The sequence below is a fragment of the Eriocheir sinensis genome, chromosome 55 (genome assembly GCF_024679095.1).
Source record: "Eriocheir sinensis breed Jianghai 21 chromosome 55, ASM2467909v1, whole genome shotgun sequence".
NCBI lineage: Eukaryota > Metazoa > Arthropoda > Malacostraca > Decapoda > Varunidae > Eriocheir > Eriocheir sinensis.
This window is the reverse complement of record NC_066563.1, coordinates 3,070,388-3,141,900: the sequence shown is the minus strand read 5'-3', so window position 1 is coordinate 3,141,900 and position 71,513 is coordinate 3,070,388. Positions and strand designations below refer to the sequence as shown.

Genomic DNA, 71,513 nt, shown 5'->3' with positions numbered 1-71,513 from the left:
CGCATTCCAGGAGAGAGAGAGAGAGAGAGAGAGAGAGAGAGAGAGAGAGAGAGAGAGAGAGAGAGAGAGAGAGAGAGAGAGAGAATACAGTATCCCCCTTCCCTAATTGATGGATACATATTTGTAGAGGTCCACGAAATAGTCGGTTTCAACACCACGATTAAGATTACAACGCCGATGGAAGACACGCGACCGATGACTACACACCACTAACGCATGTACACCTCACAGACGGCGCCCAAGGTCACGTGTCTCCTTGTGAGTGTGTCGGGGATGGGGGGGGAGGGGGGTCTTGCTGGAGGGCGAGGCGGCAGTAAGTCGGCGACCTTCTACGTCCGGTGCGTGGAGGTGATGAAGCTTACCGTTGCCAGGAACAGCGTGGTGGGCAGACATTAAAAACAACAGAATTAAAAAAAAACAGGTTTGTCTGTGCTATGAGGGACAGGAACTCACCAAGCACCTCCCCTCGCTGACCACCTGGACGTTATGGCTTTAGGGGCATTCTCTCTCTCTCTCTCTCTCTCTCTCTCTCTCTCTCCTTATTAATACTGACGAAACAAAAAGCGCCTTCATCTATATGCATGACCTAATAACACTCGCGTCTCATTATCGTTTCATTTTAATCAGGCATCGATCTTTGTTTGGTCTTGAGTGGCGCAGCGAAGGGGAAGAAGCTCAAGGAGGTGCAAGACTTAGTAGGAGACGCTGAGGGTTGAAGCTGAGAGGGGCGTGAAGGATCAGAGAGCTCTGTTCTTTAACGTGTCGGCAGCTCAGTACGCCTGTGTGTAAAGCCTCTCCTAGAAGTCGCAGCTGTTTCCATGGACTGTTTTGGGATCCTAGTGACTTTTGCACTCTGAACGGGACAAATCACCCATGAAAACCCGGTCAGTCTTTTCTGTAGCCCTGGAAAATAGTAATAATTATAAATAGTAATAATAATAAATGGGAGCCCGAGATGTTTAAGTATAAGGATCATACCCCGGCCTCCCTTCCCTCTTCCCTTCTTCTCTCCCTCTCATGGGCTGTGACGGGAAAGGCCTCGAGGAACATCATCTCAAGACCGAATAAAGGCAACGAGGCGGGGCAAAAAGACGTTTAATCACTCTTTTTGTATATTAGTTTGACCCTCTGTGTGGCGGCGCTTCCTTTAATGCTGAGTATGGGTAAAAAATTGATTAGTGTGCGGTTATTATCCTTTGTTAACGCCTTGTACTGGGCATAACAAGTAGGAGGGTTTAATAGTCTGGTGTGTGTGTAGTACTGCGCTTCCCGTTTAGCAGTGTTGCCCTTGAGCGCACTGTTGCCACCACCGAGTTAGATGCTTGTTTTTGTCGCCTCTTAGTTCGTGTTGAGGACTCCCCGTTGTGTGTTGGGAAAGGTTTAATGAATGGAAGGTCGAGGCGTAGTAATAAATGCGTATATACCTTTCAACTTTGGTAATTGGATGTAATTTAGATAAGGGTAACCAAAAACTTGCTGATCCAGTAATTTTAAGGTGATACCGGATGCCTTTTAATTATGCGCTTAATGAGCTTTGGCTGTTGACGAAGGTGAAGCTCAGAGGAGATGAAAGTGTATTACAAGAAAGCGTAAATATTTATAAACTTAGGTGATTGAGTTTGACCTCCAAGAAAAGTTGACACGAAAATTGCCACACCCTTAAAATCCAATATGATACGGCACACTCTTACGGGCTTCATGGTGGGCTCTGTCTGCTTGTAAAGGCTCAGTTTATGGATGGCTACATTGTACTACAGGAAGGCGTAGATGATTTTAAGCTTGGATTTTCATAAAGGTTACCCAGAAAATTATAATCTCATCCACTGATTCGAATTTAACACAGCATACCTTTAATGTATATATTTTCTCTCTCTCTCTATTTTTTTTGCTATTAGGTACTTATTCCTTTTTCACGGCTACCTGCATGCTTATTAATGCCTTTATGCAATGGACCTCATATGCTTAACAGGGACGGTGCAGGCAGGAAACACTCATTTCATTATACCAGAACTCGTTTCCGCTCATTTCATTATAAGAGGACCCGTTTACGTTTATTTCCTTATAGCAGAATCCATTTACGCTCATCGATACTCTCTTTTATATGGACAGCGAATAACGGTTTTTTTCTCATTTATTTTTGTCCTTGAGCGTCCTTTACGAAAAAAAAGATCATTATAAGAGAACCCGTTTTACAGCGATATTTTCCCCACCCGGCGCGGACCTTCCCTCCAAACGCTGCCGCCAGGAATGTTACTGACCTCTGCACTGCGCGGCGATTCATTCACGATTGCAACGGCGCCTCATTGCCACATGCACGGGCAGGGAACATCATGCTTGGTCGGAGGTCAAGGCTGCAACTGCACCTTTGCCTGTATTTAAGGGGCGGTGTGTGAGTACGTTGCCAGGGTACGTTTAGAGTTTAAGGAAGTGGAGGAGGAGGAGAACAATAGGAAATAACGAGTGAACAAGGAAGAGGAGCAAGAGGAAGAATTAAAGGAGAGAGAGAGAGAGAGAGAGAGAGAGAGAGAGAGAGAGAGAGAGAGAGAGAGAGAGAGAGAGAGAGAGAGAGAGAGAGAGAGAGAGAGAGAGAGAGAGAGAGAGAGAGAGAGAGAGAGAGAGAGAGAGAGCATGCAAATTTCTAGCGCATATACGTGGCTAGCATAACAAAAGCCCTTTCTATATATACCCCGGAATGGCCGTGTAAATATACCTTCCAACACCTGTAATATAAGAGTGAAGAAACTGTACTGGCAAAAAGGTCGATGGAAGAGGAGAATGTTCTTACCCTTTCGTCCCTGTGAGCGTGGCAGAGATGACGTGTGACCGCCGAGGCATGGCTGGGTGTGAGGCAAGACTGATGTGGATGCTGGCCTGGGTGAGTCTTGTACGCTGAGTGAGAGGGCGAGAGAGGGCGAGTGGAAGGTGAAGAGAAACATCAGTAGGAAGTTATAGACGAGGAGTAGGAGGAGGAGAAGGACGAGCAGAATGAGGAGGTAGAGGAGGAGAGGGAAGAGGAAAATAAAAGCAGAATGAAATGGTGAGATAGGTAAAGGAGGAGGGGGAGGAAGAGGCCAAGTTGAGACAGGAGAAACAGGAGCAGAGGTAACGTAGAAAAACAATAAATGGTGCTAAATTAGAGGAAGGAGAATGAACAAAAGGATAGGCTAATGAAAGGAGAGGGGGAGGAGAAGGAGGTTTGAGGTAAAGGAGGAGCAGGAAGTAAAGGAAAAGTACAGAAGGAAACAATGATAAAGCGAAGAGAAGAAAGAGCAAGAGATACAGGAAGAGGGATAGGACCAGGAGCTTGCGGCATAAGAAAAAGTGGAGGGAGAGGAGGAGGAGGTTGAGGTAAAGGAGATATAAGAGGAGGACGTAAAGGAAGAGGAGTAGGACCAGGAGCTTGCGGCATAAGAAAAATGAAGGAAGAGGAGGAGGTTGGGTAAAGGAGGAGGAGGAAGAGCAGGAGGTGGAGACGGAGGGACGGGAGGTGAGGGTTAGACAAGGAACCTTTTATGCCGTGGTCCGGGCGGCTGGTTGGTTCTCCTTGTGTATACAGTTTTTTCTCTTCCTTCTGCTTCACATTATTCCTCGCTCTCCCTTATCTGACGGACTGACTGACTCCCCTTTTACTCCTTCCCTCTATCCCCATTCCCTTCCTACCCTTTTAGTCTGTTTGCCTTCGACTCCTTGCTTTCTTCCTATTCTTTCTACTTCATTCCCTGGACCTTTCTTTTTTTTCTCCCGTATTATCTGTCTCTCTATTCCCACATTCCCTCCCTACTCTCTTCGTTTGCTTACTTTCATTTCCTTACTTTTCTTAATACTTTTTTTCTTTACTCTTTGACCCTTTTCTTGCGTCCTTCACTCCCTGACTCCCCTCCTTCCTTCCTTCATTATCTCTTGACTCCTTCCTCGTGGTTCTTCCTCCTTGACTCCCCTCGTTCGACTCTCTCTCTCCTCTCCTCCTCTCCTCTCCACTTCCACAATCTCCCACGTCCCACTCTCCCTCCTCTTCCTCCTCCTCCCTCGTCTTATCAATATTTAGTTTGATTCTTTGACTCGTGTAATGATTCCTTTGAACTTTTCGTCGACTCTCGCTTTAATGAATCATCCTTCCGTTATAATTCTCTTCCTCAGTCTTGTTTTTCTTGTTTTATTCAGTGTTTTAAGCAGTTTCGGCAGGTGCCTCCTGATTCTCTCTCCTGATCTCTCTCTCTCTCTCTCTCTCTCTCTCTCTCTCTCTCTCTCTCTCTCTCTCTCTCTCTCTCTCTCTCAAAAGGAGTGTTCATGTACATATTTGGATGTACAGCTCATTAAGTTTGCATACACGCGCAAGTACACACACACACACACACACACACACACACACACACACACATTCTCTCTCTCTCTCTCTCTCTCTCTCTCTCTCTCTCCTCTGAAATGAAGACGCATGCGGGGGACTCGTTAATCAAAGGAAAGTGTCTGTTTTCCGAGTCTTTCACTAATTAGAAGTGGTAACGAGTAGACGGGAATGAAGGGACGGCCAGGTGGTGCTTAATGAGACAGGTAAGAAGCACAGGTCCAAGCCTCTGGCAGTACAAGGCGTATTGACGTAGGTTGTGCTGAGGGGTGGCGCTTCTAAGGCTTCAGTATCGAGTTCTACATTTTAAACATCATAGAGTGGTAGACGAGGAGGGAAAGTTGGAGGGAGGGAAGTAGATCAAGACGTAGAAAGGGAGACAAGTAGAGTAGGGTGAGGAGATCCATTACTCAGCATCTTCGTCATCTCACTCCTCTGATCCACCTTCTGCAATCAGTTTAACATAATAACGTAAAAGAGGGAGAGGGAATGAATTTTAAGCTTGTATTGCGTTAAAATTTACTTGTGTTGAAAATAAAAATCCTGCATTGTCAAGGAAAGATGTTGAGCCAGGGTAGCGCACTGTGGACACGGAGGGGAATTGTCAGGGTGAGGAAGAGAATGGGGAAAGGGAATGAGTATGCCCCCCACATGTTGGATTTGCTGACGTTATGAACTGCTTTGTCAGGGAAAGATATTTATCCAAGGCAACGTACTGTGGAGAAGGAGGGCTGATGTGATGTGTGGTGCGGGTGGCAGAGGGGCGAAGAGTGTGTTCCTTGGTGAGTCGTGGTGGAATGGCGAGGTGCATGTGGTGTGTGGTGGTGATGGTGGTGGAGGGGCGAGGTGCGTGTTCCTTGGTGTGTCGTGGTGGCGGTGGTGGAGGGGCGAGGTGCGTGTTAGTGTGTGGTGGGGCGAGGGTTTGTGAAGGGGGAGAGGGAGCAGGGGCGAGGCGGTCAGGCGTCACAAACTCATTACATGCACGTTTCCCTCGGAGGATCAGGGGCAGTGGACGCGCTGGCTGTTGTGCCTCGCCTCGCCCCTGCGCCACGGGACTCCGGGAGCGTGGGGCGGGAAGTTGCGATGATTGAAATAAGGAAGAAAAATTAGACCGAATTTTATCGCAGCACTGGCCTGCAGCAACGACATAACCGCGGCGCGCCTGTTAGTTAAGCAGGGATGGAAGTGTTGTGCATTCATCTGGAACGGAAATTCACCCCGACCGGTTGTGGCTCAAGGGTTAATGGAGAGTCAGGGGTCGCTTCCCCCGGCCCTGACGCTGCGCCCCCCGGCAAGTTGTGGCTGCACCTCGATACCCCCACACCTGCACAAACACACGCGTACAAAAGTTATTGTTTTTACCGCCAAGCAGAGCATGTGGTGTGTTATGAATATTCAAGGAGGGAAGAGAGGCTTGTCGGACGGGCATCCATTGCCGGTCAGTAATACATCCTTCGCAACCGCTGCCCCATAACTTTCTTTCCTTAATTTGGCACCAAGCAGACGTTTTCAAGAGGTCGCTTACTAGGACAGCAGGACAAAAGCCATTCAGAGTTCAGTCATGCGCCGCGCGGCACTAGTATATTCTAATCATGGGCACAGACTCCTCTGACCTGCCTTATGTGGCGCGGCACCAGCCTCTGCCCGGCCCTGCACCGCCTCGCCGGCACTGACTGGGGCGCTGAACCTCCGTCGTGAGGGAACGTGCGTCTTGCCTCACTCGATCCACTACTTTTTCTGACGGGATTCTAGGCCACCTCAACAAGATTACGATTCTTCCATTGCATTGCCAGGCTTTCAGACCATCGCTGGGGAGGAAGTCTAGCGGGCTCGGCGACTGTTGCGTGATAATTATCACAAGTTACTTTCTTAGCTTTGCCGTTTCGAAATTTCTCTATTCCATATTACTGAAAAATAATCATTGTCTTTTTAGACTGCTGTAATATGATCGTTGTTTAGATGTGGTGGCTCAGGGGTGGAATGTCAAAAGCTTTTTGACATTCTTAGCCGCTGATGAAAACATTTGTGGCTCTGAGCAGCGCAGCGCAACGACCACGAGTGTGGGAACAAAGTCGCCGTGAGTGTGACGGCCGCCGAGTCGTGTCCATGACTTTTGTGACCCATCGAAGCTCCCGCTGCCAGCCGTCACGCCGCCCCGAGGTGAGGCAGCACCGGAACCCCTTGTCACGAGTCACGACGACACCCGGGCGTCCAGGAACTCAGTCACCTGTACATCCCCCTCACACACACACACAAACACCTGCTCCCTTTAGTCAGTTAGGCAGGTCGCTCTGTCATGTAAATTGATTCCCAGCGCTGGGGGATGACGGTCACGGACGTGGCTGCACAACACATCCGCGACACTCCAACCCTTTTTTATGTAACTCTGGATTGAAAATAGGTTAGGATCAGCTAGACCGTGATAGTAATGGCGGTTGCGGGAACACACACTCGGTGACTCATTAGACGTTGTACTGATTCCCTCGAGCCTATGCGGAATGGGGAAGGGGACAGGACAGGGTGAGAAAAACAGAGTGCGTGAGTGGGCGAGAGTCGGGAGTGAGAGGAGCATCAGCCATGACCATAAGGCGAGGGAAAGGGGCATGCAAGGGGAAGAGCAACGGCGGATTATGGAGAAGAGGTCAAGAGTCTGGGGTGAAAGGAGAGAGAGAGAGAGAGAGAGAGAGAGAGAAGAGAGAGAGAAGAGAGAGAGAGAGAGAGAGAGAGAGAGAGAGAGAGAGAGAGAGAGAGAGAGAGAGAAGAGAAGAGAGAGAGAGAGAGAGAGAGAGAGAGAGAGAGAGAGAGAGAGAGAGAGAGAGAGAGAGACTGTAATTCCGCCTCGTCACACTGTAAGGAGGAGAACCGGGGAAGGGGGGAGGGCATCGTGACCCCGTCCAACTCGCAGGGGAGGCTGACGGAGGCCTGAGGGGGGGCGTGTAAGGCCGTGCATACACCTGTACATAACTTTCCCACCTGTGATTAGCGGCGTGCATGGTGCATTCGCCTCACTTGCCGGGCGTCGCTGTACAGTTTATTTGGTGTTGTGGCGTGACTCACCGCGTAAGATTTTATTGCGTTCATTGTTTTTGCGAGAAATGATTCGTACGTTTTGTGGTCATTAAGATGTGGGTGAGTGAAAGGAGACGAGAGAGAGGAAGAAAAGGTGTTTGACGAAGAGCAGTGGAGTGCTAGTAACGGGAGGAGGAGAAGGAGGAGGAGTCAGTAAATGTGTAGTGAGAGAGAGAGAGAGAGAGAGAGAGAGAGAGAGAGAGAGAGAGAGAGAGAGAGAGAGAGAGAGAGAGAGAGAGAGAGAGAGAGAGAGAGAGAGAGAGAGAGAGAGAGAGAGAGAGAGAGAGAGAGACTGGAAGTAATAATAGTAAGAGGAGCAGGACAAAAATGAGGAAACGAGAAAAAATAAGGAAGAGGGCGAGAGTGGAATCAGTAGAAATAACAGGAGGAGAAGGAGGAGGAGGCGATGTTGGTGGAGGTGTAGTGAGGAAGAGAGAGAAATGAAGAGGAGTGGGAGTGGAAGTGATAGTAGTAAGAGAAGGACCAAAATGATAAAATAGAGGAAGAAATAAGGAAGTGGAAGGGAGTGGAAATAGACGTAATAACAGGAGGAGGAGGAGGTGTAGCGGGGAGGAAGTCGGTGGTTGGCCGCGGTGTTCCCCGGGTCGGTCACGCGCCGCCGCCTCAACGCTGCAGTGAGCACGGCAACTCCCGCTGTCTTGGGGCCGCCGGGCGAGGCTGCGTGCGGCGGAGGGGCTGCGTCTGTGGCTCCGGCAGGCGAGTGTTAAGGGAGGGACACACACACACACACACACACGATGAATCAATATATGTATACTTGGACAAGAAAAACAAAACAATAGTAATATAATTATGGATGCAAAATTGCAAATAGAATCGACGACAAGGGTAGGAGGAAGAGCCGAACTTTTAATTTTGTGTGTACGCCACCGCTCCCACGCCCTTTTTCCTGCGCCCTCCAATATCCCTCCGCCCACCCCGCCAGCAGCCCCTACACCCGTTGAGACTCCCCTCCCATACGTCCGGGTCGGCAGGAGGCATCAGCTGATCCGCCGGGTCGCCCCTCAGCCACGTGGTTGCCGCCGGTAAAATCAATACCAGAGCGCATGCCACAACCCGTCTGGCACTGACACTCGGCTACGGCTTTAGTTGCGGTGCCGTGTGCCTCCGCCGGGTGTCCGGGCCGCGGCGGGCATGGCTGGGCGTCCCGCGGATGGAATCTGGCCCCGCCCCACCGCATGATCGTCGGAAATCGGCTTCTTATCCCAACCCTCCTCGACTACCGGCTGTACCTAGAGGGTGATAGATCTTGGCCTCAGAAACGTGCCTGGCCGGTGAAACAGGAGAATCGTGACGTGAAGCGGTGGGAGTCGTCTTTAGAAGTAATAAAAGATGATAGAGGGAGGAAGGGAAGTCTTGAGGTGGCGGAGGATTAGAGAGGGAGAGGCACAACCCTTCCTTCCTTGAGCTCCTGACGGAAGACCCTCATTGGCGTGAGTTTTATTCCCCTTCATTATCAGGGTAATCTAAGAGGGAACGTAGCAATCCAGTGGTAATCTTCCTAAGTCGTCGTCGCATGCAGGGCTTCGGAGAGAGGGTCGACGGCGGGTTTTGTGGCCCTGGGCGGCGCGAGTTGGGCTGGGCCAGAAAGTGCTCCAAACATCACTTTTCAGGAGACACATGAATACGTAAGATGAGTGAAAGTATGAAGGCGAGTCGAGGGCTAGTAAGAGTGATGGGTAGGCTGGTCGTCAATGGGAAGGCAGGGCGATTCTCAGGTGGGCAGGATTCGATACTCGGTCATGCCTTGCGCGTCCGGGAACGTCGGGGACAGTTCTGGCCGAGGCCCTGAGCTGAACGCACGGCATGCAGCCGGGTCATAGCGTTGCCTCGCCCTCTCCACTCCCTAGCGCGGGGGCAGCACGACCTTAAAGGTACGTGGAGTGTATTGGAGTGCGACGAGAGGCCTGGGATGCGACGCGGTGCGGGGCGTGTGAGTGCGTTCAGAGGTGAAGGGTGAGGGAGGTCATAACTGGTGGGGGCAACGTGCTTCACCTCCACCTTCTCCACCACCTATTCCCATCTCCACCTCCTCCACCACCCATTCCCACCTCCACCTCCTCCCTCCACTCCTCTTAAGTCTCCATGTCACTCTTTACTACTCTTCATATCCTCCACATCACCTCCACCGCTCCTCACTTCTCCCAGTCTGTTACCATTCATCACACACTCCATACTTCCACCAACTCTCCCTGATTTTCCACATCTTCTCAACCTCTTCCCGCGTCCACCACCACCACCACCACTCTCACCACTCAGCAATATCATATAACCTCCACTCTCCCTCTCTACATTCTCACCACCCATCGTACCCTCCACACCATCATCACCTCTCCCTTTACAGACCATCCACAGTTCAGCTACCCATCCCCCGTAACACCCACACCTCCATTACCCCTCCCCCAATTCTCCACATCCTCGCCCCCCTCCTCTCCGTCTGCAGCCTCCACACCTCCATACCATTCATCTCTTCTCTATCACGGTTCATTGCCTGTTCGTGTTCTGCTTCTTAACACCACAGCATCCTTTCAGTTTCCATTCTCCTCCCCTCCCTCCACCATGCACCCTCCACCCCACCCCATAAGTCATGCCCTAACTCCTGTGTAGCGTTTCAGAAGTTAAGTAAAAAGGATGAGTTTTGCAATTGCAGAGAAATAACGATGACTTTTTTTTGTGTGTGTGTGTGGTTATTCTCTTGTTACTGTGAAGGATGGCGGGAAGGGAAGCCGGCGAGTGTGTTGCAAGTAGTGTTTCAGAGGTTGTTAGAACGTGATTGCTTTTCCAGTTGAATAGAAATAATAATGATTTTCTGTGGGCCTTATTCGCTTGGTATAGACCGGTGATTGGGGAGGAAGAGGCTGGTAAGTGTCCGTTTCTGTGTGTGTGTGTGTGTGTGTGTGTGTGTGTGTGTGTGTGTGTGTGTGTGTGTGTCTCCAGGTTCTTCACGAGTCCGGGTCCTCTGTCTGCCTGTAATTTTGCCTCCTGTAACTACATCGTCTTCGTATTCAGGTAATAGACATCTCACTTAATTGCTCTGAGACTTATATGATGGAGGGTCACTGTTGGTACATGACATTTGTGATCTGAGTGCGTAGAATGTGTGTGTGTGTGTGTGTGTGTGTGTGTGTGTGTGTGTGTGTGTGTGTGTGTGTGTGTGTGTGTGTGTGTGTGTGTGTCATTCCGGAAACTATTGATTTAGTGTTTCACGTGTCATTGTGGACGGCTCGGAGTGGAGGAATAACTGTCGATATTGAGTCCAGGAGCATTACCTTTCACCCTGTAGACCTGCGCGTGTGTGTGTGTGTATGTGTGTGTGTGTGTGTGTGTGTGTGTGTGTGTGTGTGTGTGTGTGTGTGTGTGTGTGTGTCTTTGAGGTTTGGGTAATTGGGAAAAATATACAAGGTCAATATTTTTCAACCATCCCTTACAAATATTTGCGCCTGGTTCGTATTGATGTATATAAGCATTATGGAGTAGCTCGTTACCTTATCGAAGCAAAGCACCGTGAAAGGCCTGAAGAACAAACGGCAAACATCGCAACAGGGGGAAAAAAAAATGGTATCCAGTGTAGGTGTGCGTGCAAAAAACGTTTACACACACACACACACACACACACACACACACACACACACACACACACACACACACACACACACACTATATGGCCCCTTGTTATCACCTAAATCACCTTGTCCCTCGCCGCCACACCTGTTCTTAATTATCACACATACACGCCACGGGTTATTTAGGCGTAATAAATGAGTCACACTATACCTTGTTTGTGCCTGTGTTAGAGGAGTGTTGTCGCCCGCGCCCTGTACACGCGTCCTCTGCCTACCACGTAATAATACATGAGGCGATTGATCAGACCACACTTGGGAGGGGGTAGGTATGGCAGCGTGTGAAGGTCAGGGTCTCAGGATGCCATAGGAGGGAGTGCCAAGTCTCAGAGAAGCAATAAAAGACAGTGAGGGAAAAGTTATTGCGTTCAGAGTAAAGCCGTGTGGTATGTAATTTGCTTTCGTAGATGTGTGTGTGTGTGTGTGTGTGTGTGTGTGTGTGTGTGTGTGTGTGTGTGTGTGTGTGTGTGTGTGTGTGCTCTGTAATGTGTTTTATGTTTATTGAAGAGGAAACCACGTAAATTTTTGCCTGTTAAACTTAAATGAATGAGAATACATGTATTTTCTTCCACTTCATTCAATTTAAATTATCTTATTATTTTTATGATAACCATTATCACCCCTATCATTCCGCCCTCTTATGCACATTCACTTGTACTCTGGTGAAATTCTCGTAAAAGTTTCACAAGGCATAAAACTCCTCGTCTCGCGTATATATTCATCCGAGGGGAGACATAAAACCAAACCCAACGATCCGGGTGATTTCAAGGGTGGCGAGGGAAGGGAATGGGCGGCGGTGGTGTTAAAGGAACTGAAATAGTGACGATGATGATGCTGTGTGATGCTGATGGTTGTGTCAAGTAGGGAAAGAAACTTGGTCGAGAGAAAGCTGTTACAAGCCCTCGCTGTGTCGTGCCGGGAGCGATACTATTGATAAGAAACTAAGTGGCTGTGATAAGGCAGGTTTTTGAAATGCCTCTCCGCATGCCGTCAAGGAGAGCCGGGCAGGTGTGCTGGACGGGGAGGGAAGTGTAGTTTAGGAGACCGAGAGGAAAGGAGATTCGACGAAGTATTTATTAAAGGGAGGTGAAGGAAAACTAGAGGATTCTTAGAAGAGGAACGTAATCAGATCATCTTAGCTGTTTCTTAGGAGAGGGAGCGGATACGTGAGGGAAGTGGAATGGCAAGGAAAAGAGGGGAAAGAGACTCGCTTATTTATATTATGAAGAACGTGGAAGAAGGAAGAAAGGAAGATTGGAAGACATTGGGAATTTTTTGAACGGGGGAAAGCATCGACATAAAATTGTTTCTTGTTGAGCGGAAAATGGAATGGAATAGATTGTGTTTTAGGAGGAAAGAGAGTCGCTAAAATGCTTTATGGAGAGAAGTGAAAGGAAGATGGGAAGGTTTTAAAGGGAAAGCACCACGGCCATCTTAATAGTTTATCAGGTGAGGGATTTAGCGGTCAGTGAAGTGAAGGACTGAATTCTAGAGGGAAGGAGACACAGGATCATTTCACCGAGGAAGGAAAAAGAAAACTGGAAAATTCTTAAAGGGGAAAGCATCCAGATCACCTTAATTGCTTCTCAGGTGGGGGAGCCGAGCGTATCAGGTGAGAGTGAAGGGAGAAAGATAAAGTGAGCAAGGGGGAGGAGTGGAAAAAAAAGTGAAATGAGAGGAAGTGGGAAATGAGGAGGAGAGAAGAAGCAGCAGCGATGTGAGCAGAAGCAGGCGGGAGATTAATGCTCATTGGATATTCATAGAGGTAAATGAGACCCCAATTAAGCTCCATTTTCTCAGACTTTCCCCAGGTGAACGCGGAATGAGGGTTGTTTAAGAACTTGGCTTGAATAATGGGCTGCGAGGCTTCTTTGTGGACTGGAGGGTAGATTCATCCTTCTCTTTCTTCCCGATACCAACGCCAGATCAACCTGTGACACAAGGCAAGGTAAACAGAGGGCTAGGAGAGTTCGTTTTCGTGGAACTGCTAACAAATGGACGACCAAATAAGACTGTGACAACCCAGGAGTGATATACGTCAAGACGGATAGAAAACCGGGGCCCGTATTCTCAGAAGCTGCCGCCTCTCACAACAAATATCTCGAAAGGACACAATGGAGATTAGTCGGGGTCTTATGAGGTTTTTCACATTCGTGGTGCTGAAGTCTCCTCACACTACCAGAAGGATCATAAAACTACACATGGAAACACCCACAACCTCTACGAAACCCTTATCAAATGTATGCGTGTAAGCCCCGACAATGTGTATATAGGCCCGGGTGTAGAGGTGAAATTCGAACCTTTTCAGGGCCAGAATGGAATACCAACACCAACATCAGATAGAGAGAAATGGAAAGCGTTTGGATAGGCCTTTGTCTTGCCCTTGATTACCGTTGGCTGGATTGAGATGAATTACCTGTTGCATCACTCCATTCAGGGGAAAGTGCGAGGCAGCAAACCAAAGGGAGTCTTGTCAAGGGCTTAATTTCCTGTGCGTAACGTCTTGGCCTCTCCGTGTGTGTAACGAGGCGGAGTCCAAACAGAGGAAGGCACTCCACCTCCACCTTTGCCCTTACGCCCCGCCCCTCGCTGCCTGCCTGACTGACCGACACCCTTGTATAGCGAAGGTGTGTGTGTTATCTCTCTCTCTGCCCACCCACACCCCTTTCCCCTCTCGTCTCACACCCCTCACCCCCCCATACCGCTTTCGCTCCTTGTCTAACGCCCCCCACCCCCCCCCCTGTGCCTCGTTTCCCTCACGCACATCTATCCTCCCCTCTTCCCCTCACGTTTCAACCTCCCTTCTCATACTCCCTTCCCATCACACCCTTCGTCCGCCCTCATATCCCTCTCCCCTCACGTCTCTCACCCCTGCACCTCCTTAACCCCTCTTGCCCTCTGAATAACGCTCCTTTGTTCTCCGGCCTCTATCTTTAACCGAGGATGCCCAACGTGAGCCCAATAGAGTACCTGATGGATGTACCTTAGTCCTCCTCAGACACGTACATACAAGATACCTGTAATCCTCTCCCCCGATGGGCCTAACACAGGTATACAAGATTTATGGGGGTTTGGGCTGGTTTAGAAAGGCTTGGATTGAGGGTGACTGTAATATTGTTTAGGCGAAGTTTATTGTTGGGTGAATGATTAATCTTCTTCGCGTGTTTCGGAGTGGCATGGATTGAGCCTGACGGTAATAATGTTTGGGAATCTGTTTTTAGTTTAAGATTCGTGAACCGTTTCTTGTTTCTTTGTGTGTTTTCTAGTTAGTGTCTTCTGCGTGTGTTTCAGAGAGGCATGAATTGAAGCGGACTGTAATAATGTTTGGGAGAGAACCGCTTTGTACCGTACGTGTCTTTTTTTCTAGTCATCGTTCTGCCAATAAAAATAAACATGTCACGTTTATAAATCCTTCCCGAAATGAAAGTTAAAAAAAAAAACTTAGTTGCGTGCATTCATTAGGCATTTTTTTCAGTTAGGAATAAAATATCGTGTCTTAAAATTCTCCCTCAATGAAAAGACGCAAAGGTTAACCCAAATTACATACTACATAAATTTTTCATGCTACCATATTTTTCCCGCGGCTCTTGAATCACTTGGAAGTTTTAATGGAAAGGCGGGCAAGTTATCCACTTCGCAAACTTTCCTTTTCACTCACTCCTCAAAGGTGCGCCGCCGCTCACCTGCCGCCGCCGCCTCGTTACCACCGTCACCACCTGTACGTCAGAATCTCCAGCCGCTGAAAACTGAATCACCACGAAAGAAAAGGAATGAAAAGCGACGGATGGGATTTGTGTACGCCTTTGTGCACGTATTGTAAGAGGAAAAGGAGGAGGAGGAGGGGGAGGAGGGAAAAGGACACGAGGGGTGGAAAAAGAGAGCAGAATGATTATGGGAGTAGATTTTATCGGAGACGTCGCTTATAGGAGGTTATTACACACACACACACACACACACACACACACAAACACACACAAACACACACATACCTAGATTAAGAGGTCCACCCCGTACCTTTGCCATCCATTCATGTCATCACTCAAACTTTCTCTCTAGGCCATAAGTGGGAGGGGCGAGTAGGTGAAATAGACCCCTTCTTCTTCCTCTCTTCTCCTCCTCCTCCTCCTCCTCCTTCTCCTCGGTGGGTGGACAGGTGGGTGGCGTAGGTAATCACGCTCGTGCCCAAACCTAAGGCGAAAGTTTGCGTGCGTAGGAATAGAGAAAGAAATTATAAGTCAGTGTTTTTTGTCTTTTTGTCTGCGCTCCCCCCCCCCCCCCCCCTCTTTTCTCCTCTCTCCCTCTCTTTCACTCCTCGATGAAACTTCATTATTTGTATTGAATGCTTCCACGTAGGGAGTGCAGACGTGAAAGTTTTCGTTATTTTCTTTTCTTTTTTTTTCTTTTTCCTCGTTTTTTGTGGCTGTTCCGATTGCTCGATTAGCGACTTCATGATGTGTGGTCAGAGTTTACGATTCTCTCTCTCTCTCTCTCTCTCTCTCTCTCTCTCTCTCTCTCTCTCTCTCTCTCTCTCTCTCTCTCTCTCTCTCTCTCTCTCGTTTCACCACCATCTCGGGAGTGACGTCTTCGCAGCAGGCCTTGAATGTCAACAAAGGTGGTCTGCGTAGTATTCAATTTCCGTCGCCGATGCTCCCTTCCGCGTAGAGAGCGATTATTAATGGTCATGAACACTCAACTGCATCCCATGTATAGAAAAGTATTGTTTGGATTTGGTTGCCTGATGCCGAAACTGTGTGTGTGTGTGTGTGTGTGTGTGTGTGTGTGTGTGTGTGTGTGTGTGTGTGTTAAAAGTTCCCGACCCATTGTTTTTTTTTGTGCGTTTGATTTATACTGTTACTGTTGTGGTTTTCTGATCATAATGGCGTTGGTGGCTGCGTATGTGAGGTTAGGTTATTCTTCATGTAATAGGTTTTGACGTATTCGGTAGTGTTCTAAATATCGGTGAGACACATTATAGTGGAAGTGTTGTGTGTAGTGGCGTAATGTCGTAGGGGTGATGGTGTTGGCTGCGTATTAAGGGGGGGAGGGGGGGGGGCGACGAGCATTGAGGGTCGTGATGGTAAGGGTAGCGTGGAAGTCGAGGTGGGTGTGGGGGTGAGCATTGAGGAAAGTGACTGTAATGGTGTGGTGGAGGTGATGTGGTGTGGTGTCGTAGTGGTGATGGTGAAGGTTGCGTATGTGCGGGAGGGGGGGGGTCGTGATGGTAATGTAATGGTGGCGTTGGGGTGGCGAGGTGACAGCGGAGGATTCATGATATTGGCGTTGGAGTATTGGGTGGGGTGAGGGGTGAGGAGGGGCGATGGTGGTGGTGGTGGTGGTGGTAATGGTGATTGTAGCTGCGGGAGGTAAGAGAGGAGGAGGAGGAGGGAGAATGAGGAGGGTGGAGGACGTGAGTCATGCTGAAGGCCTGTCCGTCCATCCGGGAGGGAGGGAGGGAAGAAGGGAGGAAGGGAAGCCAGTGTCCGCGCCCGCTTCGCCTCTCCCTCTTTCTCTCTCCCTCTCTCCCCATTCCTCCTCCCCTTCGTCCCCTCGTCTACTGTCTCTCCACCCTTTCCTCCCCTTTTCTACCACCCCCTCACTCTCTCCTTCCCTCTCCTCTTACCCTTCCTCTCTCTCCTCTCCCCTCTCTACCAGTCATTGTCCTCCTCCACCCTCTCTCCTCTCCCTCCTCCTCCCCTTCACTCTCTCCTCTCCCCTCTCATTACCAGTCACCATCCTTCCCTCCTCTCCCATCCCTCCACCTCTCCTCTTCTCCCTCCTCGCCCCCCGTGATGCAATTCTCTCATCGACTGGTTCTTGCGTCTCCTCACTGTAATGATACCAAGGAGCGCCATCTGGAGAGCTTTTATGTTGTATTGTATTGTTATTAATATCGACCTTGGCTTTGGAATCTTCTGTACGTTTTTTCGTCCTTTGAAGAATCCACCACACGTATGTCTGAACCGTTGAAGCATTTGTGTGGCAGTAAAAATATTCTCGAAGTCATGTGTATATATATTGTATTTCGTTTTCTATTTAAATCTTGTTTTATCTCCCTCTGCTTTCAGATACGGACGCTTTTATCTGAGTGCTACATAACTCGGTGATAACGATAAATCATCTTTCTCTTTGATGGTTCTTTATTTCGTGTTGGTTCTCCCTTTTTCTCTAGTGTAAAAATACCGCCTTGTGTCCCTGTAACGAAGAGAGGAAGGGAGTGAAGTAAGGTGGTTGTAGCGAAAAGCCTAAAAGCGGAGACTGAATCATCTTTCTCTTTGATGGTTCTTTATATCGTGTTGGCCCTCACTTTGTCCTTCCATATATCCATGTACCAAAGGGGGAGAGGGAAGGAAGGTAATTGTAACGAAGAGACGAGAAGCGGACAAGTTGAGAAGCACTAGATCCTCTTTCTCTTTCATGGTTCTTTATTTCATGTTGGCCCTCCCCCCCTCCCTCCACCTGTCCCCCCCTTCATATAGCGTAAAGTGCCCCCCACCTGGTAACCCAATGGCGAAGGGAGGAAAATGGGAGGGGGGGGGGGAGAAAGGGAAGTAGTTCTCTAACGAAGATTAACGAAATTGGCGGCGGAAATCAACATGAATTGCACGAACGTCAACGCCCAGGGAGGGTCGATTAATGAGGCTGAATATATATTGGCGGAGGGAAGGTCGATTCTCTGTCTGGCCCCGTAATTACGACCTCATGGGGGGCAGGTGAAAGGGAGGTAGGGAGGAAGGGAGGAAGAGTCGAGGGTTAGAGAGAGAGAGAGAGAGAGAGAGAGAGAGAGAGAGAGAGAGAGAGAGAGAGAGAGAGAGAGAGAGAGAGAGAGAGAGAGAGAGAGAGAGAGAGAGAGAGAGAGAGAGAGAGAAGATGAGGGCGAAGATTAGGAAGATTACGAAGGGTAGTAAAGAGGGGGATAGAGAAGGGGGTCGAGGAGGAGGAGGAGGAGGGAAAGGGGGAGGATGAAGTGATGGATGTAGAAAGGGGAGGAAGGGGGGGATGGAGGGGATAGAGGGGGAGGGGGATTTCAACACGACACCCTCCCCCTCACGGTTAGGCTTCCCCGCACCTCTCACACCTGCCGTTGATCTCACACAATACCTGCAAACAAACGTCTCCCTCTCTCTCTCCCTAACTCATCCCTGACCACCACCACACCACCACCACCTGCAAAACTATCACCACCACCACCACCACCACCACCACCCAAGCACGCATCTCCAGTCCCCTCGCATTACCAGATTGGCCTCATCAGTTCACGATTCTACCAGCAATTTGAGGTCATCTCCACCGTAATAGTGCAATCTCGACGCGTCTCCCGGGGCACCTCCACCTTGCGACGTACACGCTGATCCGCCAATACCTTCCTTTTGGAGCCGAACGACGTGGCCGCGAACTCGTGACCTGCTGCCGCGGGGGAAAAGTTGGAGTGTGAAAACAGCGACTTGTAGGGATCTTGAATGCTCGTAAAAGTTTGGAGAAAAGTTCAGGATTGGTCTGTTTGTCTTGTTATGCGTGAAAGTAAGTAGCCGTGAGGAAGGAAGATATGGTGCTGATACTTTGCCTTTTGCACGGCGAGAGATTTTTTTTATTTTTTTTTATCCCATTGCGATAACTTTTAGCTCTAACAGGAAAAGGAAGTTAAAGGAAAATGTAAAGAATTGGTTGGAGCTTATGAGAATATTTTTGTCTCTTTAGTGCAAAAATCTTAGGCGCTGATATTTTGCCTTTTGTATGGTGAGGAAACAAGATTTTTTTTCTTTTGTTGCAATAAGGGTTGCTGCTGTATGGACGATGAAGTAAGGAATGAACGAACGGACGAGCACTTGTAGTTTTTTTTTTAATACTTGAATGCATGCGGATGTTTTATAAAAAAAGACTTTACCCAGGCTTGTGTACTAAGAAAGCTCTTTTTTTCTGTCGGGGTGTATTGTCAAACTTATGTTTTTTTTTTTTTTTTTTTTTTTTTTTGTGTGTGTGTGTGTGTGTGTGTGTGTGTGTGTGTATAATTGACTTGCGTCAGGTCAAACTTTACACAAGATATAATGAAGTAAGAAAGTTAAAGGAAAGTAAAGAACCAGAGCTTGTGAAAATGTATTGTAAGGAAATGCACGAGACGCCGAGGGAAAGGAAGGGGGAGTTAAACGAGAAAGTAAGGGAGCAGAGCTTAGGGAAATGTAATATAAGGAGATGCACAAGACGCCGAAGGAAAGTAAGAGGAGTGCAAGGAGAAAGTCAGGAGTAGAATTTATGGAAATGTATGGAGGTGCAGGAGACGCCGAAAGAGAGTAAGCGGAGTTAAAGGAGAGAGTAAGGGAGTACAGCTTATGAGCTTATGAGAATATAAAGATGTTAAGGGAAAAAGTGAGAGTAGAACTTATGAAAAATATAATGGAAGTAGATACACGAAAACCGGAAAGTAAAAGAGTAGAGAGTATGGCATCGTATGGAGGTATATAAGATACTATAGGAAAGTAAGAGGAGATAAAGAGAAAGTAGGGGAGCCAAGCTTATGGAAGGGTAAGGCGGTGCACGAGACGCTGAAGGGGAGCAAACGAGCCTAGAGGAAGAAGCCAAGCAAGGGTGTCGGGGTGGCGGGGGTCGTGGCCTCGTGGGGGCTCCAGGTGTCTTGATCGATGCTGACCTCACCACCTCCACGACGGGCTTGCACAACACATGCTGATGACGTGACGGTTGCTAAGTCAGGCCCCTGCAGCCTCAGCACGCATCCGCAAGCACTAGGGTTTGGATTTTTTAACATTAACTTATGGACTTTTTGTTTATTTTTTTGGGTGTTATATGTGGTCTTAATTTTGTTTGTTTATTTATTTATTTGATGTTTTTTTGGGGGGGTGTGCATGTTTATAAATTGTAACGTCATAGAATTGCCCATATTCCTGTTTTGTTTAAGTTCTTTCGACTACCATATTACTACTACTACTACTACTAATAATAATAATAATAATAATAACAACAATAATAATAATAATAATGCTACTACTACTACTACTACTACTACTACTACTACTGCAACTCACTATGCACTCAATTTTGGCCTCACGCGTGTGTACTCCATAACGTAATGATAAATCAGTGAGGGAAAAAAGAGCACTGGTAATACTTCCCAGGTAATTTCTTGAGACCCACCGCAGACAGGTAACTCCGGAGCCGTGCCACCCACCAGGGCAATTAGCGCTCGTTACGCACCTTCGAGCTGATGTGGTTCACTGGGAAGCCTCGGGAAATTTCAAAAGTGACGTGAAACGCAAAACAAAATGAACTTGCTGAAAAAAATATCTGGAACGGGGAAACTTGTAGGAAAAAAGTAATAATATGGTGGTGTTAAGTGAAGTTTAAGTTAAAAATTGGTGTAAGATTTCGAAGTGGGAAAAAAAAAGTAAAAATTGAAGCTTCGAAAGATATCTTAAACTAAGTACTTAATTAGAAAATGAGTGAAGCTGTGAGGAAACAGTTTCATAAAAAATGTTCATGCTGGGAAAGGAAGTGCAATGTAAAACGAAGCGGAAGAGGAAAAAAAATCACAAGGGAAATTTATAGGGGGAAAAAAATACAACGAAAGGGTGAAGCGAAGCGCGCAAGAAAGGAAAAAAAGTATCGTAAAATCTTAAAGCGAGGAAGAGAAACGCATGAAGGCAAAACGAAGCTGCAGAAAGAAAGAAAATAGAAAACGGGAGAATTCATCGTCGGAAAAAACAAGTGATAAGGCGTGAAATGAGGCTGGCAAGGGGGAGAAAAAGCACGACATTGTTGTTGTGAAAGTTGATATTTAAGACGGCGAGAAATCCAGAGTCCTTATGAATGAACACCGACCGTCACGTGGGCCTGTGAATGGGAGCTTTGTGTGTGTGTGTGTGTGTGTGTGTGTGTGTGTGTGTGTGTGTGTGTGTGTGTGTGTGTGTGTGTGTGTGTATTAGTAGTTTACGATTATGCAAACGAAAGGGCAAACGGTGAGCTTTCTACTATTCAGCAAGACAAGTAGATTTGCGTTGTTAAGTGCAGAGTTTGAGAGCAGGTATTTTTTTTCCCTGATGCTCGTAAGTACTTAGGATTCTAGAAGGCCAGGGGTTCGCGCGCGCGCGCGTGTGTGTGTGTGTGTGTGTGTGTGTGTGTGTTGTACAGAATACGTAATAATGTCAAAGTTCAATCAAATTACAGACCAGTTGGATGCAGGTTCTCCCCGTCTCAGGCTGGGCACGAGCTTTACTGCGTCACTCCAGCAAACATCCGTGAATAAGGAGATATTTCAGCTCATTAGTGGCAAGGCGTGATGCGTCCGAGATGCCGAGCGTGGCCAGGCTGACCCTCAGGACCAGGCAGCCTTCGACAGCAGGTTCTGATCTTGCTTGGTTGCATAAGAACACGAGAACATAACAGTGTAAAGGAGTCCAGTCGAGCTTCACAAGACACCTCCGGAAATACCATTTGTGAATTTCTTCAACCTTGTCTTGAAAGTTTTGTTGATGTTACCGGTCACGACGTGCTTGATAAGTCTTGTTTCGAGCTTACATGGCTTCATAAGAACACATGGACGTAAGAAGCCTGAAAATGACCAGACGGCTAACACAAGACAGATAGTGAAGGCCTGGCAATTATCGCATCTCTTATTCATGAATTAACCAGTCTTCTCTTGAATATGTATTTGTATTTACCCGTACGCTTGATGAGTCTACTTTAGATCTTCCTTGATTACTCAAAAGCACCAGGAGTCAGAAAAGAGGCTAATGGGGCTACTGAAGGTATTTCTTGGAAGCCTGTCAATTTCAGTCTTAAACCATTCATCCGTAAATACAACATTCTCTGCAAAGTTCTGTGTGGCATTTGTACAACCGCATGTTCGATACACTCACCGTATGCTTGGTAACTCTGATATGGATAGTTGTGTTCCTGGTGGCTTTTGTGCTATCCATATGTTCGATACACTCACCGAATGCTTGGATAGGCTGTGTCTGATGGTGGTGTTGGTGGAGTTTTCCCGCCTCCAGTAATCCGAGACGCAAATGTGGAGTCCTGGAGCGAGGTGAAGCGGATGGATAAGTGAAATTCTACAGGATTTTTTTTTTTTTTTTTTTCGTATCCTGCCAGTATCAGTTATTCCACGTATTATTATTTTTTCTTAGTCTGCCATTATCAGTAAATCCACAGTTTATTTTTTTTATTCTGCCATTATCATTTATTCCACGTATTATATTTTTTCCTATCTTGCCATTATCAGTTATTTCTTGTATTATTTCTTTCTTCCATGAGTATTTTCTTAAAGGTAATGAAAACGCTTGCTCAGTTAGCGTATATGACTCGGTCTATTTCCTGCGAAACAAGAGGGAGTGGATCAATTAATTCTTTCCTATTTCGTCTGACGTCATCCACGAGAAACAGCCTTGTCATGTTTGTATTCATGCCATTGTGACGCGCCACGTAAGGAAAAAAAAGCCAGGGAGAGGAAACTTGTATTAGATTGTTACTTGCTCACGAAGACATTAAAAACCAGTTAAATGTCAGTTTTCACTTCATGTTTTGTAGAAAGGAAAAAAATAGAAATTCAATAAGATAACACAGACTCTTGAGGATTTGAGCTTTGATGGGTGTGAGTGAGTGAATGACAGAAGGAATGAGTGAATGAGGGAGGGAATGCGTGAGTGAGAGAGGGAATGCGTCAGTGAGTGAGGGAATGCGTCAGTGAGTGAGGGAGGGAATGCGTGAGTGAGAGAGGGAATGCGTGAGTGAGGAAGGGAATGCGTGAGTGAGGGAGGGGATGCGTCAGTGAGGGAGGGAATGCGTGAGTGAGGGAGGGAATGCGTGAGTGAGAGAGGGAATGCGTGAGTGAGGGAGGGAATGCGTGAGTAAGGGAGGGAATGCGTGAGTGAGAGAGGGAATGCGTCAGTGAGGGAGGGAATGCGTGAGTGAGGGAGGGAATGGGTGAGTGAGGGCTTCCCGCCGTGACGTGAGGTATACAGTAAAGGTGAGAGGGGGGGTGAGGGGACAGAACACAACCCCCTCACGACCCCCTTCACCAACACATTCTCGTGCAGCTTAAAACACCGCGACAGAGTGTTGGCTGTGAGGAACGGGACTTAGGGAGTAGTGAGGGGAGTGAGGGAGCAGAACACTTCCCCCTCACCATCACTCCCTGACAGTTTCCGCCTCGCCTCGCCTCCTCGCGTCAGAGAAAGTGCGCTCACCAGCAAGTGACTCAAGGTGATGGCGAACTTCAACCTTTCCCCCTCGAACACCACCGACTCTTCTACCCGAGCTACGGCACCGCCAGGATAAGTTTAAGAGGCTGGATGAGTATTGGGTTCGGGTAGTGATCGGCGGTGGCGGTGCTGCTGACGTAGTGCTGACGTGGACGTGGTAAACAGGAAGTAATGTGTTTCTGCCGCCGCCGCCGCTGCCGCACGCGGTGTTGGGGGCGTGTGGCGCGGCTGACCTTGAGACTACACACCTTTCCCTCCACCTCCTCTCCTTCTCCTTCTTCCCTCCCTCCCTCACCTTCCCCCGCGCCACCCACTGCGTCGACGGTGGTTTCCTTATCTCCTCTAAACTGAAAGGCTTTTGAAAATAAACCTGGTGTATAAAAATAAAACGGGATTTTGTCCCTTGAAGACCCGGAACCTTGAAAGAAACGAGTCACGTAAAGCTAGTATTTTTGCTCCTCTTTTGTGCTGTATCCTTTGAGTAATCTTCCTCGCCTAAGACGGAAGTAACTAAAGGATGAGAGTGACAGAAAAGTTTTGTAACGCAGCGTAATCTTGACCACGGAAAGGGTGGGATAAAGAGCCTCATCATTCTTTTCGTATTCCATCCCTTCTGTAACCTTTCACCAAGACGGAAGTAGCAGTAAAATGACAGTGACGGAAAAGTCAAGCAACGCAGTGCAGATTCTTGACCACGGGAAAGGAGAGCTTGAGTGCACCATCCTTTCTGTAAAGCTTCCCTGGCTATTCACGGCTATACACGGCCACCACGTCTCCATCCTCGCCAGCGTAGGCAGGTACCGAGGACGGGGCGACGGCAACACTGCACGTCCAACCGACCACCTGCTGCGTGTGGCCTGCCGCCCTATCCCGATTGGGTTTCCCGCCAAATGTTACTCGGGAAGTGATAAAAGAGTCATCTAGCGGCCGGTGCCTCAAGGTGTAGTTATCCCGGAGCTCCACAGATGGCGTTACCTCTGCGAGCCGCGGCAGGTGGGGGAACACGTGATACGCTCAGCTGCCTCCCCACTCTGCATGTATCGTGTAAATATACCCCATTTGTTCACTTTAATTTTATACTTTTTATTCCGTTTCTTTTGCTGCAGAAGCACGAAAGAGAATGATAAACGAGCACCAAACATACGTCTAGGTAGAGTTCACAAAATAAAGTAACGAGTTTAAACCAAGAATAACACTGAGTAAGCAAAGGTGTGTTTGTCTGGTCAGTGAGGAAGACCTTTGAGAATGAATACAACTTGACGAATGGATGTTGCCTCAGCCAAAATTACCGGTTATTCTTGTTATTTCACACAAGGGACAAAGTCGTCTCGCATCAGCCTTTAAGCTCATTACGTAGCGTGACAGAACAGAAAAAAAGGAAGACAGAGGGAATGAATAGACGTATAACCTTGAATCCCAGGCTTTGGGTGTTTGCCGGGAAGATGACTCAGGTGAGGGTGTTGGCGGGTCACTGTGTACCGATCGTGTTCTTTACTTCTCTCTCTACCTGCGAACGCCTCCTCAGGTGTCTAATTTTCGAACATAAACCTTTTTTAGTGCATCGAGAATCGCGTGCCTTGGGTTCGTGTTTCTGCATGTCATTCTCTCCTCAAACAATAATATCAATGTGTTTTTTTTTCCTTTTAGCGCATTTCTGGGAACGTCTGTGTAATCTTGTGTAATTAGTCGATGTTTTCCAGAATATATGTAATTATGATAACCCCAGGTGGCGCGCGATGGTCTCTGGCGGGCCGTATTCTTGTCCTGGTCATTTTTCTTGCGGCAGGTGGCGTGGGCTGGCAAAAATTGTGACGTTAATTAGTCCGACCCAGTCTTTACCTGCCCAACTTTCGCCCATTCGTCACCAAAGCATTCGTAATTGTTCTCCTCCGTCCGTCGCCTTCTGTCTATCCTTCCCTCCGTCCCTCGCCTTCTGTCTATACTTCCCTCCGTCCCTCGCCTTCTGTCTATACTTCCCTCCGTCCCTCGCCTTCTGTCTACTCCTTCCCTCCGTCCATCCCTTTCTGTCTACTCCTTCCCTCCGTCCCTCACTTTTTTATCATTATTTTTTTCTTCTCTTCTCTCCCAGTTTTCTCTCCTGCTTCCATATATTGCAACACTTCGTCCACTCGTAACCAGAACTTCTTAATTGGTTCCCTCCTCTCCTCCTGCCTTCACTTTTTCCTTTATCACATCATTTCATCTTTCCTTCTTTCTACCCGTCTTTCTTCCTTCTTTCTACGCTGCCCCCTTTTCCAGTCTTATTTCTTCGGCTTTCTTGATTTGTTTTTGTTTTGTTTTTTGTTTTGCTTTTTTCGTTAGATCAATTTCCAATACTCGACTTTGTGTTTCTGCTTCTTGACAACTTTGCATGTCTCGTCAGCCATCGATTTCCTTCCTTAGCTGCTGTTCTTTCTTTAATATTAATCTCTCTCTCTCTCTCTCTCTCCAACCGTTACCTCAGTTTTTCTCCTTTCAATCTCCCTCGTCTTATTTTTTCGCCGCCCATAATCCCGCCGGGCGTCGAGGCTACCTGGGCGTGGCTGCTCTTGGATTAACGCGCGCCATAAGTCACCTCTAACTAATAACTGTCTCGGGTAATGGGGGAAGACCCTTTTATTAGTCTACTGTCAGTCAGGGCGCCGCGCGTTTGGGCGGGGCAGGTGAGGGGGCTTAATGAGATGTTGCATGGGGGGGTCTGTTCTTTAGTTATGCTGTAGTGGCTCTCTTTGTCTGTCTGTTGTTTTTATGTTTGTCTGGATGTTTGTGTTTGTCTGTGTCTTTGCCTGTCTTGCTGTCTTTCTTTCTGGCTTTCATCCTTTTTCTTTCTTTCTTTGTCTGTCTTTCTTTCATTCTTTCTCTTTCATTTTCATTCTTTCTCATTCATTCTCATTCATTCGCTCATTCTCTCTCTCTCTCTCTCTCTCTCTCTCTCTCTCTCTCTCTCTCTCTCTCTCTCTCTCTCTTATCGTTTTTCTTCACACGGAACATCAGTCACCCCGTCGCTGTTATCTCGACGGCTGAGGTGACGTGGACGAATCAGGCGGGGCGAGGCGCTTCAGGATGAGTGATGGAGCCCCTAAGATGCGCTAACTAACATCGACGCGAGGGAATGGAATGCGATTTGTCTAATTTCACAGGTGCGAGTGGTACACACCTCCGCATATTATCGTGAAGGGTTAACTATGTTCGATAATTTGAATACCATTATAATCAGTGACCAGAATAAGAAAAACGCTAAATGTACTGATGAATATGATTGAGCTTTTGTCCGATTGAAGAAAATGTTAATCAGTCTTCACTTTTACATCACGTAGTTTATTTTAATTTTCCAGATCAATTTTCAAGAGTAGTTTTTCGTTTTCATTACAAATTGAAAATATGCATACTAACTTACCTAACCTACAGTTCTTCTTTATCAGTGTAGTTAAGCTTGCTGCAATAAACTAGTAAAAAGTTCTTAAAGGAAAGGAGGTGATAGGTTATTGGTAAAGATGAGATGCACTCGTAGGCATTAGGCAAACACAAGGAGAGACTGTGAGGATTTTTAGACCAGGCAGACGAGCGAAAGGCGTACACTCGAAGGCTGTAAATAGGTTTGCCGTGTATGGGAGTGTGCTAAGGTGTGCCGGTATACCTGTGTTACTGCAGAAGGTGGGAAGACAGGGGGAGAGGTGGAGTAGGTATAGCGAGAGGTGCAGTGGGTGAATAGATAGGTGGAGTAGGTGGAGGGAGGGAGATAGACAAAGAAGATAATGGTGGAATATGTGAAGAAAAGTGGAATGAGTGAAGAGACGTTGAACAGTGAAGTGAGATGGATCAAGAGAGATGTTTGGTGGAAAGACAGGTGGAGTAGGTGATTCTGGACGTGAGAAGGTAAATGTGGAAAAAAAGCATTATGTGGAGTTTGGTTGAAGAAAAGTTTACATGGGGGTTCTGGCGTTGGTGTGGTGCGTGGTAGTGGTGGTGGTAGTGGTTGTGGTGGTGGTGGAGCTCTACGGTAGGTGCACAAGTATAATGAAGGGGTTGGGAAGTTGGTTGGCCTCAGTGCGTATGACAAACATTGCTTTAAGTACGTGATTGCAACATTCTCTCTCTCTCTCTCTCTCTCTCTCTCTCTCTCTCTCTCTCTCTCTCTCTCTCTCTCTCTCTCTCTCTCTATCTATCTATCTATCTATCTATCTATCTATCTGTTTCTTCTAATATATATCTCTCACAAGTAAACAATATCGAGAGAGAGAGAGAGAGAGAGAGAGAGAGAGAGAGAGAGAGAGAGAGAGAGAGAGAGAGAGAGAGAGAGAGAGAGAGAGAGAGAGAGAGAGAGAGAGAGAGAGAGAGAGAGAGAGAGAGAGAGAGAGAGACCTTGGTGGTGGGCGGAGGCACTTCCTATGGGCGTCATGGAAGGTATTAAGGTGAGCCGTGGGCGGGATGGGATGTGTACCTGGCGCGTGGTCGTGTTTCCTCCCTCGTAGCCGCTTAAAGGGAGACTCAGTGCCCATACTCTCAGACATTTCGGGGCATACACCCACATTTAATAAGGCTTTCGTATAGGTTCTGAGTATTTCCATGGGTACTTTTGTGAGCCTAGGGACAGTTTGACGAGGCTTCTGGACCATGAACGTGAAAAAAATCATGAGAACCCGACTAATCTCCTTTGTGGCATTTGGAAATACATATTGTGAGAGCCGAAAGCGTCTGAGAATAGGACCCAGGTGACGCGCGTGGATGGGAAGTGATGATGCTCGACAGGTATGTACAGGTAACGTGTGGCCCAGGTGGGAGGTAATTAAAGGCAGAGGTGCTTTAGGTTGTTGGGTCATGAGGGACGTTGTTGAGTCATTGTGGTGGTTATTGTTATTATTTTTGTTGTTATTTTTATTATTATTATTATTATTATTATTATTATTATTATTATTATTATTATCATTGTTATTATTGTTATTACTTATTACTGTTATATTATTGTTATCGTTGTTCTTCTTCATCTTTATCTTCATCTTCATCTTCATCTACTACTACTACTACTACTACTACCATTACTCCTATTATTTACTTGCTTACTTATTTATTTACTGGTTTATTTGTTTTTATTTGCTTACCTTTTTTTCCCTTCTTCCAGGTGTGTGATGTTGCCCGATGTCCACTTATGGTGAGGTGTAGTGTAGTGTTGCGTCCCGCCCCTTACCTGTTATCAGCGCAGGTGAGTGTTTTAAAGATAAATTGCCAGTCATCGCCACTCTGCCGTGGATGGAAAAGGAGAGAGTGGGAGATTGTGCCCCCCCTCTCACACTCTCCCGTCAGAGCAAAAAAAGATGTAGCTATATGAATTTAAAGTGATATTTGTTCCCGGTATTAACTTTTCTTTATGCGAAGTTAACTCGACGTGAATGTGTGTGAATGAGCGCATCTTGAACTTATTTGAACCCTTTTGTGAGGCATTTTTTGTCCCTTGTTGTTCCTTCATGTAAAGTGATCCCGGCGTCAATGATAGAGTTCACCCGTGTAGAATATTGTAAGCGAACGCATCCTTAACTTATTTGAACGTTTCCCTGGAGCATGTCTTCCCCTCTATGAGCCCCGTAGCCGCCCTGTCCTCACTCACTTTCGCCTTACCTTGCCCTCCTTTGATAGACACGCCCATATCCTTCCTTCCCTTCCTTTCCCTCTCGGTGACTTTATCCTTTATATATCCCTCGGCTCCTCTCCAAACCTCCTTTCTTCAGTGTCTTTCCTTCAGTGTGGCTTCCTGACTGTTGACGAGAGATCCTTTGATACCCAAGCACGTGCAACGCTTTTAATTAACATCGAGTTCGTCTGGTTTATGTCTTTCAACTCCTCAGCAATCCTTCAAGACTCTATAATTACGTGAAAGGTGTTGGGCTAAACTTCACTAATCTGGCATAATTTGCTTCCTTACTTCCACCATGATACAGTAGTTAATTAGCATACCTATTGCCATGAATCTGCAGGTCCAAAATGAAATCCCGATCTGGGCAGTTGGCGAGCTGCCCACCAAGCTGATTTTCCTTAATTCCTTTTGGGGATGGTCTGTAAATGGGTACCACCGGCAACCTGGGGATGGTTGATTTCGGTAACCCGGATGTCCCACTGACCTTGTGTCCCGTGGTAATGGGTTCTTACGCACGACAAGCTCAAAGGCCCATGAGACGGAAGTTAGCACCCAGGTCATGTGCCCCAACCTTACCCTATCGTGCCTGCAAGAACGTTATGACGACGCTTGGAAACTTAAAATACTTAGAGCATTTTCTTCTTCTTATTTCAAGGAGGGTCGAGTTGGGTTTCAGTTGAATCATGTTCATGCTCACAGGAACGATAGAAATACGCCTGAAAACAGTATTCATATCAAGCAAAAAGACTTGATAAACATTTTTCTGTGTGTCTGGGAGGGTCATGTTCCGTTGCAGTCGAATCAGAAGGTTAAACGTATCGCATGTCGAGGGTTGGGCAGGTCAGGGAGGAAGGTCGACTTCGTGTGTTGCTGCTCCGTGTGCGGCGCCGCGGCGAGTCATGCAAACAGGGTGGTGTACAGCACGACCTGGGTGGGGGGGTGGGGGGGGAGAGAGAGAGAGAGAGAGAGAGAGAGAGAGAGAGAGAGAGAGAGAGAGAGAGAGAGAGAGAGAGAGAGCGGTTTATAAAGCGTTAAGTAGTATCACGTAAAACAGGCAAGACAATCCTCAGGTACCAGTGAGATAGAGGGTGTTGGCTACTTTTACTGAACGAATTAAGAGATAATCTAAGAGCTCAGGTATACACCGTAACACACACCTGCTTGTAAGGTCATGAGGCACACACCTCGCTATATTCATTGCGATCAAGAATTAATGTATACCTAAAAATACCTAAAATGTAGTTACGCGAAGCTTTCTCCTATAAGGACGGAATTCGTATTATGCTTATTGTTATGCTAATTTAATGGCTTAGTTTACCCTTTTCATGCCCTTGTTTGATATTGTTTAAGTTGAGCGTTATGTGTATGTTTTCCCGCACAAATGAATCCCTCTTTTGTTTCTCTATTAGTATTCTGACTTATGAGTTCTCTTACCCCCGTCATATCCTTTCTCGGTGTAGTTTTTGAGGTGCTTCGCTTGTACCTGCCTTCTCTGTTCTCCTTCGGGCCTTATTAAGATAACTGAATGGATTGTCTTACATTCACCATGTCCTTTCTTGATGTGGTTCCCAGTGTTCCTCTGCGGCATGCTTCCTCCACCCTCCTTCGATCGTACATTACCGTCACGCACACACAACAATTTTCCACCTGTCCGCTGAAAAGGTCAAGTCACTTACCTGGGCTGTATGAAAAGTTGCTTCGTCGCACTTCAAACGTGACCGGAAAGGGTGCAAAAAATGGACCACCTGTGATGTAAAAATGTAAGGGTATTTATTTGACTGTGAGCACGCGTTCACCCACCAGTCTCGTTTGTCTGTTTAAGGTTATACGAGACTGCTAATTGCCGTGTATCGCTTTGTTGACAGGAGATTGATAGTTGTAAGGAGGGATGCTAATGTAAAAAATAGGGCCCTTGTCTTTTTGTTTGCTTGGTCTGCGTTTGCAAAGGAACTACGGTGAGAAAATTGTTAATTGTTCCCCGTTGGATGAATAAGGTCGTGGGAGAGACAGTTTTTTGGGGGAGGCAGGAGCTGTGTGCTAGGGGTAGAGGGGTGAAAGGTCATGTGTTTGGGAGTTGCGAAAGATTTGAAGGGGATGTCAGGGGTGTCTGGTCGTTAAACCCTGAGAGAGGCGGTCTGGCGGTGCTAACGAGGTGGCGGCAAGTGTTGAGGTGTCTGGTGTTGGCGCCATTGAAGGTTAGATGGGAGGAACGAGGAGGAAAAGTGTAAGGAGTTCATTCAATGGGAACGAGAGGTGAAGAGAGGAAGGATAAAGACTGGAGGAACTCGAGGGTTTAATCAGTGGAAAGAAAAAGAAAAGGAACGCTAGAAAGGAGGGGCGATGAAGCCGAGGATGCATTCGATCTATTAATAATTAACTTTGATAGAAGGGGAATATATTTAAGAGGAATTTAAGAGGGAGTCGAGAGATGAAACCAAGGATAAGGAAAGGTATTGAAGAAGAGGGAAAGATAATGAGGAGGAGGAGAAGGGATAAAGAAAACGAAGATATCTATCGCTGACAGAGTCTAGAGTGAAGGATAAATGCCAAAAGTACGTAAATAAAAAGAGTAATAAAACCAAGGGTGAGAAAGGCGCAAGAAAAGCAAAGAAAGAGGATGGGATTCGGTGATGAGGAAAAGAAGAGGGTAAAAAGAGAGCTGTTGGGTAAGAAATAAAAGGAAATTGAGTATAGCTGGGAAAAAGGAGTGAAGGTAATAGGGAATTGATAGAAAAGAGTATGATTAATAGGGAAGAGAGATTAGTCAGAAAAAGCATTAGTGAAGAGGTGAAATGAAGGAGAGTGTAGTCAAGTATAAGTGAAGGTAATAGGGAAGTGATTAAAAAGAGTATGATTAATAGGGAAGAGAGATTAGTCGGAAAAAGCATTAGTGAAGAGGTGAAATGAAGGAGAGTGTAGTCAATCAGCAGGGTATGGAGCGAGGAGGCAAGTGAATGAAATAAGGAAGAAATCGAAGGAGAGTGAGTATAATTGATGGCAGAAAAGGCAATGGTGAGAAGGGCCATTAGTGAAGAGGTGGAATGAAGGAAAGGGTAGCAAATGAGCAGGATATGGAGCGAGGAGGGAAGTGAAGGTAATGGGCGAGAGAGGTGAGGGAGGTGAGCCAGGTAGGGATGTTCAGGTCGTTCCAGGGGTCGTTGGTCTTCACGCTCTGCCCGGCGCCCTCGTCACGGTTCTGCCTCGCTCCGGTACTTCCGCGGAACCTCCTGACCTTGACGATTAAGTACGGAGAGGAAAAGTGTGACGCCAATTACCTCTCGCGACACCCCGGCGGACGTGAAACAATAATCGAGCGAGTTCCGTGATTGAAATTAGCGTCGCCTTGGTGTGACGGAAAGACGGATTTTGCTACATGAAGTGAATCGGAGCATTTTTAAGGGATAGTAATTGAGTGAGTTTGGTGTTTTCATTGAATTTCCCGTCTCATGGAAGCGGCAGGGGTTGAGGGAATAGTAGTTCCGTGATTGAAATTAGCATAACTTGTGGCGAAAGGACAACCGCGTGAAAGGTAAAAACGCAGTATTAATTTTATTTATTTATTTATTATTTTTTTAGTTTCCCCCGTCGTGGGAGTGGCAGGAATTAAAGTAGTAGTTCCGTGATTGCAATGAGGAAGTAACTATAACGTAACGTGAGAAAAAGAGTGAACTGCATGAAAGTGATGTTAGCATCTTAAAAGTTAACACAGTATTGAAGCTTGGTGTTTCCTTAAGTTATTACCCCCTGGAAGTGGCAGTAGCTGAGATAGTTGTTTTGTGTTTGCAGTTAAAAGTAACTTGGTGTAACAATAGGATGGAACAGCATGATAGGGATCCGACCATGTCAAAGACAGTATTTTAGTTCGTTATTTTTCTTGAACTCTCCAAGACGTAGCCAGCATCTTCCTCGCTGACTTGTCTTCCTTGCAGCTTATTATGAAGGTAATTAATGCCGGGTTTTGCTTTTATGCATATTTTTTCCAATAATTATGTCTCGTTAAGAAACTCATTTGCGTCCGCCTGTCACAGATAAATTACCTGTTGCAAACACCTTCCTGTGACCCTGCTTGCCATAATTTGACTTAATAACTTGTCATTAAAGGTAATTCTTTGCCCAGGGGTATAATTAAGGTGCAGAGCATCAAGAGTAAAATTCCAAATAGAGATGAGGTGAGTGAAATATGTTAATATATTTCTTTGTATTCGTATTGTTTTTGCTTGCGGGCAACGTGACGCAAGTAGCAACTGTGGCCGAGAGGGATAACTTTTCCATTACCGGCGACCAGAGTGTCCTTGGAATAGAGATTGTCTTCAAGTTCTTCCCCTCCCCCACTACCTGTCATCCGTCTCCACCTTCCCCCTCTCCTCTTCCCCCGTTCACCCCGTGCCTGCCACCCGACACGCGGGGAGCCAGGCACTGCCGGGCCTCGCCGCCGGGCAAGTCGCAGCAATTCTCTGCTCGTCACGTCAGCTTAGCCTCGGCGAGTTGAGTCAAGCTCGAGCGTGACTTTTTAGCTGGGAGGGACGTGAAGGGAGAGGCGAAGGCTCCGGAACGCTTGCATTAAGGACCGGCTGCTTGAAACATGCACTCTGGTTGTATTTTTTTACGCTATATACAGGGCAAAAGAGTAACGTCAGTGCTCAAATAAACTTTTCTAATGATAAATGACCTGTTTTATTATTAGATTAGCAGTAAATTATGATATGAACAATGTGATATGAACAAGTAGTATTCTGTGAAACCAAGAGTGTTTTCTTGCGAACATTAGAAGCGATGGAACGCGTTTTATCTAATCTTTACGTCAACGAGGAAGAAACACCATTTCCGGAAAGCTTACGGAACTAGCGACTTTTTCCACGGGTGTTTTTATGGCGTAAGTCTTGCGCAACACGAGGCAACCCACGCGCCTCGGCACTTCCCCGGCACGACGAGGCGGCTCAGTCCATCATCAAGACACAAAAGGGGCGACGCGACCCGGTGGACCTAATGTGTAGTGGAGTCACGTTCCTCGCAGCTATTTCTCTCCTCCCAGCGTAGGCACGGCACAGGAGGGGACGGAGGTGAGGGGGAGTAAAGGGCAGTAGGGTGAGGATAACGGTTACGATGATAAGTAACTCGTATCTCTAAGGGGTGACTGATACAGAGCGTCAGATAAAACACCAATTACTCCATGTGTTCGTCCTGGTTATGGTGGCGTTGATGCATGTCAGTTGAATGAGATTAATATTTTTGTTGTTATTGTTTCTTTGATGTGGTGCAAGTGAAGGCAACGTGAATCTGCTAAACACTTAAAGGAGACGCGGTGGTGGCTTAGGTCTTGGGCAGTTAAGGCACTCCATTCGGTCGTATTTAGGGAGGAGGAGCGTGACCAGCCTGGACTACACCCTCACTTGTCTTCCTTATCGGTGATCTACGAAGGTCCTCCCGCGATCTCCACCCCATCGCTACTTTCGCTTTTATGTCAAGGATGCGTCCCCAGCCAGCCCAACCCTTCCTCCTCTGGCTATTTTGAGGGTGCTACATAGACGTGAGTGCTACAGTAGACAGTACTATAGACACTGTGACGCTAATATTGCTGATGACTAAGGTGGGAGCAAGGGGGAACATTTGAATGGATTGATTATTGGGTTATGTTTGAGTTGCCTCCTCTGCGTGCGTTGAACGAAAAGTATAGATGTGAATGCGGCGGTACAGAGCGCCGTAGACATTGTGGCGATAACATGACTGATGACGAGCAGGGGTGGACATGGCTAGATTATTACAAGTCTGCGTCCCCCCGCCCCTCCAGTCACTTTTTCCAGATGTCTTGATATGAATACAAACACTTAAAGGCCACAATAAGCAGTGGATTGGAGGACGTGGCTGTTAAGTGCGTGTCATTTAGGACGGAGGATAATTTTTTCTAAGTTCTATTCTCCCCGCCCACCTCTGTTCCTCTAGATTACGATGTTGGCATACAGACGTGAATTCTACATCAGACAGAGGACAGCACGGCAGAGCGCTAATATGGGTGACAGTTGACAGGACAGATGGCTAGATTGGAGACCATTTACATATCCGCCTGGCCTTCTATAGCTAAGTGTGGTTTAGTAGTGAAATATTATGTGTCAGGTAAATTCCGAGCTCAGATCCGTCTAAATCACCTGCTGCATAAAAAAGGCAACAACCGCCATGAGTAATAGAGAGTTTTGCATGTAATTTTGAGTTGTATTTAAGTGTAGCGGAACAATGATATTTCTTGGGACTAAACGGACGCTGCCTGAATACCCCCTGAGGCACGCAGGTAACGAGGCGTTGGATCACCTGGGGAGCACACCTGAGGAGCTTGAGAGACCACCTGAGGCCCCGCCACCTGATGGGCGATACCAGAGACGGCTCGCTTACCTTACAGCAGGTGAAGGATTGTCATGACCTCGCAGCGTTACCGATCCCGCTGATGCTACTCTCTCTCTCACACCACAGGAGCGTCGAGAGAGAGAGAGAGAGAGAGAGAGAGAGAGAGAGAGAGAGAGAGAGAGAGAGAGAGAGAGAGAGAGAGAGAGAGAGAGAGAGAGAGACCTAAAAAGGATATAAAATTCTAAAGATTGCTCATGAAACAAAACAGAAGTAGCCAGTTGATTAATACACTACACAAAGCGTCTTGCAAGGTGTCAGTCCTATTGGTTATTTTGACATGAGAAAGAGATTTGATTGGCTTCGATGTACCGTGGCGCCAGGGAATACCGAGTTTGTTGCTATTAACAGATCGAGAAAAACTCAACACTGACACAACATAATCATTAGTAGCATATCTTGTATCCGAACGTAAATTGACGTGAGTAGGCAACGTATAGTGAAATCCATGGTGTGTGTCGGATAGTGGCATTCTTAAGTAGAATAGTTCATATATCATTTAGTTTGAGGGTAGTTGAAGGCGGCATATCAAGATTTTTAGTTACTTTTTACATCAACCCGGAAGGCTTGCGAGGTTATGAGCTCTTTGCAGGCAAGTGTTGGAACGTGTAGGTAAATCCATTGCTTGAATCGATAGGTAAATGGTATCCGTTAAAATGGTTGATATAATATTCAGTTTGAGGGCAGTTGAAGCTGGTATATCAGGGCATTCTCGGAAATCCGAATAAATTTGTGTTGATTCATTTCCATCAGGTTGCTTTGGGCGTCATGTCATGGCAAGGACGCACGTCAACGTAGGAAAAACAGCGTCCCTTTGTGGCTTTTCCCTCCCCTGCGTGAGCTGTAAACACCGAGGGGACGGAAAGGGCGTGAGGGTGTGTGTGTCGCGGCCCCGGTGACGAGGCTTGTGGGGCGAGGGGACAAATTACACGAGGAGATGGGCGTGGGGGAGGGAGTGACGGGCCGCGCGTGGACTGGGTCTTGGAGGGGCGAGTCGTGTGTGTGTTAGGGTAGACGTGTAATAGAAGAGAGAGAGATGGGAAGGGATACCTGAGACGCGAAGATTAACGAGTTGTGACCCGCAGGTAACGTGACGCCTGTATACCTACCTCCCCCTGAGAGAGAGAGAGAGAGAGAGAGAGAGAGAGAGAGAGAGAGAGAGAGAGACTACGTAATATGACATAATTCACCTCATATATGTTTTTATTTTTATTTTTTACTTACGAAAAGCCACAAGAAATTTGAAAGCAGCGGAGACGTCTATTGTTTCTCATCCACAGGTGGCGTTTTTTTTTTATATATCTTCTTCTTCTTCTTCTTCGTCTGGTCAATTTTGTCCTTATACTGTTTATTTTAATTCCTTATTCTGTACCTATATCATATTTCTTCCATATTTTACAATATCTTGCGGTTATTTCTCTTTATATATTTTCTTCACTGGCTCAATTGTTATTTTTTTGCATGATTCGTTGATTCCTTTTCCCTTGTTTTCTTTGTCTTTCTCTGTGTGTAAAGCTGCCTACCGTCTTCTTCAACTTCCTTCACTTTTCCTGTCTTTTTTCTTTATTTTTCAATCTTTCCCCTACGACTTCCACCTTTGCCTTTTTTTCCTTTTCTTTATTTTTTCATCTTCCTCCATTTCCATCAGATGTCTTCGTTTTTGCTTTCCTTTCTTTATTTTTCATATAGTACGTTCATCAGCTGCCACTCTTCTTTTTCTCATTTTTTTCTATAATTTACATCCTCCAACCAATTGCCCTTCTTTTCCCTCGTTTATTTACCCTTCTAATTACCTCTCTGGGTTCTATCTTACTACCCCTTCAGCTTCCATCCCCCATTCTTCCTTTCCTCCATCTCCACTTCTTACAACTTTCTTTTTCCTTAATTTGCTTACCTTTCCTCACATCATTTACCTCTGTGCCTTTCATATTTCAGTTCTGTCAGTTTTTCTTTTCTTTTTTTCTTGTGATATTCGTAGACGGCGGCCAAACCAGGCAGACCCGGACTTACTCAGGTACTCCGCCAAAGCCAACCTTCCCTGAGAGGCTTCTGACCTATGCAGGCGGTGTGACTTACTTAAGAATCCATCTCGAGGACATAATGGACTTCTAACTTCCATGTTTGCGGTGCTGCTTGGTGCTTCCTGGGGATAATCGTCTCAGGGAAGGGAGGGGAAGGGGTGAGGACAGGAGAGAGGAAGTGGGGAGGGGAAAGGAGGAGAGGTGAAGAAAGGTTAAGGCTGGTTCATTTGGACGAAGAAGAAAGAGAATGGATAGGAAGGGGTTAGAACGAGGAGGAGGAAGGGTGAGGGAGGGTGGTAGAAATGGGGGACGCGGAAAGGAGAAAGAGGAAGGGGGAAGGAAGGTTGTCACGTTGAGTGCCCCCTGAAGACGCGTGTTTGCAGGTGCGTAGAGTTTGATTACGTTTCGGTCAACGTTAATGTTAGATATAGGTGTCGTAGGCGTGTCCTTCAACACAGGCTAAGGTGTGCCAGCCAGTATGAAGGCCAGGGCGAGGTCAGAGCCTTTCTTCCTCACGTAATTGGCTGTAAGTTATACCTCAGGATGGCAGGATAATAACTTGAGATTATATCGTGAAGACCCATTACTGGACGATGAATTGGCGTCGTGTTACTAAGCTGTTTTACTCCAATTTAGTAATCAACGATAATTCGGAAAATGGGACTTTAGTAAACAAGAATATTTTACCAGAGTCCTCACAGGCGTGTTCGATGTCTGTTCGCCATATAGACACAGTGGGGTTGATGCACACAGACTAACGTTAATATAGTAATCGACGTAATTTCGAAAAAGGACTCCGTGGTAAAATCATCGCAGGCGTGTACTAACTAATTTAGAAAGGGACGACTCTGACCTCAGGCGCAGATATTGAAGGCTTGATCACACAGACCGACTCCACTTTCTCACCTGAACATGAACGGTAATTCCCCACAATGTTGTAGGCGTTTGGTTCCAAGTGCCGGATGGTCGCTGAGGGTCCCCTGTCGTGCCACGGAGTAGGTCTTGTAACGGGTGTACAGTATGCAGGCGAATGTGTCAGGGTGTGCTTGCCAATCTGTACGCAGCATTCTAATTAGTCCTCATGTTACTGAGAAAAAACAGATACAGGAAAATTGAGTTGTGGTATATAATGAAATCTTGTCAGTAAAGTTTTATTTTAACGGAATGTAATTGATATAACTTATCTAATTTTTCCAAAGTATTTATTATTCTCTCGTGACCTGAGCGCATAGTGGAATGGTGCCTCTGGATTGGCTAACACACTCTACTTATGTTATCTTCAAGTGCCGTTATTTCGATCAGTACCACACGTAAGATGAAGTAAACATTTACTCGTTATCTATCTGAAAACAACTAAGAACTTCTGAATTACCCGTGTTTTCACCGAGGGCCGCTGCGCCGATCACCGCCACGCCGGGAATAACTCGTTCTCTCACTGAAAATAGCTGGGAACGTCCTTAGTTTCTCCATCCCGCTGCCGCCTGCCTCCAGGATGAATAAGCGTGCACATGGTCTTGTACCGGAATGAGCCACTTGTTGGTAATTTCCTTGTGCAGTTTTCATTTCCTTCGTTTTCTCTTTCTCGCTCTCTCCGTTGCTCGATTATCCGGGTAGCGATTTCCGAAGGTTTTTATTCTTGTTATGCTTCTGGAATAAGATAAAGTAATTGAAACAGTCATTCGGAATTTTTTAATGTTAATTTTATTCACTGACCAAGTTATACGAACACACAAGTAACTATAAAGCAATGATACAGGTAGAAGATACTCCTGAGATGCCCCAATCATGGAGGCACGATAAAATAGATTATGCGATCAAAGGGCAGAAAACACACCTTAAAAAGAAACAGTCGCATTGGAGCACCTTTATACGTCTGTCTCAGGTGGGTTTATCAGCGGCGATGGAATCTCACTCGCTCTCTATAGGGTTACCTTTGAAGGGGCTCAGGAATGGGGTGACTCAACTGGTTAGATTAAACGTATTGAATGTTAAGCCTTAAGACTATTGGGAAGCCATTGTATGACCCGGTCCTAAGAGGTTCTTTTCCGACGGGGCAAGGAGGGAGGGAGGGAGGGGCAAGAAAGAACGGATGAAGGTCTTATCAAGCTCGTTCATCAAGACATAATTGAAAGCGGTATTCCCAAGGCCGCCGTTGACGCTGGGCACCCCCACACCTGGGCCTCAATCTTTTAAAAGCCTTGACCTTAGGCGGTCTTGATGTTGTCTTGTTTTTTGTACCATAACTCGTTAATTGAGTTGGTATGAGGACTTTGAGTGCCTAGATAATGTTGATGGCGGCATAGATAGATGGAGGAATGAGGAGGAGGAGTTGTAATAAGACTCTTTGAAGGGTTTTAAGAAGTTATCAGCGATAACAGGGAAAGTTCGTTAACACTTTGCGAAGTTGGATTCCCTTCGAGCTAGTTGGTATTCTGTTTGTACCACGTCTTCTACTTCTACTACTACTACTACTATAACAACAATAACAACAACTACTACTACTACTACTGCTACTACTACTACTACTACTACTACTACTACTACTTATAATACAGTTAGGAATAAATATGGAGAATTCCTCTTCCTAGACCCCTTTGCGTATGCTCTGGGGCGAGTAACCTCAGTGCCTTGCCTCGCCACGCCCGCGGCCGGCCAGCCATCCACCCACCCAGGCAGCTCGACTTAACCAGTTCCACCCCGGCCCCCGCCAAGCCAGTGTCTCGCTGTACCTGGTGACGGGTGGAAGGTGTCGCGCCGCCGCCGTGCCACTCATGACTGACTCGATGGCACCCTATGAGCATAAGCACAGTGACCAAGCTTCCCGTGATATGTTACAGTGCGTGATAGTGCGTTAAGACGTGATGCTCGGTGTAGTGATGCGTTGACTCAGTGAATGACGGAGACGGAAGGGATATAACGTTGCGCCAAGATGGTACGTGTTACTTCGTTTCTGTGCTTCGGAGAAATTTAAGGAAATAATATAGTAGAGAAAATTTGCTCATTCTTATTGCGAGGTTTTATTTCGTTTGGGACAGAGTATATTGTTTAAGTCTCTCTTCCTCTTTTTCCTTATCTTCCCTCTCTCTTCCTCCTCCGGCTACATCTACGACGCTATTTTTCTTCCTGTTTGTGCATCCAAGGGTTGAAGTATTATAGATAACTGAGGAAGTTCGTTAATTATGATACGAGGTTTTATATTTTTCCACACTGATATATTGTTTTATGTCACTTCCTTTTCCTCCTCCTCCTTCTTCTCCATTCCTTCCTCCATCTCCTCCCTCCTCCTCCTCCTCCTCCTCCTACTACTACTACTACTACTACTACTACTACTACTACTACCACCACCACTACTGCTATTGTGTCAGTGGGGGTCTGAGAGTCGTGCTCAATTTCTCTGTTTAAAATGTACGTGGGAAAACCTCGCGGCTATTTATATTTACATGAAAAAAGCTTCCCCAGACTTCCTCATACCTGCGTTGAGTACATTATTTATCTATTTATTTATTTATTTATTCATTTTCGTGTGTGTCTCAGCTTGATTTTCTTATGTGGCTGATTTCCTCGTTAATTCAATCCCTTCCTGAAAAAAATATAGAAAATTGTAGCAGACTAAGTTCTAAAGCAAAGCCACGGGTTGATTTACCTTGCAAGTGTAAGAAAATTGTACTTAAAATCCGCTAACCCTCCCTTGACGCATCTGTGTGCAGCGATCCTTACATAGAAATTACCAGGAAAAGATGCGATGCTGCGGCGGAAACGCGTCCAACAGGCAGGTCTTAGAGAAGGAGCGGGAGTGTGGAAAGAAGGGTGACCCGATTACCTGCCGTCCGTCCCTCCTTCCTTCCTTTCATCCATCCATCCTTTCCTTCCTTCGTTCGTTCGCTCAAGTTTTCGTTGTTTGTTTATGTACCTTCCCTCACTCCCTTTGGTCACCTATCAGCTTCTTCCGCAGCTCTTCTCCTTTTTCCTTCATTGCTACAGCTCATAAGGGTTAAGGAAAGGTTCGGGGCTTTGGATACCCAGGTAGTCAGTCATTTTAAGGGTCCCGCAATGGGTCCGCCGGAGGGATGGAGGCGCAGCACCCGGAGACACGCAATCTCCATTACATTTCATGCCATTTCAAGCGGCTCTGCCCCTTCACGGATGACCTGGTGTTCGCTCCTCCCTTGGCTCCATCGTGATCCCTAAGCCTTGAGAACAAGCATGAAAGGGAGGACTGACTTTTCCACAAACTCTTCCTTAAAGGGTTATAATACCTCTAAAATACCTCTCGGATTCCTATTTATATCAAGAATTATTGAATTGTATTTGTGAACTGTTGTAAACGAATTTTTTAGGAGCAGCGAGTAGCGGGCTTTTTTTTTATTATTGTTTCCTGTTTTTTGTGCCCTTGAGCTGCCTCCTTTGTTGTAAAAAAAAAAAAAAGGAGGTTATTGTTTGCCGTCCACCGTTTGAGCCCCAGACAGTATATATTAATAGAAAGAGCACATTTATGGAAGTAACTCGATATATTGACACAACTATTGATTGTTTACAGAATGGTTATCGTTACACTAGCTCCGCGATACTCACCGCGTCCACACCGTTGTCTCGAGACCGGTCATTTTTTTGTTTATGTATGTAGCGTACTAAAACGCGTGATCCAGCCTGACCCCGCTCCGCCATGTCAGTCTCAACTCCTTCCCGCCGCCACCGCCGTCCCCAGGTTAGACGTACTCTCCTGGGGACGCACGAACGGGCTGGCACTTGTTGGCATCGGGGGTCAGACTTTGACACTAGATGATATTAAGATAACGTGTACAGAAGCTCACCCGTGCATGGAAGACTTACTGAGCTATGGCAAATGTGGATTAGTTGAAGAGCAATCCATCGTCAAACCCCTACAGCGCCTTAACGGGATTCTGGAAGCACATGGAGATAAATACTCGAGTGTTTTGTTAGGATGGCTGAAAGAATAAAGCAAACAGTACATTGACCAGTGATATGTTGACAAAATTCAAAGTTTCACAACTGAAAATTCAGCAAATACATTCGGATTTCTCCATACGCAATATAAATAAACTCCTATATTGGACAAAATATAGAAATTTCCAAATAGATATGTTCATTGTTTTATATTCAAAATTCAACATTGTGTATGTTTAAAGGAAGTCATTCATTCGTGAGCTTTTGATTGGCGAATGTGAGTTGCGTATGACGGAAGGATTGTGAAGGAAAGCACAATGATAGTCATCGATATATAGATACTGTGTGTGTGCTTGATTTTTTTCTTTGTATCATTCTTTGCTTGCTTGCGTGTTTGTGTGTGTGTGTGTTTGTGTATGTGTGTGTGTGTGTGTGTGTGTGTGTGTGTGTGTGTGTGTGTGTGTGTGTGTGTACGCACGCCCCGCGGCAGGGAGAGCAGAGCATTGCCTGGAGTTTACGTGACCCCCACCACCACCGCTACCTTCCCTTCCCACTCTCACCATCACAGAACGCTCCAATGCTGTTTGAAGGGTGTTTTCAACATGACTTCGGTCCCTTAATACTGATGGATAATTTCCTCTTCCAATGCCTGTAGCTTCTCTGCACTGGTCTGAATAAATAAATAAAAATCATTCTAGATCGTCGTGACTTCATCGTCGCTTTGAGCTTCTTTTTGTGTGTGTATGAGTGTGTCTCAGGTTGCCATGCGTCCGTATCTTTGCACAAATAAGGAGAATCAGGACATATTCGTCCACCTGGTCACCTGACACGTGTTCCTTTGCCCGGTGACATTTCAAGGTGTAACTGTTTTTGATTATCAATTCTACCTATGCATTAATTGCCAGTGAACGCCATGTTGCATTTCCTGTACTTTCGTTTTTCATCTGTTTGCAGCATTGTGAAGATCAAGGTGTGACAGAAATCTGATTTGTAATATTTTAGCTCTACCTTTCCATTACTTAACAGTGGATGCCATGTTGAATTTCCTGTACTAAGCTTTGTCTATTCGTGTCTTTGCAGCATGGTGAGGATGCGGGAATAAGCCCCCGGGCACGCTCCCCCAGCAGACACCGCAGCCCCGCCACCGCCACCCGTGGGAGTGCCAGGTCCCCCCACCCACAAGGGCGGACCTGTCCCCTGCCCCACCACCCCAGCCATGTCTCGCAGGCAGGAGTGAGGCCCACGCAGCGCCTTCACGACCAGCCCCCAGCCCCAAGCATTAATTCATCCCCCAAGAAGCTCCCTCAACCCACCCCTCTCACCGAAGCTCTCCCCCCCGGCGTCCCATTCTTCCCTGGACGTCCTCACGCAATTCACAAGTCCCCGCGGCACAGAGCTCCCGGGCCCACCATCAAGGTGCCTCAGCTCCCCAGACTGAGAGAGAACGTCCGCAAACTCTCTTTGGACCTTCGTCTGCACCTTCAGGAGTCCCTACGTCAGCTCCAGCGACAGGAGACACCGACACAACTCAACGGAGCGTCTGAAGAGGATGGCCCCGAATCAGTGCTAGACCTCACCGAGGAAGCACAAGGAACGCCAGAACTCAAGGAGGAAGTGCTGGCCAGGAGAAGCGTCAGGTAAGCAGAAAAAGAAGGCCACACGGTCCCAGCAAGTGTTAGGGCGGCGAAGAGGGTTTACTCCTGTTTATGTCATATATAAAAGGATAATTTAAAGAACCAGGAACGCCTGAACTCAAGTAGGAAGTGTTGGCCAGGAGAGGCACCAGTTGAGCTGAAGTCCCAGCAGGTGCAAAGGCGGCGATGAGGGTGTACTCGTGTTTGTATTATGTAACAAAGGATCATTTAAATCACTAGGAAGGCCAAAACTCAAGGAGGAAATGCTGACCAGGAGAGGCACCAGGTAAACACGGCACATGGCCCAGCAGGTGTGAGGGCGGCGGTGAAGATACTCGTGTTTGGCATGTATAAAAAAGGATGATCTGACGAGCGTGGGAGGACGAGAAACTCGACTCCGGCAACAACTCGGGACGGGAAGAAACAGACCTGGTGGGAGCTGTTCTCAAGGACGACCCACGAATGAATGGATTTTTATTTTTTATTTATTTATTTTTTTTTTTTGAGTCGTGTCGTGTTGGTCTGTTTACAAATATTCGTTGCTTAAAAAAAATGAATCTGATAAAAAAAATAGCTTTACTGATAATATCTTTGTTATAACTTTAAGATGGCGCAGGGATATTATAGTAGAATCAATGGGTTTAGGTTTCTATACATAAGGAACTTTAGTGAACCGATGACGCCTACATTGTTAGTTCAGAGCGATGACACAGTGTTCTGGAGTCTTGCTTTGGATGCGGAGAGAAGTCGAAGAAGAGAGAAAGGGAAGGAAGAGGAAGTAGACGGAGATAGGGAAGTGAAAGGGAAGGAGAAGCGAAGATCAACAAGCAGGGCGGTTGGCCGGTTCGTCGTGGGCGTCACCGTTCCTGCGGCCGTCTGGTGCGGGTTGTGGTTCGCCTGCCCACGCAACTGGAAACCAAACTTCTTTATTACTTCATAATTACTCTTTCCCACGGCGTGAATCAGACAGGTTCCATTTTTTTCGTGAAGGAAATCGAGCTCATTTTGTCTCCAACTGCCACCCATAACTTATTTTGCTTTAATATATTCTATTGTTTTAAGTCAATCGCTGCACACAACTCCGGGCTGCTTAGCTTACTCAGGGCAGGACCTCCATTGAGTCTCTTGGGTGCAGCGCGGCGGGCGGTGCTCCTGTAACATGCTCCAGCCACGCCCGTGTTCATCATGGTGACAGCGGCCGCCCAGTACACGCACACACACACAACCACATACACACACACCTGGTCGTCGCCGGCTTGTGATGCACTACGCGTACCACCTTTTAAGGCACGGAGACCCCTCAGAGTGTCCTCTTGGGTCTGGCAGCTGCAGAAGTGCGTCCCCTCCAGTCACGGGCCACGGCGCCAAGACACATCGCCAGAGGATTACCGGCGGATAGCGGCTTCCCCTCTTGACCTCGCCACCCAAAGCTTCTCAAAGGATCACCGTTTTTTTTCGAAGGGGACGAAACGAAGCTGTAGTAATTAATATCCTCAAGAACAGTAAAAGGGTGTATTTTTGTTTGAGAATAGGGGATAATACCTTCCCTTCTTAACCTCGCCCTGTTAAACTTATCAAAGGATCACCGTTTTCTTCGAAGGGGACGAAACGAAGCGGTAGTGATTACGTGAGGAAGGACAGCGGGAAGGGTGTTGGTTTTAGGTTAGGAAGGAGTTTTCGACGAGTTGAGAGATAAAGGGAAGTTCCACTATTAATTTCGTGCGTGCTTTCACTTAATTTTTACTCTTTAGCACAGGGAGGGGATGAAATGAAGCTGTATAGAGTAACATAATCAAGAACTGCAAAAAAGGGGGTGTCTGGGGGTGGGATTCCTAAAGGTAGTTAAGTAAAAGTTAGATCAGTTATATATGTTTTACGCGCTCTCCTTTCACTCCTCTGTTGTGGCCTGAAGGGGACGGGGTAGGGGGCGGAGCTAGGGGCGGTTGGCGGGAGCGGAGTCGGGGTCGGGGTGGATGGCAAGGACCGTCGGGGCAACACTCGGCAGGTTCTTCCTCAGGCCATCGCTCGAGGCTTCTTGTGACCCCCCCCCCTTTTTTTTTTTTTTTTTTTTTTTTTTGGCTGTGACGCAGAAAGCTTTTTGTTGCACCCTGCCCCCGTGACGGCGGCGGGAATTACGGTGGCTAAGGAAAGGGGGAGAGGTGTCCTGAGAGAGAGAGAGAGAGAGAGAGAGAGAGAGAGAGAGAGAGAGAGAGAGAGAGAGAGAGAGAGAGAGAGAGAGAGAGAGAGAGAGAGCACACCAATAGTCACGACTCTCTCAATGATTATTTCGGTCGGGTCACTGCGTCGAGCGAATCTGCAAGTATTTTCTTTTTGTATCAATTTCTATAACGGTTAAAAGGCGTGATAATCGATTCCCGTTCATGCGAAGAAAACGACAGTGGGAGTGGCGTCATGTGAGCACCAAGAGCACAATTAATTTCCCCTCGTATCATGCCAAGAATAGGAGCCAAGCATTCAACGAGCAACCAAGCAGACAAAGACGAGCCAAGCTTACAAGGAATAATTTACTTGCCGTCACGTTAACAGACTCGCCGCGCGCTCAGGAAGGCAATGTTAGTCCCCTTGAAGTACGTACGGAGGAATACAAACACGTGAGGGAGAACCGAGGGGCGTGTTACGTTGTGCAGGGGGCGAGTCAGGGCGGGGAACCTGTGGGACCGGTCAGGTGTGTGTGTGTGTGTCATTCTCCCTGACGTGGGGTGGCTCCAGGTAACGCTTTGATCCTTTGTCTCCCTTTCATCCTGTTGTAAATCCGTTTGTCTTCCATTCCTCTCTTACGCGCCTCCTTCCCTTCATTCATTCGTTATTTCGTCTTCCCCTCATTCTTTTCTTTCTTCCTTTCTTCCACGTACAATGCTGTGTTATCTGCGTTATATTATCAGTTGACGGTCGTGCGTACTCCTCACTTTCCCCATTCATACGCCTCCCTGTCCATCCGTCCTTCATTCCTTACTTCCGCGTCCGACGGTGTTTGATCATTGCTTCATGTTACTAATTGACGATCCTTCATACTCTTCAGTTTTCCTTCCAAGGCCCTTATCTCAGACGCTTTCGGATCTCACAACTCTTTCCAAAGGCCATGAAGAAGATTACTCAGCTTCTCATGAGTTATCTTCACGTTCATGATGCAGAATTCTTGCCAGTAACACTAGGCTCATGAAACTATCCATGGAAATATCCTCTACGAAAGCCTCGTCAAATGTGGGTGAGTAAGCACCGAATGGTTTAAGAATACGGGCCCAGACTCCCCACCACCCCGCCCTTGCGTATTACTATAGTGGGGAGGGATGTGCTGCTCCTCACACTGACGTAGAGAAAACAGGAAGTGTGTAGCTAAGGGTGGCAGCGGAGCGAAAGATCCCCGCTGAGGAAGTAGCCACTCCCTTGGAAGGAGAGGCGCCTTGGCCCACACCCGGGTTAGCAACTAGTGCTCTTAACGGTTACCTCAGGAACACGACCGGTTGATCCACCGTGTGAAATATAGCAATTTTATGTTTTGTTAAACTATAAAAAAGGACCAAATGATAAAAGAAAAAAAACGCAACTTCCTGATCCCAATTGTCTTACTGATATGATCATCATTTTATTTATCGATATTCTAATACGGTGTACACGTAATAATGTTTTGGTTGTCACATATATTAAATCAATTGTTTTTAGGTCACTTAAAATTCGGGCAATATGTGTGTGTGTGCGCGTGTAAGAACGCTGTGGATTGAAGAATTGCGTGACTGAATTGGGTTACAGTATTAATTGAGGTCATGCAGTATCTCCGGTGCTGCTCAGCGTGTCTGTATCTCGCTGGCGTACTCCGTTCTATACTTTGCTTCCTCTACGACGTGCTGTACCTCATGCTTTGTCCCGTCCCTGCATGCTTCACCCCCTCCCCTCCCCTCCCCCCAGCAGACCACACCATGCTCCTCTACCCTCAGCACTATTCAGTTCCTCGCCCTCCTCAGCGGTTTTTGTTTTGCGTGTAATTATTTCTAGTACTTCTTTACAGTTGCTTTTATAGCCATCTGTAACTGTTGAAAGTAGCTTTAGTTAGCATTATGTATCCTCACCTTTTGTATATTTGAAGTATTTTTTCCTATTCAACTTTCCCTGTGTAAGTCTAAAATGCTTTATATATTTTTCCGCACATCGGTTTTAGTGCTTTCTGCCATGCTTATATAACCAAGGCTCAATCATCTTCACCTACAAGCACTATTTCTTATCAAACTATTCATCATCACCCCCTCATGTTATTTTCACTGTCATTCTTTTTACACACATCCTCTCCGCGCTGCTCCACCCCAGTCAGTCCTCGCGGGGACATATAAGGCCAAGAGGGAGTGGGTGTGGAAGTTAGCGTGAGGGGGCCACGCGTGGTCGAGGAGAGTGAATAAATGCGGTTTATTACCCTGTTGAAGGAAGTCACGCTCGGCCTGTGCTGCGTAGCACCGACACGACTTTTTACGACAGTCTGGAAGGAAACTTCCGTGGATGGTTCACTTGGGCTTCGTAAATAGGCGAGATCCCTACTCGGGCAGCGCCACCCTCGGCCTCCCCGACAGGTGTCAAAAGGGATCAGTTCTCATTGCTATGGCAGGCTTTGGGACTAATGCGACGGGGGTGAGCTCTGAGGCCACGCGCAGCTTTAGCGTATGCCCCCAACTTTACCTTACCCCTACCTCTCCTGGATTTGCTTCAATACGAAATTAACGCCAGCCTCGTGTTTATAGGATGTACAGCATACTAACAAAGGGAGCCTTACCAATCACTAACATTATGATTATCAATTTTATGGAGTCGTCTTTGGTCTTTGGTTTGGGTGGCGGCCACTCTGTTACCTTAGCTCAGTCACTGTGTATCTTTTAACGGGGCTACGATTATATTTTGTTGAATATGAAACGAGGTTTTTATTACCATAGGCTTTATTCAGTTTTTAATTATTATACACCTTGATATCTGCTGAGTCGCTTTTCTTATCTTTAGATGATGAATATACGTGGAACATAGGCTGTACTCTTATTTGTTGCAGTTGAAGGCACTAATGTAATTATCTCCCCTTTCAGCGCCCCGCTCCTCAGGACTCGGGACGCCAGTGTTACCAGCGACTACTTCAGTGACTCCGGTGAGCCCTCGCTGTCTCCTTCGCTCATCAAGGACCACGAGTTCGTCCTGAACTTTGACCTCGTGGATGAAGAGTCCCAGAGCTCAAGGACCGAGAGCAGAGCAACGTCTAGAATCGCGATCCACAACCAGCATGACGCGGGCTTGCCTTTAGAAGGGTCTACCCAGGATGCTGAGCGTTTTCTTCAGCTTTTAGTCGCGGCCGCTGGAGAGAATGAAGCCCCCGCAGAGGAAGGGGAACTAAGCTATAACCCCCAAGCCAATATTAGTGCCAAAAAGGACTTCCTTAGCCTAGTACCTGAGACTAGATTATGTTCTACGAAGTCAATTTCTGGCTTTAGTCCTTCTCTTCTGCATACTCCCCCATCGCCTCAGCACCCTCTCAGCACCCTCAGCACGCCCCCCTCGCCTCCCCCTCGCCCCCACACTGACTCTAGCCTTTTCCTCACAACTCACGGTGCCAAATCCTGCCGCGGGGACCCCCCAGCGGCACCATGGCACCCTTCGCGTAGATTCCTTGACGCACCTTCTTCAGGCAAACTGGTTGACGACGCACGCTACATCACAATGGACGTTGATAAAGGTGAGGAGCAAGCCTAGGAGTGCTGTTTCGTGTTTAGTAAAGAGAATGGAGGGAGGGATGAAGGGATAAAGGAGGGTTTTGGGGGTTCACAAAGTTGGTAGCATAAAAGTCTAGTTTGTGACCTTACAAATGACTTGGGAATTTATCATTAGTGTGTAGTGCGTGTAGCTCAGTGGCCACTAGATAGCCAGAGAAAGCTTCCGCGTTTGGTCCACAAGGCTCATCAATTGTTTCTATTCCTTATGGTCATGTAATTTCCTCACGTCTTTTTCTCATCATTATTGTTTTTTAGGGTTTTCTTAATGATTCTTTTACACGTTCCATAAATTGCCGATGCTCACACCCTCCGCCTCGCCCCTTCACCAGGCTGCAGCAACAACGGCGGCGGTGTGGGCGGGTTGGGCCCCCTGAGCTTCTCGCTGTCTTCGCTTTCCGGGTCGTCTAGCCCCGTGCTAGAGTTTGTTAGCCCCGCGAGGACGGCCGCAGAGCTCCACACCAACTCCCTCAACCGCCGCAAGACAAAGTGAGTACCCTCGCCTCGTCATGCCTGCCTTCTGTTTCCTTTCCCTCGTACTTCTCAAGCGATACATCTTGTCCGCTCCCAGCCTTACCACTCTTTGCCCCCACTCTTTTCTTCTTCCCATTCCCAGACCCTTCATTCTTGTCTTGCCTCGTAATGCTTGTCATCTGTTTCCTTTTCCTAGTATTCTTCCAGTACCGTTCCCAACCTTGTACGTTATTCTCTTCCACCCTCACTCATCCAGCTCCTACGTTTCCTTTCTCATTTCGTCACATTTCGCTTCTTCTATCCTTTCTTTTCCAGCTCATCTTACTTAACCTCCCGAGCCCTTTGTCTTGTTTTTTTTCCAAATAATTCTTATCCAGTTCCTACTCTTCTCTGACCCTTTTTTTATCAATTTTCTTTCACCCTTTCTTATCCTCCTTTTCCTTATAAGTAGGGAAGTTAAGAAGATGCGTGACAGTGCTATGAAGACGGTGTTGCTATTTTCGTCTCCTCATTATAGTGCTGGCGGTATAGGTTCAAAGGTCTCGTTCTCCCTGTCACCGGTGTCTACCCAGTGCTTCATCCTCGCATAGGGAAGTTCAGAAGGTGCGTGACAGAGTGCTATGATGATGGGGTTGCAATATTCGTCTCCTGGTAGTGGTTTCAGTTTAGTTTTTTTTTCCTTTGTGGGTATTGAAGAAAATGCATTGCTTGTAAGAGTGAAATCCGAAAACAAAACAATAAAAAAATGTAAAAGTAAAAGGAAAAGTAGGAGTATCACATTATGGCAGAAAAAAATGTTGAGTAAAAACTTGTGTGTTAGGTAAAAGGAAACGTTTTTATTTTTATTTTTGTTTTTTAACGTGGGTGTTTGTGAGTGGTGTCTTTCCGCCTCCTTGGGCTTCCCCGACGGTGTTGTTTCTCTCTCTCTCTCTCTCTCTCTCTCTCTCTCTCTCTCTCTCTCTCTCTCTCTCTCTCTCTCTCTCTCTCTCACACACACACACACACACACACACACACATATGCAGTGCTGTTATGGCGTCAGACACACATCACTTCTTTTAGCCACTCTCTTCAATTTTGCTGTCTCGGTTAGTTGGCAACCTCTCTGCAGCCGCCTTATGGCCAAACCACGCTAGTTTAGGACCTGTTGACGGAATATTGTTGACAAATCTCTCTCTCTCTCTCTCTCTCTCTCTCTCTCTCTCTCTCTCTCTCTCTCTCTCAGATATTCAAAATCAATACACATTCTACTCGTTTATTGAATCAGCGGCGTGAACGAACCAGTTACACACATGATTTACGTCCGCATCGAGAGTAACGTCACGTGTGGATGGAGCAACGAGGCGTCAAAGGTGTGGACAGAACACTCGCCGAACACGAAACCTCCGCATCACGTTGGCGAGTGTTGCTCTTGATTCCCGGCGGTGAAAGTCATGAGAGGTGCATGGATGGTGGGGTTGGGGCGGGGGGAAGGGATGCAGGATTTCCTGTTTGCTTGAGTCACGGCAGATGGAAGCGAAGCGATACGAGCAGGTGGTAAGTGGCGAGGGGCGTAGCAATGTGGAGGTAGTGGTTGTGATGGGAGTATCATGAAGTCGTGTTGCGGCTAATGGTGACGTGAGGCATGTGGATAGGACAGTGATGGGAGCTTAATTGAGGCGTTGGATTGGGGTGTAAATTTTGAGATGGCAGGAGTAATTGCTTTTGATATCCAGTGAAAATATTAAGGGGGAGGAATATGGGGGTTCAAGAATAATAGTTAATGATGGAACAAGTAAAAAAAAAAGGGATAACAGTTAAGACTTCCACAGAAATACTTTTATTGCGGTAAAGAAAACAGCTCAAGGGCATCAAACCAAAAATAAATAAATAAATAAAAGCCCGTGAATCGCTGCTCTTGGAAAATTAAACAGAGGAGTGGCCAGAAGAGATGTTAGTTTCAGATGGAGAAGGTGCCCTGATACTCCCCTCTTAAAAGACTGCTTGCTAAAGGGTAAGAATTCATGCATCATCTATTTATGAACACGTGGAAAATTATAGTCTGGATCTTGCGGCTTTCTAAAGGTTGGCTATCTCTTTTATATAAGGCCATTTCTCTATAGGTATGTAAATATAGGCAAACTTCACAGGTCATATCCTTCACCCATGGATACCTGAAAAGTAAATAAAAGAGGAATTCGACGACATAAATAAATGTGACATGATATAGTTTGTGTCTGTATGAAGCCGAAGTAAAAGAGTGAGGAGCAGGAGTTCATGGTGCGTGCTGACTTGTAATGTAAGGTAAAGTTGGGAACATACGCTTAGCTGCGCGTGGCCTCGGTGTTCATTTCCGTCGCATTCCAGCAATCGGCATGTCCCAGTAAAGTCATTCCTACCGGAGCAGCTGCGAACAAAGGAAGCCGCCAAGGTCGTGACATGTTACTACTGACGAATGGGTCCCGCCGCGGCAACACGTAATTAACTGTGTGCGCCATGAAGCCCGGCGGAGCAAACACGGCTGGAGGAGGAAGTCAGGGAGAGAGGCGGCTGCGGAGCAAGTTTCAGTGCAATCCTACCGTGACCTGCCGCACGGAGAACACTTTCCATGGAGTCCAACTTTATCTGTGGTGTGAGGGAAAGACTAAGGACCGAACGAAAAAAAAGAAAACAAAAAAAGGTTGCCATATGCTGCTCCGATGAAAAAGCAAAAACGAACGGAAGAATGTCCTAGAAAATAAATGTGAGACGGAACTTGGATGTTTTTCTCTGGAACTGAAATGGATGTGTCACTAACAACTGTCGATCAGAGGATGTCTCTCTTAATGTGTGTTTTCCAGTATAACTTTCTCCAAAGGATTGTTCTCCTGGTTTGGTTTGGTTTTTGCTGAATAAATAACGGAGCTGACAACGTGAGGCGCTCTCAGGTGACTGGCATTCTCGAACAACATTAGGGAAAGTGAAAGGCGAAAGACAAAGGAATGCAGTCGAGGTGAAGGATACGTGTGGAGGAGAGCGAAGGAAGCGAGGGGCAGGACGGTGATTGAGGGATAGGAACTCGACACAGGATGAAGGACGGGCGACAGTTGCTCAGCTCAGTTTGTTTGTTGGAGGTCGGGGACGTAGCCTTCGCAGCGGCCTCCTCTTTGTGACTCTTTTTCTGGTCTACTCTTGTTTGGTTGTTACTCTGTGCTTCTCTTATCCCAAACTCCAATACTGTCTGCTTCCTTTCATCCTTGTCTCAGTGTTCGAAAAGTAGGTCAGTTGTTGAATTATTTTGGTACTGTTGCTGGAACATGGTTTGTCTTCTGTGTATGCAGCCGCCTTGAGTTTCTCGTTAGCCTTACCTCCATCCTTCCGCGAACCAATACTTGTTTACACCTCGCTATAACCGGCCACGTACCACAAGATTTTGTCGACGAATAAAGGAAAAGAAGATCGAAACCAGTGCACGCAGCCGCTTTAGCATTACTCCAATCCATCCTTGAACCAACTCTTGTTTACATCTTGCCTTGACCAGTCACGTACAGCGGCGCTTCTGGCAATGAATGGAAGGGCGGGGACGTGCTTTGCCTGCATCGTCATCTCGTCTTTCCTCTCGTGTCAGGCTGGGCCAAAGTGATGATCGGGGACGTGTGGAGGACCTCGTGATGTTTCTTTGGCTGGAGGGAGTTGGGCGTGACGTGAGAAGAATCAATGGCTCTGCATAATGGAGAGGTGACCTTCCTACTCGCATCTCCCTCCCTCCACCCCTCGAGCTCATCCAGCCGCCGTCGCCTTTCTTTTGTGACATAACTGCAAGCCGTGACGTAAACTCTATTTGTTCGTCTCTCTCGTGTTACTTATTTATTGCAAATCGATGGCTTGGAGTTCATGTCTGCCCAGCATCTTGGAAGACGAGACTGCCACCATTCATTGCTGTGTGTAAAATGGATTAAGAAAGGATGCTGATAATAATAATGATAATAAAAACTATCAGGTTTACTTTAGTTAGTTTAGTAAAGGAGTATCAACATTAGAATTCTTTTGTAATTTGAATAGGACCAGTGTAGGTAAGTGAAGGGAAATAGAGGCTAACTAGTCTGAGCGCACCATCTGTTTCCCATAGCACACACACGTGACTGACCCCGCCAGTGCCTCTTATGTCATCTTACCATCCTTAGCTTGTTGGCGAGGGGGTAGAGCAGGACGTGAGAGATGAGGGTAGCAAAAAAGAAGTCCTCTAGTTTTTCTTATTATTACGCCCTTGCGAGGCATGCTTGACTAATACTTCTAATCAGCAATGTTTTCTTCAGCTCTCAAAATATTGATGGCCTTCGTGGAAGGTAAATTATTATGCATCCGGATTAATAATGGAGTACCGTGTCTATATATTTCTTACAGACTCTATAATCGATTTAGGGCATGTTTATGGCGGGAAATGAAGTCTGAAACGAATGTGATAATTTATGGGTTGGCAGCGGCTGGTTGGTTACAAACTTGAAAACGGGAAGCCATTTTGAACGTGGAACCAGCTGATGGGCAATTAGTGGTAGCTGTAATTGGTGGTTCAAGGTTTTGTCGGTCCATTGATGTACGACTCCGCTACGTGGTTTGGAGGCCCGGTGGGGGAAGAGTCTCAGAGGAGCGGGAAATTGACGAAAGTAGAAAACTATCAGCTGAGTGCAGTTACGTGACACTCATTGTCAGGTGGTGTAGGACGAGCAGGCGTGGCGCCATAGTGCGGCGCCGGGGCGGAGCAGCGGGAAGGCACCGAACCCTCCCAAGGCTCAGTACAGGATCCCCTATAGGGACGCCGAGGCTGACACACCTTAGAAAGTAGTTATCTGAAGATCAGATTCCCTCTTGTCAATCCTCAGCACCTGTGGCATGTACTGGATCTTCATGACCGGCAAAAAAAATTCAACGTACGACAGTTTGGTCGGCGCTGTGCGGTGTGTAACGGCGGCGGGCGGCTCGCGGCTGGCTGGCGGTGGCACCTGATCAGTATTGGTCACGGCAGGAGTTGGTGTGTGTGGGTGTCCCGGGGCTCTGGGGGTTTTGTGGTGTAGTGTTGAGAGTGGTGTATATAGGTGCATCTGTGCCTGAAGTGGAGTGACGTGTTGATTTGCCATTATATTATGATTACGATCTGCAATAGAGAAAAAAGTGAAGTTAAGGAAAAAAAGTTCCTTGATTTGGAGGTTATGAAAGTGATCACTACACTGCTGGAAGGCGGCACGTGACCACAGCCACCGCCATCACTACGTTCACTCTCAGCATTCGAAGGGAGACATTCAGACGTTAGCCACACAATGGCCTCGTGAATCTATTGGTACGAACGTGACTCAGCTCAGTGGCGGTAGATCTTGTCCTGTGAACGAAATGAATGAACGAGTGGACGATTGACACGTAGGAGAGACGGTTTGTGTCGTGTCATCGCTCAGGGTCGTGTATTGCAGGTGTCGAGACAAGGGAGTGACGAGGACTCAGGACTTTGAACAGCAAGGACGTAGCTGGTGCGAAGAACTATTGTTTTCTTGATAAATGAGTGTATCGCCAAACATGCAAGCCAAATGCAGAAAAAGAAAAGGCAACTGTAAACGAATACTCAAGGTTTGGAGGCAACGGGGAAGCTGAACAAAGCAGAACAAAGGTTACGTTTCAAAGCAAAACGGGAGGAACAGGGAAGAGCTTAATGAGTGCTTCAGGCAGGCACTTGGCAAGCCAGCGGGCAGGTGATGGAGCGGCCACGTGCAGGTGGAGGCGGCGGAGCGCGTCATGCACAAGAGTTTTCCAGAACGCACCTGAGGCCTTACTCAGTCTTACGTCATTTTGAATCCACATTGCGTGTTCAGCGAGTTTGCTGCCACTGACCGTTCGTTCTGAAATAAAACACTTCTGACTTCTCGTGAGGTGTGTTGTGACGGCCTGGAATGTTATCTGACATTGATGGCCACTGACGAGGGGGTAGTCAGTGCGATGCAGCCGTACGGGTGAATTATTGATTAGCTGCGAGTCAGGATTCGATAAGGTTTTCTTAGAATGTGTTAAGTATTGTAAAAATAGTATTTTCAATCAATTATGCTTATTAAAGAAAATAATGTCGCCATAAGAGGGTGGGAAGTGTTGAGGTCCGAGGCGTTGGTGCGCTGATTTAAAAGAAGAAGAAAAAAAAAAAGCGGCACGAGGTGGTGGTGCAGTGAAAAACAAAGCTGTTGTTTATCAGTGTTGTGTTAGCCGGTGGTGCAGCAACACGCAGGTGTGAACCGCTGAGGTGCGAGGCGGTGCATGGGCCGAGGAGGTGGTGGAGGCGGCGTGACGTTTTGTTGCATTTTTCCCCTCCTATTTCTACTGCGAGCTTCCACGTGTCTCATTAAACTCTGGTCATCCTTTCTTTCCTTCTGTTATGCACGCTTCTCGTACATCTCGAAGGCGTCTTAAAGAAAAGTGCGGCTTATTGTGAAGCAACTAAAGTAATTGTGACAGCCACGTAATCAAACATCCACGGAGCGACTGCTGGCCTCTTGCAAGTTTACGGTGATGGAGGTTGACTGATTGTTTGAAGACTGTTCTGCATCACGCTTTGCTTCCTATTTTAATCTCTTAATACCGTTTGGTCACGAGAGGTCCAATTATACCATTACTTGATCACCTTCCTATGGCCGCGTCGCATACAGAGGTCAAGGACGCTAAAAAAGAAAACAGCAGAGGTGGCTTGGACTAATGTATGGTGACTTTTACTATCACATCAACTTAATATCTTGGTGTAAGGAATGAAATTGGCGTACGGTGCCTTTCCTGCTGACCTCCTCTTCCCCTGCCATCACGGCCGGTAGTGCCCCAGACATTTAGCTGCATTATAACACCCCCTTCCATTCTTGCGTCATTGCCACCGACATGGGTAATAAACGTTTAGCAGTATTATAAGTTTCCTCCCCACCTCCACGAGGATTACACGGCACCATCAGCATTAATCCTTAACATTAATGTCTACGAGTCTCAAGCTTTATCGTCTTCACATGGCTGGTCCTTGCGCCACGCTTGTTGTTCTGGTGCCAACGAGAGCGGAAGGGAGAGGAATGTGTTGACTGGAGACTAACGGCGCATAACAACACATTGTTTCCCTTTTGTCATAGTTGTTAGTTAGTTATGTGGTTGGCTAAAAAGCTGTTGAATTATCTTTGCGTGTTAGTGGCAGGTAAAAGGAATCAATTCTTCCAAGGAATAGCCTTTGTAGGGTCATTTTTGTGACTTTGTATAACTCACGGGAAGGTTTAACTTTGCACAGCAATTGAAAGTAAAAGATGATCACCTTATAAAGAATTAAGTCCCCAGCTCCCTATCGTAACTTAGGGGGTAATATTTAACCCCACGAAGATACTAATATTGCACCACAAAAATGGTAAACTAACTCCATTGAAAAATTGTGAATTTTCCATTTATATTGAGGCGGAAGGGATAGAGATCGTGAATCGGGACTTCGTCGAATAAGATGCTATCCTAATATCTAAATTTATCGATAAATATTTTTTTCAAAGGAACAAACTTAAAATGCGTGAAGCAATGTGGCTGCGGTGGAAAGTTTGGGCGGCCAGATGTGTCGCGTGCGTGGCTGGGCGGCGTCAAGACCCGATCACGCCACCAGCCGCTCCGAAGGTGCCGGGGATGGCGTTGATGATGGCGCTTCCTGGCCGGGCGGGAGATAAACTCTGGAGGTTATGAGTCTCAGGGGTGTGGGGGGTGGGGGGGGGGATATGTTTACCAGAAAAGAAATGAAAGCAGAAAACAAAATGGTGCCGAGCAATCACCAAAACTAACGGTTCAGAGTTAACCCTACGCATAGTTGAGTCTGGAATGTGTGTATGTGGAGAGTTTTTTGAGGAAGGACAAAGAAACAAAAGGTGTAGAGTTTAAGTGGGACAAGCTAAGGAGATTGTGAGCCTTAACTGTGTGTGTGTGTGTGTGTGTGTGTGTGTGTGCTTGCGCCCACAAGCCAGAACTAATCGGTACACAACAGTTGACATTCAAGTGTTCTTATCTCGCGATTCGGTCCAAAGTAGAGCATGCGATGTAGGTCAAGGCGATAATCGATATTAGGGCGTACTGCCAGTTAAAGGGAAAAGTTCATAATTGGCAGGTATACGCCTCAGCAAACACGGTGGCGGAGTATTATCACTATCGTCACTTTCTTCACATTCTTCACTTCTTCTTTTTCTTCTTCATACAATCGTACATGGTAAAAAACGTATGAATCCTCTAAATCTTGTCTGTGTGCGATTGAGAAAAGCAAATACACATCGATTCGTGGTTTCAGTAAGACATCAGATTCTTCCCTCGGTGAAAGTCTATCCATCATTATTTATTGCAGCGATCTCTTACTGGGAAGTGAAAACTACAAGACTCGAGTACGTTTTCAGCAACAGAAATGATAGTAGACAACAAACCGATCTCTCTTGGTGCTGCTCGATCGCCAAAACTGCTGAGTTAGTGCGCCCTCAAGATCGTAGCTTTCCTATTGTAGCAGCAGCCGGGAAGTCACCTGATTGCGAAAGGCTTCCAGTCACTGCCGCCACGACCGCTACCGCCACCCCAACCACACCCGCTCGCCTCAGTAACCTGGCACGTTTCTCGCCTTGTGGAGTGATCGACATAGGATGCGTAGTTTGGTGACCTGCTATCTTGTCGTTTATCAGCAGTGTTAATAATCGCCTCCTTACCGTCTGCCGATTTTTTTATTTTTTATGCACAGGCCCTGAACATTGCCTGTGAAAAGGCATAGTTTGGTGACTTGTTACTTCGTTACATACCGTTGCTAATGCTGACAGTGAGTGTCTCTGCTTGGCTTCCATTACTCGTTAAGTTTCAATGGTTACCTGTTGGGTGCCTGAACCTTGCCGGTATGTCACGTGATGAGTGCGATGGAGAAGCTTGTTCAGTGTTCGGTGCTTTCCCAGGTTAACATGAACTGTAGTCACACTGCTCGTTATTTCTGGTGAATAACGTGACAAGATGTGGCGTGACCACTGCTGCTGGTGGGCAGTGCTAGCCCGCGGCGAGCACCTCATCCCGCAGCTCCTGGAGAAGGTGCTGCAGCTCGTCATTCACTACATGATCCTCGCCTGTCTGTGAGTACCGCGCGCCTGCCGCCTCGACCCTTGTGGCAGACTCTTTCCGTGTGTTGTGTCATACGTGGCTAACCAGAATTTTTTTCAGTAGTTTCTTGTACTTTTCATTCGGTGCAATTTTTCTCTTTGTTTTCTAAATCATTTTAATGTACGTGGATAACCATTTCTTTCAGTAATTTCTTTGTACTTTCAAAAATCATTCGTCTTTTACTTTTTACGTAAATAGTACACTATCGCTAGAGGTAGACCAGATCATATCATTCCGTATAGTTTACGCACAAAAAAATCGATAGCCAGGAAAAATGTCGAATAAGCCGTGACGTCAGAAGCGAAACGCGGCGTCACAGGCGATGGTCTGGAACCCGCCGCGGCCCCGCCCGACCTTGCCTTATGAAACTGCTCCACCTCGATGACATGGCAGGCGATCCCTTCCACCAACATCCGCCGTTAACGTGGAAGTGTTTCTTGTGGTAAAGCCTCCAGTAACGTATCAGCTCTAGGAAACGATGCCGGCTAGGGGAGTGACCATCACCCCCTAGCCAAGGCTCTCACGCTCCGCTCATAAAGACTGGATTGCATTTCTTCACGTCTTTGGTATAGGAAGAGAAGTGTGTGTACTGAAACAATAGGCTGCAAAGAATATGAAAAGAACAAGGAATGGTAAGAGTGACTTGAGGGGCTGTAAGTCGAAACTCCATCAAATATTAATGGCATTTTCATGAACTCTTAATGGAGCGCTAATGCATTACACATCATTTCCTTTGTCATGGATTGAGAATAAGGCTGGATGAGTCAGGTTTTTTTTTTTTTTTTTTTGTTGTGTGTGTGTGTGTGTGTGTGTGTGTGTGTGTGTGTGTGTGTGTGTGTGTGTGTGTCGTAGTTTTACCGTTCGGAGAGATCAATCACAATATATTTCTCCCCAAGTTCAGTCCAGTTATTTGTTTCCCGGTCCACATTCCTCCGAGTTTGCATTCTTTTCAGACGGAACCTTTGCTCGGTATATTTTCCGCTGCCATTGTTCCCGTTTCCTCGAGGCGCTCCGGCCAGTGACGCAAGAGAGACTTTCTGTTTGTCCAGCGAGCGGAGAGAGAGTGAGAGAGAGAGAGAAGGGGGTTTGGGGGGGCTGATGGGGCGGAGGCTGAGAGATTGAATGGTGGTGGTGGTGGTGGTGGTTGTGGTTATACTGGTAGTAATGGTGAGGGAGATAGTTGGAATTCATCAGCGTTAGGGAACTTCAACCACATTATATTGTCGCTGATCCGTCGTGGAGTATCAGGCTGTCGTGTGTGGAGGCCCAGTAGGTCATGTTTGCGGCGGTGTTTGCTTCCCCGGAATGTGGAATGTTGTGCTAGTACATAAAAGAGTGTGGGAAGACTGTCTGCCCTCGGGATTGAGTACAAGGATGCTGGGTCTCCATTGATGTCTCTGTGCTTGATTTTGATTTATTAGCAACTCTATTCATTTACTTATACATCTTTATGCATTTTGCTGTGAAGGAGAGACAAGGGCTTGACAAAAAAATATCAAAAGTAATCTCATCGGCCTACCATACGAAGTTACTGAGCTATGTTAAGATTATTTGATATATTTATAGAGGAGGATATGATCAGTAACAAATATTAGGCTAGTCGAGTTGTTTTCGTTCTATATAAAGGAACAGGAATCAGTGACTTTCTACAGTAGTAAAAGTAGGCCGGTAGTATGAGGAGGAAGAAGGGAAGGAAGGCTGTTGAAGCTCCCTCGACTTATGAGCTTCAGATATATTACGCCTTAATTACTTATATTATTTCCTTCACTTCCTCCTTTCTTTATCCTTCCTCTCCCGTTTCTATTTCTCCCTTTTCCTTCTTTATCTCTCCCCCTTCTCCCTCCCGCCCGCAGCCTTGTTAGTTATTTGGAAAGGCCTTTTTTTTTGTTTGAAGTGAAGAGAACCGGGAACAAAGAGGAAGATATCTGGTGTATTTTTATCCCTGCGGCGTGTCTTGGCGGCCTTGGTTGTGGCTTGTTTTGTCTTCGCCTGCAGCCATTCTTCCTCCCACGATCCTCAGTCACTCCTCTCGTTGCAGGCTTAAGCTATAATCCACCTCTCGTGTCGCCACCTTGAGTCATCCTTTCCGCCATTGCCTCAGCCATTCCTCCCCTTCCAGCCCGCACGCACCCCTCATGTCGCAGCCTTACACTATGATCCATCTGTCGTGTTGAAACCTTTGCCATCAATCCTGCCATAGCTCTGTCGTTCATCTTGCTAGACTTCCCTCACTTTTCATCCCCGAGGCAACCCCATAGCCCCTGTATTTTGTTGTATTTTAAAGGTCTTACAAGTTAGTACTGGAATCACAATAATGGAAATTGTGAAAAGAGTATTAGTGAAAATGAATGCCAGGGAAAACGGATGCTGGCGGCGCTTGGGCTGGGCTGCGAGAGTGACAGGTGAGCCGAGTTGCGGGAGGTGGTTAGTGCCGTAGCTGTGGGCGGATCTGGCGGAGCTGTGACAGTGATTGTGGTGGAGGGAAAACGCTGCGGCTGAACGATTGTAAGGGAAAGTAGAAGATAGTGTCTAGATTCACGGGTCTGTGTGCGGGACTTGAGTCTAAGAGTGACATGTTCGATGACTCTTAGAAGGTCGTATGGCTGAGTAGGTAGTGTGTCTGGACTACTTCATTTTGGGTGTGATTAAGGTCATCTGTTTCCACGGTGCTAGAATATCGTTAGGTATAAAGTAGGTAGTGTTTGGATTCCCATGTTTCCTAATGTTTGATTCATCCGTTACACGTTGGAGTGATGTTGAATAGCCTTATTGATAATGTTAATAATGTTTGAATTCATACGACTTTAAATGGGACTGTGAGTTTGAGTGACGTTTACTTTATATTGTCGTGATGCTGGGAGCCCGTGTGGTTTTGCGCGTTTTATTACTGGCTAACAAAGTAAATTATCCTTATTAAAACAAGGAAGAGAAAACGCTTGAATGTAAGTAAGGCTTTTATTCTGTTGTGCAAGGTGACAAAAAGTGGATAATGTTTGAGGGTTTGCGCTGTTGGTTCGTGTCTACAACAAACAAGCTTGAATGCATCACAAGCTCTTATTTATATTGTGAGGTAAATAAGACCAAGCCAATTAAACTGTACAATTGTGTCTGTCAAAGAAGAGAAAATCCTAAATACACAAAACGCTTTCTTCTTGTCCGTTGTTGATGAAATATAATAGAACCAAAGAAACTGCACAAATAGATTCATATAAAGAAGAAAACGTTATGAATACACCGCGGTTTTTATATCTCTTGTGGAGGTTATAAAACACAGAGGCAAAGAAGCTTGATCGCGGTGAGGTAACCTGAGGCGCAGCGGAGACTTTATCATACGCAAGAGCCACGCAGGGAGGCCGCGAGAGTGGGAAAGATGATACATTGCGGGAGGACAGGCAGAGGACCGCTAGGAAGAAGGGAGGAGGGTCGTCGTTAGCTTCCTCTTCCTGTTCTTCCTTCTGTTTTTATCCTTTCCTTCTTTCTCCCTCTCCATTTTCCTCCTTTCTTCTGCCATTGTCATCTTCCACCCCTCCTCTTTCAGTGTGGGAGGACAGACAGAGGATTGCGAGGAAGGAAGGTCGTCGTTAGCGTCTTCCTCCTATTCTTCCTTCTTTTCTTATTTTGTCTTCTTGCATTTCCTTCCTTTCCTTCTTTCTCCTTTTCCCTTTTCATCCTTTCTTCTTCCTTTGTCATTTTCCACCCCTCCTTCTCTTACGAATTCTTCTTTCTCAATGTCTTGTTTTCCCCAATTCCTCTTCTTGCGAACCGCTTCTTCAATTTATCTTTCGTGTTCTCTCTCTCTCTCTCTCTCTCTCTCTCTCTCTCTCTCTCTCTCTCTCTCTCTCTCTCTCTCTCTCTCTCTCTCTCTCTCTCTCTCTCTCCCCACACACACACACACACACACACACACACAAACACGCACATTCACCCTCTTTCTCCTTTTTCATCGCTCCTACTTCTCCTTCCCTCTTCTTTTCCTTCTCTTTTTCCCTCTACTCCTCTTCTGCTTCTTTCTATTCTTCGCGGGAGGACAGACAGAGGGCGGCGAGGAAGAAGGAAGGTTGTCTTCTGCTTCTTCCTTCTACTCAATATTCTTTCTTTTTAATTTTATCCGCCTATTACTTATCCTACTTTCTCTTGCTTTGTCTCCATCGTCTATCCTTCCTTCTCATACGATTTATTTTTTATTTATTTTTTTCTACTTTCCCTCCCTCCATTTACCTTCATGTTCTCCCTGCTCTCCTCCTTTTCCAACCTTCCACCCTCTCCTCCATTCGACTCTTCTGCCTACTTCCTCTTCTCTCTTCTTCAGCCTTCCTCCTCCTCTCCATCTGCCGCCGCCGCCACCACCGCCGCCGCCGCTACAACACAACCACCAACCACTTCCGCCTTCAGACATCCCTTTACAATTTGTCTTCCTTCTTCCAGAGAAAAATGGAATAATGTGATTCGTGGAGGGTTGTTTTTTCCTGTATTCTTTTGATATTAAACATGCCAGAAAATCACACAAGTTAGATCAATGCCATTACTATTTTTCTATGCAAGATTTACCGGAGTTGTAACCTTGTATGCGTCACTGTGCGGACCGTCATTTATCTTACATCTGGCAGCCTGTTTATTTATCTTTGTCTCGGGCTAATACTCGACACGATTGCAAATTCAAATCAAAAGTACAAACATGGCATTTAAAGTAATTGCCTGAAACGGAATCACAAAGAAAAAATATGATTTGTTGAAGAGTAATATATAGTTAAAACTTAAAAGTCGAAATAGAACACAAATCTGCGGCAACCACATGATGAGTGTTAGTTCACATACTGCAAGACAGGAAACGCCAGTGTCTCAGGGCCCAGCGGAAACTGCATTTGAATTTACTATGGTCTTATGTAAGGTTCAGTAAGCGGAAAATAGATCGTTGCTGTGTCTGGGGTGTATTCAAAAGCCCCAGACGAGTAAAATCGCAATTGAATTATATGTGTTGCTGCGAGAAATTGCGCAAACTTCAAATATATTTCATCCATCCACACTGTTCCTTCTCACCACGCAGTGAATATAATCCTGGTGCATCCCATTTTGATCGCTGTAAATGTAAGGGGTAAAGAAACTCTCCATGACTGTGATTCCCAGGGGCCCACTAATAGCAGGCCGCAGCCACAGCGTTCAGGACACAGGCGGGAGGCTGCAAGGGGAGTAATGAGGGCAGTGAACTGGGTCCTGCAGGCTGACAAACAGGGCTTGCTGGGCTCCTCTTTCGTAAAAAGAAGAGCCATGCATCGCTTTTATAGCTATTTTTTTTGTATGGAAATACGAGATTGTTTCGACGTTCTAACGAATGAAAGTTATATTAATAGACCTTAGTTTGGTGGAATATAAGAATTCCTTTGTTATGGATGAGGTTACATTACGTAAAGGGAGAGGCAGTGTTGGATTAGGCATAAAGTAATCCTTCCTTGTTTTAAAAGTTACACAAGTGGAGAGATGAGATTCAATTGAATTACAGTAATATAATGAACTCAAATTGATACTGTATAAAGTCGACAAGCAGTCACACAAGTGGACATTTTATACATTGTGTGTTATCTCAAACACAAGGTAGGCTCTTTACTACAACAACTGGAGCAGGAGAAAGTGTATGATTCTGGAATGTCATCATGTAACAGTAGAACCCCCCCCCCCCCACACACACACACTGCCGCTAAAACAAGAAACCATGATCAGTAGCAGCATCAACAACTGCAGTTTCAATGGCACACGAATAACCGTGATCACTACCAGCATTAGGCTACTACTACTTCTACTACTGCTGCAACTACTACTACTACTACTACTACTACTATTATTACTACTACTATTACTACTACTACTCCTACTACTACTACTCCTACTCATACTACTACTACTACTACTAATAATAATAATAATAATAATGTAACTGTTGCTACTTTTCTCCACCACCATCACCTCCACCACTAATACTATGATTACTACTGTATTTACCATTAATATGACTGACAACACTGTAATGACAACTGTTAAAGGTCATTAATCACAGCCACCACACTACAGACTTGGCGGTAATCACACAGAGTACTCACCATGCCTCCTCCCAACAGACGGTGTAATGACCGCGAGGAAGCCCGCAGATCTTGGGGCCCCGCAGACAAGGAAGAGGGGAGCAGGGACTTCTGGGCCTCCATCCAGGAGCCGTACAACTATATAATGGGGAGCAACCTCATCCCTGACTCCTACCAGGTAAAAAACTATTAAATTGCAGTGCATTGTGTTAGATAACTTGCTTGGTTGAAAGTAGTGAAAACTGATTTCTTGCAATAATAATTACCAACTTCTAAATGGTGTGTGTCATTAGTTTTCAAGAAGAATTTTACATAAAAAACTATTAACTTGTATGTGCTAAGATATATACTGTAGTTTGTTGGTTGCCTGATAATCTATGAGTTTCTTTTTTTTATATAATTTTATGCACTCCAGATCTCAGATGATTTATTTTCCATTAAAATATCCTCCCTTCAAATTCAGACCTCTTCTTTGGGGACTATAATTTCCTTTTTGAATGAATCTTGACTATTGGACTTTATGACTATAAACTTATAGTGGAATTTAGATTAATTGGCTTTGACCGCAACTTATATAATCTGGAAAAAATAGATTATTTATTTGATTGAGAGGTATTACTTAAAAAAGCCAAATATGCTACAAGAAATTGAGCCACTCATTAAATTAATCTGAAATATTTTGAAGTTTATTACATTCAACGCACCACCACCAGAGGTATCACCCTTTATGAATCTTGTGGTCTCCAAAGGATTTTGCTTGACTAGTTTTTGTGATGGTTTGAGTGCCTTCTTATTTCCTTGTAGTATGCCTATTCTTGTGTATTTCTCAGGATTATATAATTAGCTTTCTTCCATAGTTTTGAAATTAGAATAAGAACAAAACTTTGAAGCTGCATACATTAGAGCCCAAACTGAAAATTTGGTAGTGATTTCCTTCTGCTTCTTTGTACTGTGTTTCCTCCCTCCTACAACTGAAATGCTTTCCGTAAGGTAGTGTCAAAATCCCTCTTTCCCAGAGTTTGAAGTTTTTTAATGGCAGCTCCTCTTCTTTGTATGAACATCTGGTTTCAGTTATATACATCTTTATATAATTTTGTATGTCATTAAGTCTTTCTCCTTGTGCAACAGAGAAAATAATAAATGCAAATCTTCCAGGTTGGAGAGACCTCAGAAGCCCCCTCGTCAGGAGAGTTTGAGCTGTGTTGGGACAGTGGAGACGTGTCACCGCCCTACGTTTGGAGTTTTTCCGAGTTTCTTGATCAGTACAATGAATTGTATGAGTGGCTTATTCAAGTTCAGTTGAAGCTTTACTCCCATTCCAACCCACCTGATAAAGCAGCAAGAATGGTATGAATTTTGTGTATTAAGATCCATCTTTTCATACTTTTTGTCTTAGGATTGAAATTGACAAACTAATGTTTGGTATTGTCATGTAAGATTCATAGCTATTTTATTCTATATTTCACCTCTTATTGTTGTAGGAAATAGTAAGTGCTATAGAATAGGTAATGGTTATTATGGTGAAGTTGGTGACCCATGCTATAGCTGCTCATGGCTGTGGTGCTCATTTCCATCACAGTATCCCTTTAAACTTGTGGTGGGTAAGAAGTTAAGAACCCCTTTTCCCAGGGACACAGGACCAGTGTAACATCTGGGTTGTCCATGTTTACCTTCCTCAGGTACCCATTTCTCACCCAGTCCAAAAGGGGGGATGAACAGCTGGATAAGCTGTATCATGACTGCATGGGCCAGGAATCATACCTGGGGTTGCGGATTCGTAGCTAGTCACACTATCCACTGCACCATGGAGGCAGTTGTTATGGCTAAGCATAAATCATTAAAAGAGTTCACAGTAATGTTTTTAATGGCTTTCCACAGATTTTCTCTTATGTTGCTATCAAGAGATGTTTACTTATCAATTTCCTTGGAATCATCTGAAATGGTAGAATTTTTTTTCTTTTCTCCACTCCCACACGACCACCGCATGTAACGAAACACACGAGAAATTAATCCAGACAAGGAAAGGTTTTGCCGGTGCCGGGAATCAAACCCACGACCAGCGTAACGGGAGAGCCACTCCTTTACCAGTCGGCCAAAGAGGTGCCCCCCTGGCTAAGTGAGTTATGGGAGGCCCGCCCATCAGGCAAGTCAGCATTACACATCCACTACTGTACCCATATTGTGTTTGTTGTGTAATTCACACTTCCAACATCTCCTTGCCCCAAATATATCCTCTGAGGCTGGAAAGTTATGTATTTTTAATTGAAAAGCATGCAAATGCTGTTAAATTATTGTTTTGCTTGTGCATATATACTCATAAGTTGTCTGCAGCTGAAATATTTCATTGTTGAGCAGTATTGTGATTGTTTTAGTACTGTATATGAAATAGGTTTGTGTGACAACAAATCTTATTAGTATTTTGGATTACAGATTTTCCTAAAAGTATTAATATCTACAAATGAATGGTGTAGTGATTACTATGCCTAACTACAAATTCACAGTCTGACTTGATCTTGACCTGGGCAGTTGAAGTGCAGCTGACTTACCTGATTGGCGAGCCTCCCATAACGCACTCTGTGAGTGGAGTACCTCTTTGGCCGACTGGTTAAGGAGTGGCTTTCCCATCTCGCTGGTCACCGGTTTGATCCCTGGCACCGACAAAACCTTTCCTTGTCTGGATTAATTTCTCATGTGTTTCGTTACGCGTTGTAGTCATGTGGGAGTGTAGCAAGGTGAAAATTCAGGGCATTACAGAGTCTGAGTGCATCCCATGCAACTGTTCATCCTCCCTTACAAGGTCACACTGGTCCTGTGTCCCACGGTGCTGAGTTTTTACCAACCAAAGGCTCAAGGCCTGAGGTGATGGAGATGAGCACCGGTGCAACAAGCAGTTATAGCTCATGGTTTCAACATTACCTTTGGTAGTGTGGAGAGCTATTTAAGAATTTGAGAAGTTTGGGAAGTAAGACGGAAAATAGATGTTCTGTCAAGTGTCCTAGCACAATATAATTATTCTTTTTGATCATTGTACATCACCAAATGCAGTTCTGATATTCTGATTGAGCTCTTGCAGGAGGAATTGCCTCTGCAAAAGAAACCGTGTTGTGAGTCACATTTGTTTGCCCAGGCCCAGCAGGAGGAGCTGCGTCGCCGCACTTACCGCCGCAAACTGTTTGTGGAGCAGGGAGAGCGTGTGGCCCAGAGGTACCCAGGCTCCTCGGAGGAGATCAGCTGGCGTGTCAACTACCTGAACAACAAGTGGGACCAGCTGGAGAGTAACCTGACTCCTGCCAAGGGCCGAAACCAAGAGGTGGAAGTAGAATTAGGTAATTATTGTACCATTGTTTTTGTTATGTTTTTGGAAGTAGGTTTATGATATTAAGACAGAGTAACCCAAACAGGCATCACAATTGTGTACTTAGTGAAGTCATATATACTTTTGTTGAAGCATGAGACTAAATATGCTCTTCTTCTGTTGATATTCACTAGTACTTCCTCTCTAAAATTTATTTGAAGGTAACCTACACCTAATTTTTACCTAATAAAGTAGAATCTTGCATAGTTTACATTTACTGTTTGTTTAGCATATCCATTACCTAACTTAACTATGCCTGAACAGTCATTACAGAGTTTTAGATAAATTTACCCAGTCCTTTCTGTGAAGGAACTTTTTGTAGCAAAATAGTATTTAGTTGAAATGATTAAACAGACATAGCTGGCAGCAGAACTTTTTTCAATAATAGTTTAATATTTTGATGAGGCAAACCTGTATGTGTTCAAGTTTTGTAAAATAAATACAAATATTGCAGCCTTGGATGGATGAGCAGCAGTGCACATGGGGTCTTAGTGTTGCAAAGTCTATTTGTTCTAGTAATGGGAGGCAGCAAGCTGGCAGGCATCTTTTTTTTCATTATGAGCAAAATCCAAATATTACATAAAACATTTTTCTCCCCAGATCTTGCTCACGAGGAGGGCATCTTGCGCCGCTGGCTGGGTGACATGGAGGACCAAATTCAGCCCCTGACCTGCCGCCTTCCCCGGGGCTCCTCGCTGCTCACCCTTCAGGACCGCTACAAGGACAATCAGGTAGGTGTCTGCACTAAGTCTTTGTATGTAAGGTCACTGGGAAGGGTCGGACCTTCAAATGACAGTTCGTATTGTTGAATCTTGAAGGAAGTGTCTTTTCTCTCGTTCTCTATGTTATTCAGTAATATGTATGCTTTTTCTTTCTGCCTATATTTCCCCATACAATGAGTAGAAGAAGCAGGGTCTTGGGTGAAAGAAATATTTCATTGTATATTAGAGCCATATTACGATACTCTTGCTGTATATCTTCAACTATATGTTGATGTGATTAAGAAAAGAGATAACTTTTGCCAAGTTTTATACCAGAATCATTTAATACTTTATTAATTCTAGCAGAATTGCTATTACTTGAAGTGAAGCAAGAAATATACCCTCACATAATTATCCTTCAAATGATACCCTCCTGATCATATCTAGATGTGCAAGAGTAAGGTATCCTAGTGAGCTCAGATCTTGGTGCAAGGAACCACTGCATTCACTCATTTTAAGTCAAGCAAATAGGGTACTGGACTTCACTTCAAGACGCATTGGCAATGGAAGTGCTGGTCTTCCTCAAGCTGTATTCAGCCTTAGTTAGACCTCTTCTTGATTATGTAGTGCAGTTCTGGTCTATAAATTATAGAATAAACATCATGTTAGAATCAGTGCAGAGAAGGATGACCAAATTGATTCATGGGTTGAAAAACTTTCCATATTAGGGTAGACTGCAAGGTTTAAATCTACATTCAATAGGAAGGCAAAGGGTGCAATGATACTTGACCTATAGTAATGTCAATAGGGTTCTAATGGTAAGAGAGCAGGGTAGGATTTGTAGTAACTGGTTTAAGCTACATAAATTCAGACTCGACAATATATTAGAAGGAAGACCCTAGTTTTGATGGATCTGTTTTCTGTGCTAACCTGAATACCCTCACAGTACTTGGCAGGAATATTTAGAAAGCAGAAACATTGTTCAGCAAGGAGGCAGCACTGTTAATGTATCTACCTTGGTAGTTTGAGTGGGATAGGGAGTAAGGGAGGTGTGGAGGACGTGCTGTGCTGTAAGAGTTATGGAAAATTTGACGGATATGCGGTAAAGACCTCTCACAATCATGTCATGAATTTAGTTTTAATGAACCTATAGTAGGCCTTCCTCAATAAATACCTCATTTTACCTTGAAATATCAACTCCTGTTTTCATCTCTTAACTTGTACTTAGAGCTTAGTGTTAAGGTAATGCTTTGACGTTCATTCCATAGTTCATTCTATACAATACAATTTCTTATGATTACCTGTGAAGCTCCAGGTGGGGTAAAAATGTGGACTGTGTGTGGCTTGATGTACCCCCTAATGGATAGTCATTAATTAACTTCAGTCAACCCAATATTAAGCTAAATGGGTACACATGTTGGTCCCCTTCATACATACTAAGAATATGTTGTCATTATCATCTGTCTCCAAGAAGAGCGATTTAATTCCATCGTTGTCAGTCTACTTGTCCATTAAAATATCTAAAGAAAATTTACATATATTCACCAAATACACATGAGAACATCCTTAAGTAAAAAGTAGGTAAAGTTGGGAGCATATGCTATGACTGAGTGTGGCTGTTGTGCTCATCTTTGTTGCATTGACCCTTGAGCCTGTGGTTAGTGAGAATCCATCTACCCAGGACACGGGGCCAAGGCAGCATTGGTTTTACCACAGTTCACCTTCTCTAGATTTCCCCAGGTACCCATTTAATGACCAGCACAAAAGGAAGAATGAACAGTTGGGTGGGGTGGGCTGCACACGGACTGCCTGGGAAGGGATTCGAATCCAGGCCCGCAGGTTCAGAGTAGGCATGCTAAACATAGTACCATGGAATTGCATTTCTAAAGTAAATATCCCACATTTAGAATATTAGGAAACCCTGATAAAACGGACTGAAGATGGCAAATAATACATCCCTTTTTGACGACCACTATGGTTGTGATGGTATGTGGTAGCGTGGTAGTCTTCTACATTCCCGAACGCTGGTCCCGGATGGTAAGGCCTCAGGACAAGTGAACACTCGTTCCAAGGTTTGTGACCAGAAAGGCGTTACTTGTGCGATTAATTATGGAAGGTGGGAGGATTTCCGTGTGAACCACTTGAGAGCGTTAAGAAACTGGATGGTGATAATGTACTATGGGGGGGGGGGATGTGTGTAAG

The 71,513-nt window shown here is 46.0% G+C and overlaps 1 protein-coding gene across 2 annotated transcripts; it reads left to right on the top strand.

Moving 5' to 3' along the window:
- The first annotated feature begins 28,392 nt into the window (after positions 1 to 28,392).
- On the top strand, positions 28,393 to 69,434 carry LOC126983896 (uncharacterized). Of its 2 annotated transcripts, none has more exons than XM_050837076.1 (8): positions 28,393 to 28,461; positions 43,290 to 43,846; positions 48,922 to 49,562; positions 49,929 to 50,085; positions 65,295 to 65,433; positions 66,411 to 66,602; positions 68,383 to 68,581; positions 69,211 to 69,434. In XM_050837076.1, exons 1-8 carry the CDS (start codon positions 28,408 to 28,410, stop codon positions 69,417 to 69,419), a joined length of 2,148 nt encoding a protein of 715 aa, XP_050693033.1. In that variant the 5' UTR covers positions 28,393 to 28,407; the 3' UTR covers positions 69,420 to 69,434. The 2 variants fall into 2 exon arrangements, with proteins under 2 accessions (XP_050693033.1, XP_050693034.1); XM_050837077.1 differs by lacking the exon at positions 28,393 to 28,461 and adding an exon at positions 40,023 to 40,236.
- Positions 69,435 to 71,513: the final 2,079 nt, after the last annotated feature.

Coding starts and splice junctions, on each gene's coding strand:
- LOC126983896 (XM_050837076.1), top strand. CDS start 28,408: ATGGTGAGGTGTAGTGTAGTGTTGCGTCCCGCCCCTTACCTGTTATCA. Junction 28,462..43,289: donor CTTACCTGTTATCAGCGCAG/GTGAGTGTTTTA, acceptor GTGTCTTTGCAG/CATGGTGAGGATGCGGGAAT. Junction 65,434..66,410: donor TCATCCCTGACTCCTACCAG/GTAAAAAACTAT, acceptor CAAATCTTCCAG/GTTGGAGAGACCTCAGAAGC.